Source organism: Coturnix japonica, chromosome 3 (assembly GCF_001577835.2).
Source record: "Coturnix japonica isolate 7356 chromosome 3, Coturnix japonica 2.1, whole genome shotgun sequence".
NCBI lineage: Eukaryota > Metazoa > Chordata > Aves > Galliformes > Phasianidae > Coturnix > Coturnix japonica.
The window spans coordinates 64,521,998-64,594,086 of NC_029518.1; the positions used below are offsets into that span (position 1 = coordinate 64,521,998).

Genomic DNA, 72,089 nt, shown 5'->3' on the forward strand with positions numbered 1-72,089 from the left:
TGCCATGCTGCAATTAAGTATGTTTACAAAATGTCTTGTACTCAGATCTTCTAATGAGCTCCATACTGCATCACTTTGATTTGAATATGGCAGTCTCTTAAGCCAGTAAGCCTCTCTTCTGCATCTCTGTTCCTAGAAAGCCACAACCACCCTCTGCTCTGCCAACTCAAAGTCAAGTTCTATTACTTTGCCTAAGCCTATTTTGCTTACTTCAAGTCTAAAAAGATTACCCATCCCACCCACCTAATTACATAATGCTAATTAATTCATTACAAATAGCTCCCCAGAAGAATGTAAAATGCAGACTATGCATTAGGTTTTTTTACTGCTTTTTTCCATTAGCACTTTTTCCATTAGTTGCCCCACCAAAAGTCTCAGTAAAAGCATGTCCCCAGACAGATGACTTACAGTGCTCCTTGTGGATCCATTCAGAGAGAACTGGTGAGATCCCCCACTGCACAGTAACAGAGGTCATATCACAGGAATCCCAAAAAATGTCACAGGAGTGGCCTGGGGGAGGGCCTTAATTTGGATTTTGGAATACAAATTGTGACACAGGCAGCAAATGAAAGTAAGGACAAATGGTGGGTAGACTTATTTATTTGGAAGGCAATGGAATGAAGAATGAAAAATATTCTGTGCTGAACATCATCAGCCCCAAGAAGAAGATTCACCCTAATTGTCAGGACCTTTGTCAAAGGTGAAATCACACATTTTTTGAGAAAATGACGCTTAATAAGGTAATGCATGTGTGGGTAACTCTATGGCTGGAAAATACTAATTGCTGGAAAGAGCAACAGTAGTAAAAGGAGTCCAGAAATGCCACTATCTTTTTCTAACTACACTACAGAAACATGAAAAACAGCATTCTTCACACACAAGCAAGTTTGAACCTTGGGACAGAAATAACTCAATTTCTACACATAATACTAACGTGGGAAAATTAATCATAGATATTTGACAGTGATACTTTCTTCCAGCTAACAGGATGAAATTGTTTCAGATGCCAATAACACATGGTGAGTTCCCATCATGTATTTGTCAGCCAATCCAACTAATTAGAGACTAATTACTCATTGTCATACCACAGTAAAATCGGGTTCTGATAAAATGTCATTTTTGAAGCTGTAAAAATTCTTCAATTAAGCCTTATCTTATTTTCTCAAATTATTGTAATAACTAAAGAGAGAGATGAGAAAAAAAAATTGAGAGGATTCTCCCATCTCCATTAAAAGGCCCTTCCATTCATCCATGTGTTGTAGGCATTAGTGAGGATGAAAGATGGCCAGATCTTGCCTTTCATCTGTTCTAAGTATATCTAGAGCTAATTAATCTAAGTTCTAAGCTGTCTGGGTCCTTTTAGTCTACATGAATACATGAATCTGTTGGATTTTTTTAAATATATATTTGAATAAGAGCCTGCGCTGAATCATTAAAGAAAAGAAATAATAATTAAAAACCAGCAACCAAATGAAAGCAGTTGCAATGGGAAAAGGGACTGAGCTAGAACATGAACTCTCTTTACCCAGCCCCTCCGAGACAAGAAATATTGCTGGTCCCCTGGAATTAAAATGTCCGTTTGAACAGCAACAAGACACACAGCAATGACATCCAAACTCTATAGCTGTTTCACTGAAGAAGAAAGAACATCTGGGTTATACAAGCTGAACGAAGCATGATCATACTATCACAATATAAGTCAGGAAATAATTATTTTGTTGGTATGTGACATGATATTTTTTTCTCTTTACCTCCTGGGGAAATAGAAAAACATATTTGTGAAGCACCTTTGACACATAGATATGATCTGGACTTCCCTGGAAAACTGTCGCAGAATGATAATGCAATGATACCTTTTCCCTCTTGTTGTTGAAACCAAAATATCTGCATCAAGACTATGCTATACTTCGAGACAAAAATGCTAAGCATATGAAGTCTTGTTCACTCTTTTTAGAGATCTCTGTAGAGATTTAATTCACTTTCTGTCTGGTGTGTATGAGGTGCTCAGCTGTGTTTCCAAAGCTGACAGAGGCCCCCATGCTCCGCTCCACAGAGGAGTGAAAGTTCATTCATCTGTCTTATATCTATTGTAGGGAAGAAGCATGTCAGCCTTCTAGGTCCTGCGTCAGCTTCCCACCCTGGCAGGAGCAGGTGCCCAGCAAGGTGCTCTAATACACTGTGTTGGGAAAGGGAGCCTAAATTTCTATTGCAACTTTGAATGCGCCTCAAAAACTAGACTGAATCTTTTCAAGACTATGGCCCTCAAGGGACCTTAAAGGACCAAAACCTTTAAGAAATAGTGGGTTTTGGAAGTAAACATTCCAGGTGGATTACTAGAATGTTCTGTTATTTGTAAACATGGCATGACTGTGTTCAAGGCAACACTGACAAGAATGCACTCTTTTTGGTTTGGGGGTTTTTTGTTTGTTTGTTTTTTCATTTTATAAATATGCATTGCCTGTCTATCTGTCTGAAAGTCTTAGGAATCAGCTGGATTAATTTATCTGAATCCATGAAAATTTGGGAAATGTGAATGCTGCTAAGAAAACAAACAGGACTTGGATCAAAATCGCAACAGTTAGTGAGAGAAAAATAAGCTGAAATTTCTTCTCTGTTTATGCATTGCCATTTGCTTCAAAGATCAGAGGATGAAATGCATTTCCAATATATATTATTATCAGAACAAATCTTGTTTCTGCTGTTACTTTCAAAGGATTTAGTGAATAGTGGCATTTAGTATCATATATGTCTTCTCTCAGATCTAAGACTCTAAGATTAACAGCTGCAGATTTTAAAATGCTTCCAATTTCGGAGAAGAATCATATTTTCTTGAATTGGATGGGTAGGTAATGTCTAAAAGTTATTTAATTCTTAGGAACCATTGACTTAGCTGGAGAAAAAAAAGAAAGAAAGAAAGAAAGAAAGAAAGAAAGAAAGAAAGAAAGAAAGAAAGAAAGAAAGAAAGAAAGAAAGAAAGAAAGAAAGAAAGAAAGAAAAGAGAAGATAAGAAAGAAAATAAAGATAAGAAAAAAAAAGAAGGAAAGAAAGAAAGAAAGAAAGAAAGAAAGAAAGAAAGAAAGAAAGAAAGAAAGAAAGAAAGAAAGAAAGAAAGAAAGAAAGGAAGGAAGAAAAAAAAAGACAAGTATCTTATGACCATGAAAAATGGCTAATTGGATGAAATTAGATGAAAAAAAATCTCTAATGAGAAAAACAGGATAATGATCCCTTCTCGAAGGAGAGACGGAGCTTTGAGTCATGCAGATGCGGCTGCTGTGAGGCGAAAGTCTTCCTTGTTTTTATTAAACAATCTCATCTGCTTTCATTACATCAAATTATTTTTGTACGACAGCATAGCTTTAACAGAAGCATGCCACTATCATCTGCATAGTGATTAGGGCACATTAGGGAAAAATAGGGGAAAATGTGGCCAGAAAGGAGAAAAAATATCAGAATGAGGGAATTTTGTATGGGAGAGGATGGGGTAATGGACAGCAGCTCAGTTTTAGAAGAGAGAGAGTCCTTCCTTCCTCTTGCTCTGAAAGGAAGCAAGACTCTTTTCAGGGGAAGGTTCCAAGTAATGGATCCTAAACAGACAAGCACCCCTCCTGTATTTTCAGGCAGGGCTCCAAATTTAAACCATGCTTATGTGTTCCAACTTTGTGCTAAGTTTTCCTTTTCGTGTACAGTTATCCAGTCTCTTTTTAAGACATGTAATTTTCCATATTTACCACTCAAGGAAATTTCAGCATATCACACCTTAAATTTCACTCTGGGTGCACTCAGAGGTGAGGTGATTGCTATTCAAAACTACCTCTCCATTTATTACCCTACGTAAGTATGTAGTCTTCATTTTGTAAATTGCATTGCCCTTTTTTTAATGTACTCATCTCTGCTTGTATCTGTCATGTTGCATCATGTCAACTTGATATAAGTAATCCACATTAAATACACTTCCTTATCCTTACAATTGGAATTCTACCATTTGAAATCATTAAAATGTAGTCAGTTATGTCAGTAGTTCTCAGGGAAGGAAGAATAAACATTCATGGTAGAGTGTCATAAGTGTATGTAAAAATACACAGATATTATAGGAAAATGCACGTTATTTGAACATAGCACACACCATTCATAGTTACTGTCACCATCCCTATTGAAGGAAGGCAAGAACTCACCTAAACTTAGAAGAGAAACATCACTTTGATCTTTTGGAAGACCAAATTGATTACTGATTGTAATCTGATCTCTGCGTACGCATGTTAATTTTATGAGTAACTGGAGAAGATGGTCTCCTTGAAAATCAGATTCCACTACCCCTTTAGTATCTTGTAACCAGTAACATACAATAAAATGAAATAAAATAAACCTTTGTCCACAACCATTGTTTCATTCTTCTACCTGCTACTGATCTTTTCATTTAAGTGTCCTTACCCAGCTTCTTCCCATCAATTCAAAATTGATCTTCCATCTCTTCCCCAAATAACAAAACTTCAAGCTATGGAGAATAGTGATGTTAGAAGAGACAGCAATAATAACGCTATATCAATCCTTTATTTAAAACTTCTGGTTTTCCTAAATCTTCTTCCTTTCCCATAATTATGTTCACCCTTTCATTTCAGCCTTCATCTCATCTTCATCTCAAGTTCCCAATCTGTCTAGCCTTTCTTCTGTTCTATTTATACCCTTTTCTGCCATACATCTTCTTTTCACATTTGGATAAAAATAAAAGTATACCACTGAACAAATTAAAAAATTATTTTCTTGCTGCCATTGCTAACCATAACTTTCTGTATGTTCTATTCACTTCCTTTCTGTGTTCCAAAGTCTATTTATAGCCTTGCCTATCTTTTTCATCAGCATTTATATGTGATCAGTTCCAACTCTTCTTAAAGGTTTTTGTTATCCCAAATACTAGCCACTAATTTAAGTTGTGGCAGTTTGAACTGACTATTGAAGGAAATCTATGCCAGCATCTAATTGTAATTTACAGAAAGAGATGAGCCAAGCCTCATTTTCACATTTTGTACCCTAAAAATTAAATGTGTTTGTCCAAGATCACTTCATATTTTAAGTAATAGGTAACTAAAAAAGGTTATAGGAAGGCAGAAAACATACTCCTTTTCTTGAGTGAAAAGTTAAATGATGTTAATCTTCAAGAGATATCAATACATCTTGCTATTTGTAATACCTGGCATTAAGATTAGTCCATATTTCCCATTCAGTCTACCCTTCACTTGCAGATTAGCTCACTGTCTTCAATTGCTTTCATTCTCCACCTTCACAACCACAAACCTAGGATTTTTCTTCAGCCCTGCTTTCTTCATCTATTCATTCACCTATACAGAAGAGAGCTTTCCTTTGACCACAGGAGACATCCTTTTTTTTCCAAGCCTAGACTATTCTCTTCTGCAATATTAGGGCCTCAAGCAAACAGCAAGATCTCACTGAAAAACCACCCAGGCCATGAGGTGTCCACAGAAAAACAAACAAAAAAGTCACCAGCTCAGCTCTGTTTTTCAACCAGTGCTACTAGAGCTGTCATAAACAGGAGATTTTTACCTCATGGTAGTTTAAGAGCATTAATTTAATTTAGATATAAAATAACAAGTTCTAATGCGCCACACTCAAACGGCAACAGCTGTCAAGCCCCACATATGCGTTATACTGAAACATGGCACAGGAGGATTTAAATCTATGTTCGCCAGGTGATAAATTGGCCAAATGGCTGACTGCAGACAGAATGCCCATAGGACTGGTTATCTTCCAACTGATCATTACAAGATTCCCCTGGTGCACCCAGCACCATAAGAACCAAGGCACTGCTCTGATTCGGTAATATCTTCCTAGGTTATCAGTATTTCGAAGTGCTGAACATGGACATCTCATGACGTTTAAAAATACGTAGTTTCAGTGTTCCAGTCCTACACAGCTCTGCCCCTTGACAGATCCACACATTTCTCAGCAAATATTTCATCTCCAAAAAAAACTGAATTATGTTCATTTGAAAGCAGCTCACTTAAGCACACATTTGAGGCAGACAAACTATCATCTCACTTCATGCTAATTCCTGGATCTAAAGAGAAAAAATAAGGAAAGAAAAGAAAGAAAAAGAAAAAAAAGAGGTTTTGTTTTCTTCTTTTTTCTTTCTCACCCCCCCCCCCCCCCCCCCCTTAAAATGAGGGGAAAACCCTATAAGAAGACCAGAACTGGGGTGCAAGATAGCACAGACAATTTCAAACATAAATGCTAGTTATTAGGTGTCATGTAGAGTCAGGAGTTGCCATGGAATCCATTTGCTTCTAAACCAGCTCCTCCTGCTGGAATACTTTCTCATTATTATTTCTCTCTGTAGCACAAAAGGAGCTGGATATAGAAGAAATGTTATTTTAAGGTAAAGTTTCTACTGCGTCTGAAATCAGACATGAAATTAAAATCTAAATTTAAAAAGTTACATTTCTGCGCAAATGTAAAGCTACATTACTGCGGTCAGAAGAATGAAATTGTAGGCTGTTTTTAGAGATTCAGGGAAGCAGAGAAATTATAGCTAAAGTCTTTCCTTCAGCTCTCCTCCCATGAATGAAAATAAATGTCACATCTGAAGTCTACTGTTCACATTTTTCCATTATGATAACTTTTAACATTTTCCTACTAGTTACTTGATGCAAGAACAACCTCATTGCCTTCCTAATTAATAATGTCCTCATAAACAGAATAGTGTGTATATGCTGGACACCGGGTTTATTAGACCAATGGACTCACTTGTGATGTCAGTTTCAATGGGTGGATTTTACAAGAAAAAAAAGAATGTGATCATGCCTTCAAACTCTTGACACACCAATAATTGGATTTCAATTCTTTTGCGTACAATGTACTGTGGTGTGACTGAAGGACAATACTGGAAAGTAACCAGCAATATTAGAAAACTATGTCAGTAATTTGCAACTTGGCATGTTAATACTTATTATTAATATTATTGTTTATTATAGACATTGACTAGCATTGCATCTGGAACCCCTAAACAGAAACAGGATCCTATTGTGATCAATGCTGTATGGAGATAAACACAGCCCTTGCCTCCAAGAGCTTGTATTCTATGGTCCTGGTTTTGTAAACTGATCTTGGTAGAGATATTCTTGAGCCCCCCTGTGGAGTCCTTCATCCTTCCAACATAGTCCAAGCTTCCTATAGAGTCTTTGTATATGAGGAGAAATTGGGGATCCTTGAGCTTTCCAATGTTCTCCTCTCCCTCCCTCTTACATGTGAACTATGCCCAAGGGGATTTTCAGCAAGTATACCTACTGTCTTATCAAACTGGATTTTAATCTTAGTCACCCCTCATAGTGTGTGGCAACATAAACATCCATCAACAGCAGAATAAGAATCCAGCTTTAAGCTGTTATATACTTTTCTTCAAATCAAAAGTTCCACTTTAGCCAGGAAATCAGTGGAAGCTCCGTGCGTTTTAACTCTTTTCCCTCTCTACCCTAGTATTTTCTAAGATCCCATAACTGCAAATAGACTCCACATCCACTCGGAGATCTGTGGCACCACCCAGGTAGCTCACCAGGATGCTACAACTTGTGGGTGAAGCACCACCTTTGGAAATGCAAAAGAGTGCATAGGAGAAGGCTGGAGACAGAGAACATTTTGCACTGAAAGCAGAAGGATCACTGCATCCCTGCAGTGAGTAGGAACCACCCCATGTCACTAATGAGAGGGGAGCTGTGACTGCAGCAGGGATGGCAGTGAAGACATCAGGAACATCCACGGGGGTAAGGCAGGTCCACAGTCAAGCCAGGTCCACATCAGCACAGCTGCAAGGCATCTGGAGCCAGGAACAACTGCAGCCTCGCTTGGATGGGCACTGAGGGCAGAGTGCATGGATGGAGCTGCCAGGGCAATTAAAGCTTATTAGCACATGCTGGGTCCTGACAGAGTCTTCCCCTCTCTTTCCAGTATGGCTTCTCTGACAAGTGGCTGAGTTCAGTCATGCACCAAGAGCATTTTGCGCAGAAGCCAAAATTAAAACCAGGCTCTAGCAGATAGCAAGATCTTCGCATGTTTCAAAATGAGGTGTTAGCATCACTTAGCTATTGCCAGACTGAAGAAAAGGCTATTCCTCATTCATTTGCTCAACTACCAGCTAAACCTAAGAGGAATTACACAGAGAAAGTAAGCCTTAAAGCTTCCTCCCTCCAGCCACAAGTGATGGTCTTGTAGCAGTTTCTCAGGGCATCTGTCCTTTTGATGGACTCTGGCTTCAACTGGTTAAACCCAGTTCTCACACTATGTAAATAAACGTCTTACCATCAGGGAAGAATCGTCAGAATTCGGGGTTTAGATGAAACATTGCAACAATGAGGCAAAACCTAAATGGATAAAAGCCATCACGAGCCAAGCCTTGCTAAACACCCTCACCCCTCAGCAACAGATTGAGCATTGTCTGAAATAGGATAAATCTGGATTTGAGTTTTCAAGCCTGGTGCTGCTTCCCTGTGCCATCTTCCCAGATAAATAATTTATCCCACGGTGTCTTCCTAAGAGACATCACTTCATCACTCCTCAGGAAAACAGGCATGGGATCAGTTTGCACCGCGGTCACCATCAGGCACCTAAACACCATGTGGGAAAGGACAGGGGGAGCAGCAACAGGTTTGCCCAGACAACCCAGAAAACATTAAGCAACAGGGCTTAGCATATCATACTCACAGGTACAAACTTAACCAGAATCGTAACCACAAATGCATACGAGACCAGAGCAGGCAAAGCTCCTATTTAAATCCTTGGAGAGTACTTTCCTCGCAGCAAAGCCGTTGTCATTCCTGGACCTGTGAGGCGCAGGGGGTACCAATGTGGGGCTCCCCGGGCCTCATCCCTCCTTTGGGGCCCAACCACGTCTGTTCTTAGAGGCTTGGGGAGGCCGGAGACAGAGCTTCAGTGCAGCAGAGGGGCTGGCTCACCTTCAGGCGTGTTTAATCTGAAATGCTGAGCGTATTGTGCACTAAGGGTTTCTCGGGACAGGCTGAGCCCGGGGCCGTTGGCGTCGGGCTCCACTGCTGAGACGCCGGAGAACTCGACAGAAGCGGGGCGGCCCCTTTAACAAGGGCGGCAGGGAGGGAGAACCCAGCGCCGGGGGGAGGCTGCGGGAGGGAGCGGGGCCGCCTCGGGAGCCCGGCTCAGGTGAGGGCACCGCTGTCTGGGGCGGGAGGGGAAAATCCGCCATGGGGCGGGAGAGGGGGAGGTAGGAGCCGAGCAGTCTTATCTCTGAAGAGACGGGGGATGGCGGAGAACGCTGTGTACAGCGTGATTACGGTCTGGTTTTTGGGTGGTCCTGTGTGAAGCCCGGAGTTGGACTGGATGGTCCTCGTGGGCGCCTTCCAACGCAGGATGTTCTGCGATTCTGCAGAGTTCGGAATTCCTTCAAAGTTCGTTTCCAGTCCCTTGCCCTTCCCAGCTTCTGTCCGGGCATTGTGGCTGGTGCTGCTGCTATTCGCCGTACCACAGTTCTTTGAGAACAGTGAAGGCAAAGCACGAAGTGCCCGTAGGTAATGGTTATTCACCGTAAGGTGGATTCCCCTCCCACCCCCATCCCCTCCACCCCTATTTCTTTAGTTCATGTTTTCCTTCTCTGCTGCACATAACAGTATGGCAGCTCTGTTCCCGACCATCATCACGAGTGCACTCAATAAGGAGAGGGCTGAAGGCACTGACCTTTGACACCAATGGAAATATATATATATATGAGTGTAAGTCATCTCGTGGCGTTTGTGCCAAAAGAAAGGAGAGCGACGGCACTGAGCCGTCCAGGAAAGTGCATCCTAAAAGTATCGCTTAGAAACAGCCACGAGTATGAAGCCTACAACTGTTTCTAAGTTACCAAACATAACTGCTGGTCGGGCTGGTACTCGTTTGCCCTAATTCTGCAGTATTCCTTCTATTATTTTTCTGAGAGATGCATTTGAAATCGCTTATATCCGAGAACAGCTTATTCGAGTGTCTGTTACCCATTTCCTGCATTTTGTTACAGAATTCACTTTCTCGTTGTCCTCTTTCTCCGAGTACCCCAACACCATTAGTGGATAAAGTACCTGGAGCCACGGCTCGAAGCACGGAGGTTAAGATCTGCATCAGTTAAAACCTGTTAATCGGCTCTGAATGGTCTCGGAGTGCGCTCACCGTGTGTGTGTGTGTGTGTGTGTGTGGGCACAGCCTGGATGAGGGTACGGATGGAATTTCCCAGCCCAGCTCAGCAGGTCCTCAAGGCACGCAGCCGGAGTTTGCGGACTTCGGGATGCTCGCAGCCTTAAGGAGCGGCACCCCCGCGGCTGAGTGTGGGGAGAGGAAACAGCTCCTGTACGGACAGTGAAGTTGAAAGCACTCTGTCTCACCGTGAGGGTCCGCACAAGGTCGGATCCCGCTTTCTCGCCCACACGAACCTCAGGGGGAGGTTTGTCGTCTCAAAATCCGCCTGCGCCCCACACCAGGCCGGTAATTTTTAAGCAGCCGTGAGGTCACCCTGTGAGGTTGAATTGCTGGAATTTACCTTTTTAAGACGCTAGCGCTTAGACAGTGCCTCGGCACGGTAACCATCTCCCCGCATAAGGATTGGTGGCCCGTTTATTCCTTAGAGGGAGGTTAGCAAGCGCATCCAAAGTCAGAAACAAATAAATGCATCCAACCACTCCAAGATGCGTGCAGGGAAAAAATAAATAAATAAATAAATAAAGCAAAACAAAACAAACAAAAAAAAAACCCACTCGATCAGATTTGTCTTATAGGGAAATGACCCAGGGGAGATATTTTTCTTTTCCTTTACTTTTCTTTCCTTTTCTTTTTTCCCCCTCAGCTTTGATTTGCAGAGCTCTGTGCTTTCCCACTCGCACGCACACGCGGTGCAATGCACGCTGAGCGCCGTGCCTGGCTACACAAGTTTTTCACGGCACGGAGTTGCAAGCCTGGCTGCGAAATGCCTCGTTTCACCGAGCTCTCCTGCAGGTAGCCCGCTTATAACGATCGTTTTGAAAGCACATCGAGTTTCAATACCTGTTTCTTCAGTTCTCAGATATTATCAGTTTCCCCGCGTAGACTCACCAGGGAATAAACTCATCCGAACCGAGCACACGTTTGTGCTTCAGGCAGCGGGTTCCCCGTTCCCTAGAGGTGCACCATCCCGATCCGGGCCGCTCTGTGCTCTTGTCCCCCGGGGCTCACAGGCCCTTTTTGCTCCGGTCCCACCGCTCTCTACCTCTGCGCTCCGGGGCCGGCACAGCCGCTCTCCCCTTCCCCACTACGAACCAGCGGCTGCGGGAGCGTGGGGTCGGTAATGGTTACCTTCGTTTCCCTCCTATCCATTGGCAGGGCTGCGTTCCTCCGGTTTATTCCTATTTTTCCTAAGCCAAGGGGACTATAAAGGATAACTTTTGCAGCGCCTGTTGACAAACAAGCCGTGTGCTACCTGATGGCGTGAGTCCGGTCGTTGCCCAGATGCCTGAACACATCTCGGGGATATCAGCGCTGTTTGCAGGACAGCTTCCTCCGATGGAAGCCGGCGGGAAGGTGCCGTCTTTCTCCCCAAGCCTGCCGGTGTAGCACACAGAAAGCCTCCAGAAAACACGGTGCCACCTTCCTCGCAACAGCGAACGCTTTAAGCAGAGGAGGGACGTATCCCCCCCCCACACACACACACACTCCCCTTTTATTTTTCCTTTTAATTACTTGTTATAATTTATCTCCAGTCCATACCTCCCCTAACTGCCCTGCGTTGTGTTTGTTTCACAGCGGGGGGGTCCGGCAAGGGGCTGCAAGGCTCTTCCCCGCACCGTGCCGCTATTACCGCTCGGTGCCATTCTGTTTCCCGAGACAGAAGAGGTGCGTTTGGTGCTAATAGATTATTGTATTTTTTCTTTTTTCTCTAGGATCGAGATGATGGTTTTTTTTTCCCCCCGTCTAGAAGGAAAACCTCATAACCCCACAAATGAACAAATAATAATAACGCAGAGAATCCCCTATAACGCTTTGGTTTTTAATCTCCGGGGACACACCGTGGGGGGTTGGGGGGGGGAGGTTGGTGCGCGTCCCCGACGCCCGCCCTCTGACCCCTCGGGGGCGCGCCCGGGGATTACGGGGGTGTGTCCGCGTTGGGGTGATGTCACCGCCCGCTTCACCAATGATCGTTAGGGAGCGGGGAGCCGGCAGCCAATGGGAGGCGGGGCGGGTCCGTGAGTGGCATTAAGGGCGGGTTCGGCCGGGGCTGGGGGAGAAATGAAGTTGTGCTAAAAGGCTTTTAGCCGGAAAAGAAGTTATTAGGGCATTTCTCAGTCGCAATTAGGGGCTTCTTCATTAAGCCCACCCCCCACCCAGTATGTGAGAGGGAGAGTCGGGCAGCCGATAAAGGGGAGGGAGGCGGCAGCGCCCGGCTGCCCGCAGGCGTGGGGAACCGCGACGGGCACCGACCGCACCCCCGCTATTAATGAGCCAATTAAAGAGGGGTCCGCAGCCCGGCACGGCTCGCTGCGGGCTGCCCTGCGCGGGGACACCAGGTAGGTGCAGGGGGTCCGGCCTCGGAGTTGGGGGGTGGGGGTGAGCAAAGAGGTGCGAAGTGAGGAGAGAGGGTGGGAGGAAATAGAGGCAAAACCCCGAAATCGGCTGGAAAAAAAAGCACGCGGAAACTGCTGTGCCGGGTCTGCGGTCGGCACTGAGCCCCGGGACCGGGAGGGGAACAACGGGGGGCAACGGGATTAATACAGCAAATTTTCTATTTGCTGTACAAAAACAGGGAAATAAACAAAAGCAGAAAAGGGCACCTGGGCTAGGTTTGAAAAATGATTCTGATTGTGATGATTTCTGGAGGCCGCGGCTCTGAGTAGCGGCTCGCTCACCCACCTCCGCCGCTCTTCTTCCCGCAGAGGCTCCTACGAAGCAGCCCGCGGAGGCCCCGTTCCGCCGGTGGATCGCGGGAGGACCGGGATTACCATGACCCGCTTCGAGGAGAGGCACTGTCCGCGATGAGCAGGAGCAGAGGCCCGAAACACCTCGTTTGGCTGCGGCGTCGTGCCACGGGCTCGTAGCTTTGTTGTTTGTTGTTGTTGTTTTTTGTTTTTTTTTTCCTGCAGTTGCTTGAAGTCTCTGAGCTGCATTGGATAAATGCCTTTCCTCCCCCCCGAGTGACTTTTCAGAGTATATTCGTTCTTTTGAAGAACGTCGCTCTGCTCTTCGGCACTTTGCTCCGTTACACCGAACGGTTTCTCTGAGAGGCGGCCGTTCTCTCTCCCGATGCTCCGGGACATGAACCGCAACTCTCCCACCTTTGGATGAAGCTCCGCAGCTTAAATTGTAGAAAGGAAGGGGGAAAAAAACACGATGAAAGAAAAGTCCAAAAATGCTGCCCGGACTAGACGGGAGAAAGAAAACAGCGAATTTTATGAACTGGCTAAATTACTGCCCCTGCCCTCGGCCATCACCTCCCAGCTGGACAAAGCATCCATAATCAGGCTCACCACCAGCTACCTCAAGATGCGGGTGGTTTTCCCGGAAGGTAGGTGGGATGGCTTGCTCCTGTGCTCCCCTTCTCGTCCAGGTGCCTCTTGGGACGTGCTTTGAGGGCCGGGTGCGCTCTGCTGCTACTTCTCCCTCCCGTGAATGTTGTCGCTCCGTTCGTATGACAGTTCTGCTGGGGGCTGAGGGGTTTCTGTCAGCACAGAGCCAACAGGAGGTTTTCTGTTCTCGTCCGTGCGATGGGCATCGCCGCAAGGCAAAAGGGGGCGATCCCCCCATTTATAGCTCTACGTGGGGGAGCTAATATATGGGTAAATATTTACATAAGCCTATGCAAAGTCCTAAAGCCTTAGGTGCGGCGTGCAGGTATAGGGTGCTCTCCCACAACGTAGAAGCCAAGCACAACGCATGGCATTGTAAACCCGCTATTTCCCGGCCTGAGGGCCGCTGGGAACATCTTAGGGCTTTAAACTACCTCGGGAATTTTTCACAGAATTATTATACTCGGACGCACCCAAGCCGCATAACGATGCGAGCAGAGGGCCTGAAGCGAGCTTCACTTTGACTCGCTGGGCAGAGCCGGGCGTTGAGTCCTCAGTCCCAGCCGCTCCCGGTGGCGCTGAGCCGCCTCTTGGGGTGCTTGGAGGGGCTCCAAAAAGAGCAGAGCACTCTTTAAGGGCCTGGGATGAAGTTCTGCTCTGCCCTCGATCTGTCGCTTCTGTGAGATGTAGGGAAAACAAATTCAGAACGATTCACGAAGCTTTTATTTAGATGGAGATGTTCTCTGCCTTGAAGAGACAGTAGTGAGAAAGAAGACTGAGGGGTCTGGATTGGGTTTTTTGTTTGTTTGGGTGTTTTTTATAGTTTATCTAAAAATCCAAATTAATCTTTCGTTGAGAAGTATGGGTGCATAAGAAACCTGATAATACGGACTTTGCGTTTACTTCGGGTCTGTCGGTAACACTTCACGAACCCAGAGCGGGCACGGGGCCTGTCCTGGTTTATTCTGTTTGTTTGTTTTGCTTTTAACTTGATTCAGACCTGGAAGGAGAGGTCTTAACTCGACTTTTCAAAGATAAATATTCGCTCGGGCCTGGAGGCGGCCCCTCCAGCCCTGTGTGAGTGCATAGACCAAAGCCGTAGCAGTCATTTCCAACATAGTGCATCCTGTAGCCGCTCCTTTAAGCAACGTCTGGTATCTCTGAGTAACTTAGAACCAGAGAATGGGATAAGTGGGACTTGTAACACCTGAAACCCTTAAAAAAGGGGAGGGTGAGGGGGGGCTGGAGGAAAAAGTTAAAACTCTCATGAAACCACGCTGTCGTTCTACGCGATCTGTCTGCAAGGAAACTGAGCTGTCCTTTAATACTGTCAGCGCACACTTTATAAAAGAAAGCTATGGCCAACTCCGCTGCCCGCGATGTTCCTAAAAGGATTATTAGCGGTGATCTGTCAGCTCCCGCCGTCTCAGCGGGCCGCCTTCCTGCGTGATTCGGAGAGGCTCTCGTCAATTACCGCCGCCGATGCAGCGGAGCTGTTTGATCAGACGAAGCATATGGTGTTGCTTGTTAGCTGCGAGTAATCACGGGCGGGGAAGAATGGCCGGGCCCCGTCCCGGGCGGCAGAGCGGGATGCCTCAATGCCCCGGGGAGCCGTACGGCGGGGGGCGCGGGCCCGGGGCCGGCAGCTGCGGCTTTGAGCCGGGAGGCGGAGAGTGGCGGCGGGACCTCCGCGGCCTCGCTACGGGGGAGCTGCGAATGGAAAGAAGCGGCCGCCGAGGGGGTGGCCCCGCGGTGCTATCCGTGCTGGGGGGTCGGAGCGGTTCCGCGGGCACTTGCCAGTATCTGAGAGACCCTCCCCCCCCCCCCCCCCCACTCTTTGTCTGGGCACGCAGAGGCATCCAGAACCTGCAGAAGGCGGTAGATGCGGCAGGGGACGTTCCGTGGTTTTTCTCGGGGAGGGCAGAGCTGCGAGAGCTGGGGTGCAGCCCAAAGCCGGCCGAGGGCGGAGGAGCGTGGGCTCGGCCGAGCGGTGCGGCTCTTTGGCGGCCCTCCCGGAGCTTCCCTGCACGGGGCCTGACTGGAAACGGTGGGAATAAATGTACAGAACGACATAAGCTCCTTAGAGGAAGAAGTATCGGTGGGCATCCGTCTGCGCGTTTGTACATCTGAGGGGCTCCTATGCAGGAAGGAGGAGGGTGGATGCCAGGGTCATTGTGAAAACGGGAGGTTTCTGCCAGGGCCGTGACCGCAGAGCCACGCAGCCGCTCAGCATCGTTTGGTTTCCTTTTCACTGTGAGAAATAGTGATGCAAAGCGGTGCCACCGGGTGAACGCGGCTCCGAGGGAGTGCAGTGCTGAGTTTTAGCTGCGGTTCTGCGCTTCTCTCCTAAGAGTGCGGGACATGGCTCGGACCCGGCACCTCATTGCTCTGCCCCGAGCTTTCCGAGGCAACTGGCAAAGTCGAAATGCGCCCCGTGGCTGCTGACTGGCACGGGCCGGCTGCTGAAACTCCTCTGACTCGAGAGGAAAGAGCCTGTTTGTTTTGGGGTCGGCTTTGGGAAAGATAATGCGGAGAAGATCTGTTAGATAGCTGAGAACGGTGGGAAGAGCTTGTTATTATTATTATTGAAGGGGAAAAAAGATGGAGAGTGAGAAAAAGATAAATACCTTCCTAATAAATTCAGTTCTGTCTTAACGTTCATGGGGGAAAAAAATCCCTGACGTTTCAATGTAACAGCGAAGGCAACGAACGTAGCATCAAAATTTGTTGGAAATATATCAGGGGGCGAAAATGATTTTCTTTACATAAGGATGTGATTCCTAAAAGCAGTGCCGGCGTCCAAAAGTGAACGTGAAGAGGGGAAAAAAAAAAAAAAAAAAAAAAAAAAAAAAAAAAAAAAAAAGTTGGGAAAAAAAAAAGAGTAAATAAAGGTGACATATATATTTAATTAAGGAATATTTCTAGGCTCCTGTTCTCCTCATCCGAACAAGCAGGGAAGGACTGTTTGCTTTTCTGTCCTATGAAGACGGATCGCTCCCACGCAGAGGCGTTTCTTTTCCCAGACAAAATCAGCGGCCGCGTTTACGTAAACTTTCGCCTACCATTTCTATAATGAATCTCTTTATTTTGTTTTATTTTAAATTGGGGGCGGGGGAGGGGCGAGGGGGGAGAGAGCAGGAAAACAAAATCCGTTTCCCACGTGGATAGGTGATTTAATGCTGTTTTTCTTGCTGCTAAGGGAAATGATTGAGCGTTGGGTTTCAGCAGTGATTTTCGTACATAAGTTTTTCTCATTTAAGCCGCAGTTTACTCTGCGCGGTACCTCTCTGTGTTTAAGTCGAGTTTTGATGCGAACTTCACATGTGAAGTGCAGAACTGAAGTCTTAGTATGAGAGTCGTACAAAGGCACTTTAACGGGTGGATTCAGTCAGATCTTCTTTACAAACCCCTCTCCCTTCGTAGGGCTCTGTTAGTGTTGAAGAACGTTTGCAACTTGTGTGTGAATCCCGCGAAATACCCTTTCCTCCACTGTTCGGAAAAAGCGATATTTGAGTTTGCCTCTTTCCTAAAACACAGAAGTATGGATGTGGAGCTCGATAATTTGCCTTTTTTCCTCCCCCCTTTTTTTTTCTTTTCCTCCGCTGTGGGCACGGCTCCGTTTTGCTTGTATTTCGGAGGGCAGCTCCGTTACCAGTGTGTGCATGTGCCAAAACGCTGCAATTTCTCTCCAGAGCGGCGAATCGGTGTTACTTCCACGGCCGCTCCCCCAGCAGGGCCGTTTGTTCAGGCGGCAGAACCCTGCCTCCCTCTTACTATTATTTTTCTAAAGGAAGCGGGACGTTCGCTTCTATCAGCTTCAAACGAACGCATCTGATTTACCAAGACAATAAATCTTGACGAAACCTCGCTAATGGCATCCGCAGGCGTGAGCAGGTTTTTTTTTTTTTTTTTTTTTTTTTTTTTTTTTTTTTTTTTTTTTTTTTTCCTCCCTAAATGTCTCTGCTTCTGTTCCATCTGAACCCTCCGACGGCGACTTGCTCCCTCACGGAAGCCTCATTTGGCAGATATTTGGAGTTATCATTAACCACCGCCTGTTAAATTAAGTGAGAAATCGTCCCGACTGGGCTCTGGCACAGCGAGGGCTGCTGAACGGCACCGTTCCGAGAGGCAGCCTCTCTGCGCGCTGCCCCTCCGCCTTTGCAGGGAGGCTGTGACAAAAGGCGGAGGAGCTGCGCTCGGCCGGGGCGCCCTGAGGTCTCCCCGCTGCCACAGACGGCCTCCCTGGGGCCCCCCGAAGCCCAGATCCCCCCCTGAGTGAGGCTTGGTCTGGGCTCTGCTCCGAGTGCTTTTGGAAGGGGGGCGGCCGGTGGCCCTGCCGTTGTTTCCTCCGCCGTGAATTCGGATCGCGCTGAGGTTGGGGTAATGTTGGTAGCCACTTGGAAACGCTGGCAAATCAAAGCCAAGAAGATAAGAGCTCGCGTCTACTGTCCTCCCCCTTGCCCCCCTTCTCGCCTTCCCCCCCCTTCCCCCTTCTTCGCTACGGCAAGACAAAGAAGACTGTCGAGGTTGGGGTCGGGGCTGCGCTGCGGATGCTCAAGGAGGGACTAGGAACCCCGAGACGCGCGGGGCTGTCTGCGCCTCTTGGAGCCTTCTGCTGCTGTGTCCCGGCCCAATTTACAGTAACTGAGAGCAACCCCGTCTGCTTGGGACTTCGGGGCGTTCGGCAACGATATCGCGATGCCAGCCGGTGCCTCCATTGGCTGCTGCCATGAGGGCTCGGAGCGACCCAGCGGGGCGGGGAGGCAGTGCCCCAGCGGCACGGAGCTGCGGCGTTGGCCGTGGGTCCGTCCGTGGGAGGCGGCGTGACCGGGGCTGGGCGGGATGCGCACGGGGGGAGGAAGGCACTTCTACCGGGCTGCCCGGTGCCGTCCTGATACCAAAGAGAACGAGGAGCTTTCTGCCACTTCCCTTACTTTTAAATGTGGGGAAAGGGTGATTTCCCGTGGAGAAGTGCTGATAAAGCTGTGACTCAGCACTCGCAGACCGAATTGTACCGGCGCACGTTCAGTGCAGTTTGAGCGCAGCCTCAGAGCGCACAGTTCAGTAACGGGAGTTGTTAGCAAACTGAGCAAAGCCTGTCCCTGGTGCCGAGGCTATTTTGTTTTCTTATTTATTTATTTATTTATTTATTCATTTATTTTCCTTCCTTCCTTCCTTCCTTCCTTCCTTCCTTCCTTCCTTCCTTCCTCCTTCCTTCCTTCCTTTCCTTTCCTTCCTTCCCTTCCTTCCTTCCTTCCTTCCTTCCTTCCTTCCTTCCTTCCTTCCTTCCTTCCTTCCTTCCTTCCTTTCCTTCCTTCCTTCCTTCCTTCCTTCTTCCTTCCTTCCTTCCTTCCTTCCTTCCTTCCTTCTCTCTCTTTCCCCCCCGCTTCTCACCTCCCCCCCACCCCCAGTGGAGGACATCTTCTAGGTCGAATTGTTTACCTTGTCAGGAAAAAAAAAAGTAAATCCTCGAGTGGAGGAGGTTGTTAGATAGGAGCCTATAATCTATATCTTGTTGAGAGTATAAAACTCATTCCGAAAGAAAAGCTCGATCCATTTATTTTTGCTGCTTGCAATAACACAGCTGGATGATGCCTTGAGCTTGCGCTGCACGATTGCTCATCATTCATTCGCCAAGAACCGGCCTAAATGGTGCCTGTGGGATTAGGTCAATTTTAGTGGATCTACTTCGCCTCATTTGGTTACTAATTGGTTTCTTGTTTTATAAATCGAAATCTCATTTTCAGGAAATTACAAAGCCCATGCAGCCAGTCCATTGAGGTAATCCGTGGGTCGGGAGTATTTAAATGGAAATGGTTCGACAATGCATCAAGTATTAAGCAACAGTAAAACTTCGCCTCTGTTTCCACATGAAATGTGAGCTCGCGAGCTCCTTAGATCCATAATAGATACATCGCTTCTAAGGCTACTTATGTAAATATGATAAACCGGACCCCGGCGGGGGAGGGGAGAAAGCAATTTTTATCTACAAAGGTTAATGTGGCATATCTTGGAAATCTTCCAAAATAGATTATGTTTTGCTTTGTCTTCGGCCACTTTAGCTGGGAAAATCCTTTGCCTAAAAACGGTTTAGTTATCCTTTCCCGCACAAAGCTGCTTGTTTCTATTCCAAAGCCATTATTCCGTTGGCTCTCCAAATTACAAGAGAATCTTTAGATCTTGTTTCCAGCGTAATCCTGAAGCAAAAGGGAGAGCTGATTTCCTTGTTTTGTTTTAAATAGACAATCAAAGGATTTGAGGTATTTTCTGCGGTAGGTCAAGTGCAAGATAGCTCAGTTTGCTCCCCCGATAAAAGGAAACTGGATATTGAAGCGAACGGAGGAGGAAAAAAATAATAAAAGGGGGAATATTAATGGAGGGGTTTTCTCTTATAATCTCTAAAGGCAGTATTTAAAGGGAGTCGGGTGACCCCGCCGGTCTGGGCTTGTCAGTGAAGAGAAGTCGTCTCCAGCTAGAATGTGATGAAACATCTGGGAAATGCGAAGCGTCTCGAGTGTTAGGGTTGCCAGAAGCTGGCTCAGGTAGAGGAGTGAAAACGTTTAATTATGAAACATTAACAGCCGCGGCCAAACAGCGTGAGATTTCCACCCAAAGCATAACGAAGGGCTCGGTGCTCCGTGAAGAACGGAGTTCCCGAAAGAAGTTAACCTGTAATGTCGATGAGCTATTCATTAACCCGCAGAGGTCGGGTTGTTTTCCCTTTTAGAAGGAGAGTAATTAGAAGCCGTAAACCCGGATTAATAAGCAACTTAAATCCTAGGCGAAGAGCGCAGCTTTAGCCCAGAATAGGGAAACTGTTATTCAGATTTCCCTTCCAATGTGGGAAGCTCGCAAGGAGCGGCCTCGACAGGGCGTCCCGGAGCGTGGGCAAAGCAAAGATACTGCGGTTTCTCTTCTCCCTTTCCCCGGAAGCCGTGCGAGATGTGTCAGCTCCTGACTGGCTTCGGGGGGGGGGGGTCCCCGTTGGGGGACAGACGTGCCCCTGGGCAGCCCCGCTGGGGAGGAGGCGGCAGAGCGACTGTATTTCGCGAGAGGGAGAGCCCGGGAGCTGGGGAACAACATCACCGGGTCCCCGTTAATTGGCGCGGTGGAGTTAACGGGAAGGATTCTGTCTCCCGCTGGCACTCTCTGGCACAGAGTCCTCGCGGGCAGGGGTCAGGACGCAGGGATGCTGCTGGCTTCTTAGGGCCGTGGGTTAAGAAGAAGGGGGAAACGGTGAGGAGGTGGGCGAAGAAGGGGCCGCTAGGGATGCCCCCTCCGTTCGCCTCTCTCGGGTGTAGAGCCGAGGTGAAGGCGCTCGATACCAAGAGATGCCCGCTCTGCCCGCTGCCGTTTCACTTGGAAATCCCCAGAGAAAGGGGGCTCGCCTTCCCGAGCAAACCTTGCCTTCTCCGGCCGTCAATCAGCATTTCTGTACGGTTGTGGGGTTTTTTTGCTGCTGTTGTTTGGTTTATTGTTTTTTTTTTGTTGTTTGTTTTTTTTTTCCTTCTTGCTTGATCCTTATTTAACGGCGTAAGCTTAAAACGTTTTAAATGCCCCGTTTAAAATGATTTCATCAACAACATCGTTAAAGAGCATTGCCTAAAAATAGATTTACTCCGGCCGAGTAATTTTCCTGCGGCTCTTATTCCTCCTCACTTTGCATAAAAAGAGCGAAGTCTGGAGCACAGGGCAGGTTCGTCCTGTGGCCGAGGGGAGGAGGGGGGCTGAGAAGCAGACAAGAGCCGCCCTGAGGGGCCGCTTTGTCGGGTACGCACCTTCAGCCAGGTCTTAGGAACCAACTTCCCCATTAACCAAAAATAGGTGTTTATCTCCCACAGGAGTTAGATATAAATAAATAATAATGATAAAGATAAAAAAATCCACCAAAGAGATTTTTCTGCCCAAGGGAATCATATCCTCGTTTCTCAATGATTGTATGTATACCTGTTCTATAGCAAGTTCAAGCAAAAATATAACAATAAAAAATAAATAGAAGAGGTTCAGTCCAGCGGGCTTACAGGACGAGGTTTGTCACCTCTTCACTTTCCTTTCTGTGTGTGTCTTAATTGAACAGGACTGGGAGAAGCTTGGGGCCACTCCAGCCGCACCAGCCCGCTGGATAATGTAGGACGGGAGCTGGGATCGCATCTTTTGCAGGTACCGCTCTGGAAACGACAGCCATGCAGCATTAACGATTAAAGAAATCAGTCTCTCTTCTGAGCTTTTAGTTACCACCATGACTAACTTTTAACCGTTCAAGTATTTAATTAAAAAGAAAAAAGAAAAAAAAGGAAAGAAAAAGTGAGGGGGGGGGGCGTGGGTGGGGGGGGGGGGGAGGGGGGGGCGGGGGGCGGGGGGCGGGGCTAAGGGGAGGGGAGAGCGGGGATTGCGGGCGGGCTCCTTACACAAACGCAGTTCAGGTAGAGGAAGGAATATTAGAGTTATTGTATCCATGCTTTGTGGGGACGGACAGTCGTGTGGGCTGTGATACTTCCTTAATAGATTGGGGTCTCTTCTGTTGCCTCCGCACCCAGAAGCCCCATTACAGTCTTTTGAAACGCGCTTGACAAGTCATCCCGTCCCACACAGACGTTACGCACTCCGCGGGGAGGCTTATACGCTTGCTTAACAGGGGGTAACATCCCGGGGAGTTAGAAACGGGGTGGCAGCGCTTGGAAATTCTCGGGTGGTCATCAGAGGGAGTTCTGCTGGCTGCGGGGTCACGGCTATAGAGGAGTCCTGCCCAGGGCTCCGTTCCCTTCCAGCTTTCTGAATAATCAGTTTGAAAAGGGAAGACGTCTTGTCTAGTATAACACCCTGGAGGACGGTACTTTATGTGTCGGTCTGTCTGTGTCCATCTCTCTGACTGCTGCTCCCTCTGCCGACCCTTTCCCCAGACGCTGGACGGTTTTATATTCGTGGTGGCTCCGGATGGGAAGATCATGTACATCTCGGAGACCGCCTCGGTGCACCTGGGCCTGTCTCAGGTAGGTTGGGGACCGGCGTGGGAGTGGTCTGCAGAGGGGGGCACCGGAGACAAAATCTCCCCTTCCTCCTCTTCCCCCCTTCCTCCTCCTCCTCCTCTCTCACAGGTAGAGCTGACCGGAAACAGCATTTACGAGTACATCCACCCCGCCGACCACGACGAGATGACGGCGGTGCTTACGGCCCACCAGCCCTACCACTCCCACTTCGTGCAGGGTAAAACGTGTCCCTCCTGCGTCCCATAGTCCCACGTGGACGTGGACCCCTTCCCTCGCTGCTCACCTACCCTCTGCCTCCCTTCTCCTCAGAGTATGAGATCGAGCGGTCCTTTTTCCTACGGATGAAATGCGTACTGGCCAAGAGAAACGCGGGGCTGACCTGCGGGGGCTACAAGGTGGGTGCGGGGGGTACAGCCCCGCCACGACACAATGTGGATGGAGACTGAGCTCTCTGGGCTGGCCTGGCTCGGCTCTCTTTAATGTGGCACCGAGTGCCGCTTGCCCCAGGGGCAGCTCTCCAGCTCGGCCGTTTCCCATTGCTCCTCACGGGTCCCCTGGCCGGGCACAGCCCAGGCTGCTCTCCGACCTTGAGGCAGGAGACGTTGTGACACGGTGTAGTGCAGAATAAGGACATCTGTTGGAATGGCTCCAGGAAGAGATGCTTAAAATAGAAAACCGAGGTTGGAAGTGCACAGCGGCAATATGCAGGGAGGAAACGTACCTAAAATCTATGCCGAAAGATGCATTCTGGATCGTGTCTGCTCTGTCTGTGTAATAGATACATCTTATCCATGTGACACACGCACACATGTAAACTCTCTCACACGCATCCACTCTTCATTACAGAGCTGTAACTGCCTTGGCACTTCCTCGTCTTCCTTTTGGAGAAGAATCATAAAAGCGTAGTTAGGAGGTGGTCCAAAAACCACTTAAGTCAGTGAAAAAAAAAGAAAAGAAAATCTTGTTGACTTTAACGGGCCTTAGATGAGAGTTGAAGTTCCGTATGAACCCCCCTCCTTCCCCCCCCCCCCCCCCAAAAAAAAAAAAAACACCCAAAAACCAACAAAAACCCCACATCCCAACCCAAGGGAAAGCAGAAAGACCGGGGGGTGGGGGGGTGGGGGTTGGGACCCGGACCGGTGAAGTTCACAACCCCCACGCCCCATGCCCAGCAGCCGTATGTCTCTGCAGGTCATCCACTGCAGCGGCTACCTGAAGATCCGCCAGTACAGCCTGGACATGTCCCCTTTCGACGGCTGCTACCAAAACGTCGGTTTGGTCGCCGTGGGCCACTCGTTGCCTCCCAGCGCCGTGACAGAGATCAAGCTGCACAGCAATATGTTCATGTTCCGGGCTAGCTTGGACATGAAGCTCATCTTCCTGGACTCCAGGTAGTGCTGAGGCTGCCTCCAAATCAATTCCTCACCCCTTCCCCCACCCCCCTCCGAACCATCCTGTCCTCCTCCCACCTGATGTTGGCTGCTGTGTCTTTGCAGGGTGGCTGAGCTCACCGGGTACGAGCCCCAGGACCTGATCGAGAAGACCCTTTACCATCACGTACACGGCTGTGACACCTTCCACCTGCGATGTGCACATCACTTATGTAAGGATCTGCACTCAGAGAACCTCACCTCGCCTTCTCCCTCCGCTAAAGGGCTTTGGCTGTGTTAGGGTCCACCTCTGGGCTGGGGGGAGAGCAGGCAGCATCCGCGGCGGTGTACCCTGCACAAACCCTGGGCATTCAGTTCGCTTAGACTCAGAGAAAAGCCTTTTTTTTTTTCTTGCTTGGAATAGGCTGTGCCAGTGAATTTCAAACACTTTTGTTGCCCTACTATCGAGTCTCACCAATCTTATCTGTGTGGCTAAATTTGCTGCAGTGGTGAGCCTGCTTCAGAGAGCAGCTCTTTTTTCTTTCACGATATCGCTATGACATTAATACACGGATAGATGTATAAAAAGGATATTAATTTCCGGTAAGTTTCCTTCAGGGGAACGTCAAGAGAAGAGAAAAAAAACCCAAAGCCACATTGAGATAATTCAATTTCTATGATGGTATATGGTTGGGTGTTGGATTCCCTTCCCCCCCCCCCCCCCTCCGTGTTTGTCCTCTATCTCCCCAAAAAGCCTTTGGTATAGGGGGTGAAAGGGGGTTGGGGGGGATGCCCTGTACTGCCCTTTCCTCATCCCTTTGCCACGCTCGGCTCTCCACAGCCCCCCTGAGCCCTTCTCTCCCCGCTCTGTCTTGCAGTGCTGGTGAAGGGCCAGGTGACCACCAAGTACTACCGCTTCCTGGCCAAGCACGGCGGCTGGGTGTGGGTGCAGAGCTATGCCACCATCGTGCACAACAGCCGCTCGTCGCGCCCGCACTGCATCGTCAGCGTCAACTACGTCCTCACGTAAGTTCACTCAGCGGGATGGACCGGGCGGGGCGGGCACCTGTCGCGGCCTCCGGCCCCGACGGCTGGTTGGGGGGGGCGGCGGCGGCACACTAAGAGCAGGGCGCTTACATCTACATGAAGGCGTTCCTTGACTGTTTCCTTTCGAGAATGGAGATTTAGAGGTCTGGCACCCGCATATTTTCTTCCTCCCCCCCCCCCCCCCCCCCCCCTCTTTTTTTAACAGTTGAAGTACACCCAGCATTAAATAAAATTTAATGCAGCGTAAAAAAAAAGGAAAGAAAAAAAAAAAAAGGTTTTCACGTACGGAGTTATTTATACTCAACAAACAGGACATCTGTTTTTCTTTTCAAAAATCTGGGGTTTGAAGTTCTTAATTTCATCCAGAGTCTCTATCAAAGCTCCGAGGTTTCTTTTTTGTTCTTGGAGAGCGATCCTTACAGAGAACCACAAAGAAAGTTGGTGACCAGAAGGGTCAGCGAAACTTAACAAAAATCAAGATAAAATAGAATCAAGAGGGGAAAAAAAAAAGAAATAAAAAAAAATCAGAGGGACTGCTTAGATACTGCCTATCTCAACGCACCCGCTCGGTACTGCTTGCAATGAGGCACGCAGGTCTGGGGAGGCGTGCTCTCTTATCTCTGAAGCATCTCCTCTGGCCGCAACCACATTGGGATGCAGGGGCGAGCGGCCGAACCTTCTCAGAGCTGAGGCAGAGGAGGTGCAGTGACGATTCCTTTCTCGGGTCCGCTCAGCACAGGTGGCGATGGGTTTGGTGGCCGAGTTTAAGAAGCTCCCCTAAAATTCAGAGGCTCCTTATGCTAAGTCTGAGCACCCGCACGAGGAGCTGAGGGGCAAGAGGCCAGTGCATGGTAATGCCAGGAGCCTAAAAGCAGCTGACGTGGTAGGCTGGCTTTCTACAAGCTATTCTCTGTGCTTTTCCATGAGCACCTGAGATCAGCAGTCATCTCCTTTCCCTTTAGTAGCAACAGAGGGAGCGTAACCCCATCGTGCCTCACCCCCCGAGCAGCTCGGGGCTGCTGGGGGCTACAGCTGCAGCGCTCCTAGGGGCAGAAGCCTCCTCTGCCTGCCCGGGGTGGCTGCGGGCACAGGGCCGGGCTCGAGGCGCGCTGCGGGGTGGATGGCTGCACCGAAATAGCGCAGCTCCTCCGCCCCGACAGACTTCCTGTCCTTTTGCTGGTCTTTGTATTTTAGTACGTGTACGCGGGTTTTAGAAACAAAGTTATATTTAGAGCTGTTTTCAGCCAGAATGACGTGTGGGAGGGCTATGTGTGTTCTCCCAAGCGTCCTCTCCGAGAGGATTCGGAGCAAGGCTGCTTCTCATCGACTTGAATGAATGGAGAGGGCAGAGCTTGATCCATGGCTGCAACAGTCAGGGGCTGCAGGGGCACCCCGACTGAGTGGAATCCTGGTTTTGGTAGTGCAGATTGGTCGAGGTCTTACCCACTCTGATCACCTCTTCGTTGGGTCTCTGCTTTTCAAGGCTGAGCGCAGGTCCTACAGTGTTCAAAGTCTGCACATGATTAAGGCACTTAAAATAAATTCTCTGGCTCTTATAGCTACTTGATGATAGTGGCTCATTCCAACAGCCCAGGGCCAGCTGAGAGTTGTGTGGGTGCAGCTTTTGGTACAGCCTTTTGTGGTCAGCTGAACAGGTAGAGAAAAAAGGTGAACCTCTGCGTGTTACCCTCTTGTTTATGGGAACCGGAGAGAGAGTCTGGAAATGGCAAAGAGGATTGCAGGATGGCATCTGAAAGATGGGATGCCTCTCACCATGGTTCCTTTGAAAAGACGAAGTGCTGGTGTTCAGCATACTTGGGTGAGCATACTAAAGGGCCATCAGCTTTGGGTGGCACTGGACATGTTCTTGAGGTTGTTGAAGGGGCAGCTGTCTGTTCCCTGGCATGGTGTCCTTCACTTGGGCAAAGTCTTGCAGGGGGTTCATTTGCTCATGGCAGAAGGAGCTTTCTCTCATTGTGGGTGGAATGTGATGTTTTGGACAGGAGCAAACAGATGCTGGGTGGTAAAGGGGCCTGCCCAGTCTGGGGAGGTCTATGCCAATGCAGGCTGAGAGGCACTGCCTTGCCTTAGAGCTCCCCTGAGCAGTATGTGGGAGGAAAACAGAATGAGAATGAGTTTATGTAGAAGGACTCCTTTAACAAACACACATTCAGTTAAGAAAATAAAAAAAGGACCATTTCCATCTTCCATAAATCGTAAGCTTTGTGAAAGTGAATTCTAGAATTGAGAACGAGTGTTTTTAATAAGTGTATATACTGAACTGGATAGGTATGGTGGCAAGGGCATGTGAGTAACAAGAGGGAAGGTTATTTTTGGTGTGATCAGAGTGTGTAAAAAAATTAATGTAAATGACCTTTAAGGATTTCAGCATTTGCTCTTCTTTGAATTCTGCTTGGCATACACGAGCACAGACAAAGAATATCTGTTTCTTTTATTTGTTCTGTACACACTCTTGCCATATTATCGATTATTAGCTGTGCATGTTTATCACATAAAGGACTTGAGTATGAGTCAATTAATAGAGAATGTAACTGCTGAAGTTAAGTTTATATTTAGATGGCAAACAACCTTCCTTTAAACAAATGGGTAAAGCAAAGTGCAAATCCTTTGACTTTTTGAGCAAGAACAAATATTATAATAATTTGTCCCTGGAGAAATCTAAGGAAGCTTTCTATATACATTTCCTTGTTCTTTAGCTTTTGAAAGAATAACAATAGCGGTACCATGTAGTGATAAAGCTGTGCAGCAATAAAATGGATTAGGTATTTAATTATGGCTAATCTATGTTGATGATATAGTACATACAAGTTCCAGTTGCCCTCTTCACATTACATTGTGCATCTGGCTGATTAGAAGCACAAATTGAAGTATGCAATTTGTTTGAAAGATTATTTCACAAATAAATGCCATATTGATGAATGTTTTACATAATGATGTGGTAAATGCAATTTAGAATAAATTAACAGTTAATTGTATCTGCAGTCTTCATCTTTAAATTATTACTATTTATAGCTTTGTGTACTACGAGATTTAAAATAGTTGCATCAGCACTGTGATAGCATTCTGTGTGGTGAGTTGGACTTTGAAAGCCCTCCTTCCTAGCATATTAAACAGGCTTTGGGGAAGTTGTGTTTCAGATGGAATCATAGCTCTTACAGTGTTCTGGGACAATCACAATGAAATATTTATATTGCTTTATATAAGAATCCTTTTTATGACCTGTTTCTGGGACACTAGGTCTCACCTTTTGTTTCCCAGTCAATAGGAGCACCCTTACATTTTATACCCACACCTCCAGCCCTGCTTTTCCTAAGTATTTCTCTCAAATCCACCTGTTTGGACATGTGGCAGAGTCCTCTCCTCTGCCCAAGGTACATGACTTGTATCTCTCAGGTGAATAATAAACTGTGAAAGTAATTACAGTAGCAATTCTGCACATCTTTACTCATTTCACACACAGAATCACAGAATCACAGAATTGTAGGGGTTGGAAGGGACCTCTAGAGATCATCGAGTCCAACCCCCCTGCCAAAGCAGGCTCCCTACACCACGTCACACAGGTAGGCGTCCAGGCGGGTCCTAAATATCTCCAGAGAAGGAGACTCCACCACCTCCCTGGGCAGCCTGTTCCAGTGCTCCGTCACCCTCACTGTAAAGAAGTTCTTCCGCACATTCGTGCGGAACTTCCTATGCTGTACTTTCATCCCATTACCCCTAGTCCTGTCCCCACGCACTACTGAAAAGAGACCAGACTCACCACTATGGCTCCCACACCTCAGGTATTTATAAACCTGGATCAAATCCCCTCTCAGCCTTCTTTTCTCAAGGCTAAACAGACCCAGTTCCCTAAGTCTCTCCTCATAAGGGAGATGCTCCAGGCCCTTCCCCATCTTAGCGGCCCTCCGCTGGACTCTTTCCAAGAGATCCCCGTCTTTCTTGTACTGTTCTTGGGAGCCCAGAACTGGACACAATATTCCAGATGAGGCCTCACCAGGGCAGAGTAGAGGGGGAGGATCACCTCCTTTGACCTGCTGGACACGCTCTTTTTAATACACCCCAGTATGCCACTGGCTTTTTTGCTACAAGGGCACACTGCTGGCTCATGGTCAATCTGTCGTCCACCAGGACGCCCAGGTCCCTCTCTGCAGAGCTCCTCTCCAGCAGGTCTTCCCCCAGCCTGTACTGGTGCATGCAATTATTTCTACCCAGGTGCAAGACTCTACACTTGCTTTTGTTAAACCTCATCCGGTTTCTTACTGCCCAGCTCTCCAGCCTGTCCAGGTCTCACTGAATGGCAGCACAGCCTTCAGGTGTGTCAGCCAATCCTCCCAACTTCGTGTCATCAGCAAACTTGCTGAGGGTGGTCACTATCCCCATATATATAGAGATAATGAAATCTCTATTTCATTAGAGGAATGACTTGTACAAGTAAGTGTATCTGTCTTTCTTTAATACTTGAGATGAGGCATGCTGACTTTAACCAGGTATTTTTTATTTTTTACTTTTTTCCTTCAGTAGCTGTAAAAAGTAGAAACAGATCTGACCTGCTGCTTTTTCCTTGCATTCCTCTGCATTAATAGGAATTTTGTCACTTCTGGTGCACAGAACTGAATTCCACCTCATCTATTCAGTCTGCAAAGCATTTTTCCTAGGACTAGAAAACCTTCCATCACTGACGTGATTTGATCAGCAAAGTAAATATATAATAGAATTGTTTTAATCAGTCAAAATTCTCAAGGAGCACATGCCTGAAAGAAAAAAAAGCATAAAAGGATTCCTCTTGAACTATTCAATGCAATATTCTGTTTGTTTGCCATAGTTTTTATTGCAGAGTTGTCTCCCTGGAACACTGTTTATATATTTCTTGCAAATAGGAGACAGGCTTTTCCAGGTGTCCACAATACGCTTCTGCAGTTCTTCTTTGTTCATGTAGGGGCTTTCTTAGCTACCATTTATTTAATTCACTCCAAATTTCTATGCTTGTATTTAAACCAGGTGACGGTAATGGCTGAGGCACTAAAACTGTGTGCCAGAGTCTGCAGCCGCTGCTTTTTTGAACCCAGTTTTATTTGCTAGAGTGAGGATTAAAGACGGCAGCTCAGATCCACAGGAGAGAACATAACAGTCATTAGTTTAAATGCATGCCTACTGATGGTCTCAGGCAGTGTGAAATTCAGGACTGCAAGGAACAACCCGTATTCCAAGTAAGAAATGTGACTTGAAATGCTTTCCACTTCATCCTTCTCCCATTCAGTGTGCTGGCTGCTATGGCCTTTGGAAACTTGCTGCTTCCAAATGCTGAATTACAGATCTTGTAAAATGATTGTCTGGGGGTGAGACATGTTGAGCAGCAGATTTAGCAGCAATAGCTAAAGCAATTACTATCTCCATCTGCCTGCCTCGACTCCATTGACAAAAGTTCCAGGGCCCACTACAGGGATTCTTACTCCTAAAATGCCACAGTTAATGGCTCAGGGTAAACTGCGACAGATTTCACTTTGCACAGAAGAGCAGGACTGTGTGCTGGAGCAGAGGTGTTCTTGCTTGAGAGGATGTTCACACTTTATCCTTGCTCTGCCCCTTGGCACCTTGAATGGCACAAACAAGGCTTGTGAACAGCACAAGCAGCTCTGGGTGCCCATGTACCTTTTGGGGTCAGACCCAGGGTACTTCTATAGGGCACAGGGGTGGAAAGTACTGATTGTGGCACTGAGGGTTAAAGTCAATTACACTGTTATAGTTCAGAAGGCTGAATGTGAGCAAGGCCATTGGAAGAGTGTCTGCTGGTTTTACCACATGGCATTTATATCTAGTCTATGAATTGTATCAGTGATTGTACAGAAGAAGCAGGCCACACAGTTGAGCTGCTTCCAAATGGTACTCTTCCACATTGTCATGGAACACAAGCATAGACTTAGTTTAGTGATGGAACTTGGCAGATCAGGATGGTGATTGGGCTTGATAATCTTAATTGTCTTTTACAAACTGGATGATTCTATGATTCTGTTATTCTGCCAGTGGCTCAGTACACAACTGAGTGTTGAATTGGCTCCCACTCTTCTAACAGCAGCAGCATGTTCCTTCAGCAGGTTTACAGTTTTACTGGCTCTGTTTCTGTTTCCTTAATCTGTTGCATGTTTGTTCTGTGCAGCATCTCTGCACTGCTGATTCTCATGCTGTTTCACTGTAATTACCATGTGATGCAACAGGTGTGATAGGTTACTTAGCTGCTTCTGTAGTAGGCTCTTCCCTCTACTCTAAGGTGCTCTTGCTAGTTCATATTCACACGCACACAAACATGGCATTTCAAAATGTCCTAAATTAAGTGTTAACAAATAAATCTCCTTTGTCCGTTCAACAGTGGCAAGTATCTGTTTAAAATCTAATTCTCCTTCCCTCACCTCTCTTTTGTACTTTACAGCATGGGCCAGGCTCCAGCACACATGTTCGTACTCAGTAGGTTACTTCAGAGGCAGCCCCCTCACTTTGATGACACTATTTATGGAGGCAGGCATTGCTCTGTGCGAACAAGGGTACAGAGTCTGACCCCTCCGGAGGCTTGTGAAGACTGCAGTCTGGAGTCAATCCCATGATCTTAAACACACTTACACAATTTATTTCTCTTGTTGTTTTTTTTTGCTGTCGTCCACTTAGTGCAATTAAATCACAGAAGTCCTGATTTACTAAATAACTTGAGCGCATGTGTTGTGGTTTAAAACTAGCAGGCAGCTCAACACCTCACAGCCTTTTGCTCACCCTCCCCTGGTAGGGAGAGAAAAGGCAAAAGTGTGAGAACTCACGAGCTGAGACAAAGACTGTAGAGATAAAGGTAAAGCAAAAGCTGTGCACACAATCAAGGCAAAACAAGGAATTCCTTCACTATCTCCAATCTGCAGGCAGATGTGCAACTACTTCCAGGAAAGTGGGGCTCATTGCAAGTAATGTTTCTTGGAGAGGCAAACACCACTACTCTGAACATCCCTCTTCATTCTTATTTCCCTCAGATTTTACTGCTGAACAGGACACCATATTGTACAGAATATCCCTTTGATCAGTCTGAGTCAGCTGTCTCAGCTGTGTCCTCCCTCAACTCCTTGTGCACTCCCAGCTCCTTGCTGGATGGACCCCATGAGAAGTAGAAAAAAAATCTGAAGCTGTCTAAGCACTGCTCAGCAACAATTAAAACATCAGTGAGTTACCAGTCCTAAATCCGAAATACAGCACTACCAGCTGCTAGGAGGAAAATTAACTCTACTCCAGACAAAACTGGGAGAACATGGCTGGCTCTAAAAGTGCTTAGGCATAGCTTTCAGTGCATGATTATATGCTTGTGCACTCTGTTTTGAAATAAATAACTAAATAAAAACACACACAAACACAAAAAACCCAACAAACCTTAGGCACACACTTAGAAATAAGAATATTTCTTGTCTTTGCCAAATAGAGATGGCTGGAAGGCTGTGTTCATTACTATGTTGAATTGGGACTTAATGAAGACCAGCTGGAGTTTTTCAGCTACAAACCACTGTGTATAAATCTCTAGGGCAGCAATGTTGAAAATAACAGCTATTATCTGCTGAAGTTTCAGTGCAACTATGGAAACTCAAATGCCTGGTTAAATCAAGTCTGGCGATATCCCCTAGTATTGTGCAGCTACTTTGGCATCACCTACAGTGAAGATCTTTAAACCCATCCCCATGTTCATCCTTCTCATATCTGTGCTTTTGGTGAGAAAGCCAATATGGAGAGCCTGCCCTGAGGGCAGCTTTGTTACAAGTAGCCTGTGGCTTTCAGTTCTCTCTGTACAATGTTGGCAGCTTGCAGCTCAGACTGTTGGTACAGAAAACTCTCTGACTTACTTAGGACATGGTTAATGGAAACCCACCCAAAGGCATTACATGCTGTTTTTCTCTTGCTGTTTCCAAAGACTGTTTTGTGCACAGAACAAATAAACAATCTTTAATGACTGTTTCACAAGGCATTCACAACTAGAATATTTGCTCAAATAAAATCTGGATATGGCGATAAATAATCTACTAGCTTTTAAAAATTATTTTTATTTTACTAGCATTTGCAACCAAACTTCTGAATTTTGTTCCCACAAATAATTTTGTTGATTCTAAGCTGTGTAGGAGAGTTAGAAAAAGTATCATCTGTTGAAAGATAATCAACCACCTTAGTGCTTCCTGTGAAAAACAGCAATGAGATTGGAGGTGTGGCTTCATTTCAAAGTAAATTGTGTGCCGCAGGTGTGTAACTTAACATGGGAGTATGCAATCAGGGCTTCCATTCTTCTGTTATCTAAAAAGTTCAAGAGAGCAGTAGGAGAGAAGATGTATGGCACCACTGCCATGGGTATGATATGCTGGATGATTTGCTGCAAATGTGCTACAGAAATGGTCACCAAAAGCACAAAAAATATCATATATTGTAAAAAGCTGAATTTGTTGTGTGAGCCTAAATCAAAAGTATGGTTAGTTCAATGACAGCTTATCTGCAGTGTTGGTCCAAAGACCACTGTAGGTTGTCAGTGGAGCTAATCTGTATGCGTGCTGTGGACTTTTGCACCGGAGCATTGAGTAGCCTGGTTAGAGACTCTTCCAGGCACCTAGATTATGTGTGTATGTACACTGATAGATGTACATGCGAAGCAGTGAAAGCAGATCGACTAAAACCAGCCATGGTCCACCTGCCTGTTTGTGACAAAGCAAGGACCAGGAGAACAAAGGTGCTAGCCAGATGATAGATTTATATTTCATAAGAAGGTTGTAGATAAAGACTATTAAAAATTCTATTTTCTGAATTTGACAGCAGTGAGTTTAGCAGTAACTGTACAATATATGGTATTTTAATTTACTCTGTGACCCAGAGGGTCTAGGTAGTCAACCTAACACAGGTTATATTGTACAAATTTTAACATTAAATGAACTCAGTTAGAAGAATCATAGAACATTCCAAATTGGAGGGAACTGCCCAGGGGAAGCTGTTCTGGTGCCTGACAAACTACTGGTGAGGAGCCTTTTCCTAATCCCCAGAAGAGCATGGGGCCTCAGCTGCTCCTCATACATCCTGCCTTCCAGGCCTTTCACCATCTCTGTAGCCTTCCATTGGATGCTCTCTAACAGTAACTTGCATGATAGCTCATAACAAACAGGGCAACGTGCTTCTGTGCCATGGGACCAAGTTGATCAGGAGAAGCAGGCTAGAATGATGAACAAGTATATTATGAGACATGCAGATAGGAAATTTGCCAAGAGACTACTAACAGAATGAATAGTGAACCAATTTTTCAAGCACTTTGTTTTTTCTCTGATAAACTGTTCTCTGATCACAAAAGCTAATCAGAAAGTCTGTCAAATGAGATATAATCCATCTTCTCAAAGAAGATTAAATTATCACAGTAAAGCTAATTAATTTTTTTTATGCGTTCACCTCAGGATTTTAGGAAGGTTCTTGCAACAAAAGCTTTAATTATGGGGAACACAGAGGAGCTGATCAAACATTATATATCAATAGATTAACATTTACAGCAAACTGTTAAAAGTAATAACAAGTTGTCAGGACGACTCTTCACTACACTGTTTTAAAGTAACTGAAGTACGAAATTACTGACTAATTATGGTGTACAGCGTAACATAAGAAGCTAAACAGGATCAGATACATACTGACGGTGACTGCAGCAAATACTTTGGAAAGAGTTTTAAAACAGGGCAAGAATGCCGTAATGCTTCCCCAGAACTTTCTTTCAGCCTTCAAAAAATTGAAAGGACAGCCTATACAGAGGTGATACCTTTGAGTGTATTCATTGTCAGTGTTTTGCTGTGTTGATAGCCCACCCTTCTTGCATTAGAAGAAAGAGTGAACAGCTGTTTCCTACATATTTTTTTCTGTATCACTCCCAGTCTACACCTCCTTCTTTGTTCTTCTGTTATCTCTTTTTCCTCCTAAGGAATCTCCTTATCTGTTCCACATAGAGAAGCTGTTCCAAGACCATCATCCTTGTTGTCTCACTCTGAGGTTTTCAAATGGTGTGATCAGAATGTACAATATTTTTATCCAATCTTGTGCCATCACTTCAGTCACTGTTACAAAACATAGAATAGTCCTTTTTTTCTTTAAAGTTGTTTCCTGTTTCAACCATTCTCTTAGCCTGGAGCAAGTCTGAGGCTCTTATCTCTAAAACAGTACCTAGATTTTAAAGTGAAAACACCTAGCGCCCTTAATGAAAATCATGAAGAGCTCTTTTTGGCGGCCACATTGCTTGCATTACTGTACTATAGTAAATTTCAAGATTTAAAAACTTGTTATTATATAATTTCTGGCAAACAATCATCATCAATCTTTCTCAAATTCTTTCATCAAAGCCTGTCACTTAGCTATAGATTGTACTATTTCAAACAATTTCTGCTCAGTTGGGTACACAAAAACAGCAGTATTACATGTATTCAGTCAAGTATTTTTATTCGTAGAATACAACTCAAATTTATTTTAGCAGCTTAAATAAGTGAGTTTAATGTATACTTAGTGAAGCATTACACTAGCTAGGGCTTAAGCAGATTAGAAATAAATGACTGCAATTAAAGAACATGTCCATGAAATTCGGTGTGTAATAGGCATGAATGAACTGTTTGCATACCAACTGTAAAGAAACCTTTTATTATTAACTATGTGGAAGAGGTTCAATCAAGGATTAATTGTATAAACATAGTAAAAACATCTGTATTAAACACATGAGAATTTTGAAATAATAAAAACATGCTTTACTTCAATAGTGATATGAGTATTGCTCTCAGACAATGTGTTTTATCTTTTCCATTTATATATATATAATTATATATTATATATATATGTATATATATATATATTTATTTTCCCCTTTCTTGCTTGTGGTAGATATGCAGCCAAGGGCAGCATCTGAGATTTAGTTTGGTAACATTAGCTACCATATGCATTGGTAATGATAGATTATTCCTTCAAACAAAAACTGGTTTAATAAGCGAGACAGACAGAAAATAATCCACACAGGAAGTGATTCCCACAGAAAAGTATTTTTTTTACCCAATTTTTACAGTTGGAATTCATAAAGATTAAGGTAGGGATTCTCAGAAGTGATAAGATCTGGGCTAAATTTGACCTTATCCAAATTAGGAGTCCCACTGGCTGCCTTGAGGGTAAGCTTAGGCAAGTGCCAAGTGCTTTCAAAAACCGGGTGATACATGATTTGCGCAGTATGACACCAGCAGTCGATGGGAGGGTGAGAGTTCAATTCAGATCAACTGGTTACTAGATCAGTATCTTAAGGGTGTCAGAGGTATTCAAGGTAACATTCCTTTTCTTTCTTTTTTTTTTTTTTTTTTTTTTAAATGCATAAAAATATTAAGAAGATTGAGATGGGAGTCTAACCTATGTAAGAGTAGTCTGTTGTACTGTTGTCAGTCTGGTTTTCTCTAAAATAGAAAGTCTTACATGAGTATATCAGAATTTACGCTTGTGTAGCACAAATTCCTGTGGGGTTCCTCTGTACTTGTACATGCACGTGCACTGAAGTGGCATTATTTTAAATGGAATGGCTGAAAAGGAGAATGTGGCAGAAAAAAAATAAGATTGTTTAAAGTTTCATTTAACGGGCCTTGGTTTATCCAGAAATATTACCTGAGTGTTCAGGTGAACTTAATGGAAAACTCCAAATGTTTGCAAAGAAGTCACTGCAGTGTTTTAATCAAGGGTGACACTTATGGAGATGAGTCACAGAGTTCTGCAAGGTTAAACATGCCTTCTGATAAAATGCTGCACTGGGCTCTGTTTTTAACTATTTCGTAGCCACTCAGAAAAGAAAGCATTGTAAGCTATTCCCTTTAATTCCAATTGCTTGTTATCAGGCAGATTATGACATATACAAATCCTTATAAGCTCCTGTCAAATACACTTCTCCATTTAGCATGACATTTACTAAATATACACCAAACATGACTTCTAGATGATTGTGTTCCTGGGCACATTTGGTAGAAAGCACTCCCAGTATAAATGAATGTTACAAAATTAAAATCAGTTCTCCATATTTTATTTATTTTATATAAAGCATTTTTGTCAGTGCTATATGTAACTAAAGACGATCATTATCTTTCTATATAATTACCCTAAGATATCGTAGGCATTTTATTCACAAACAATAATAAATCCCTGGTGCATATTTTTTTTATCTAGAAAATCTAGTAAATAAAGAGCAATGTAAAAAGAGTTCCTTTTGGAGCCAGAGATGGCTAGACATGTGGCTGGGAATGACAGACTGTACCTTCAGACTGCTGAAAGTTCTGCTACACCATGATTATTTAGAGGGCAGGACATTTTATTTAACTCCAACTGACAGTTAAATAACTGCACTCTGAGACGAAAAACCAATCAGGGAAAATATAAAATTTTTCTGACAGTAGCTCTCTAGAAGATATCCTTAGGCATTTATGTTACATGGTCTGAATAGGAGACTTCATGCTTCAATTTTCTTGAATATATCAAATCCTTTAATTGAACTTCCTGGTTTGGATTGCTCTATCTTTAAGAGCAAATACAGAAACATGATATCATGTGCGTGAATCTCATGGCTGAAGAAGCTGTAAACTTTAAGTCAACAAGATGTAAACAGCTACTGTTGCTTATGCTATTTATGGGGATAAATAGGTGCCTGGCACTCAGTGAAGGGATCCGATATACAGATACTTCTCCAACTAGATGCAGTGCTTAACCATTAAGTGTCCTAGTGATAAACAACCACTTGAGAGATTTCTGGAGAGTCTTTCCAAATAACCTGGTGAGCTTCGTGGGGCTTTTCCCTCTGTAAATTTTAAGGTAGACCACCAATTACTGATGGAAAAACTGAGGCAACGGAGTATCTCTGAGATCACACAACTGAACAACAGTGTGGTTTCATAGGTTCATAGCCATGAAGTTCAAGAGATTTTTTTCCCACTTCAGAATAGTATCATGAAGTTTGATTTCTTATAGGAGTGAAGAGATGCATTGCTACTGTGATTGGTTCAGGAATATGATACGGGGATTGCAAATGCTTCTCCTAACATGTGTCGTGAACAGGTCGAGGGCTTTGTAAACATTTCTGAGACACACTGTACATGAACAGAGAACACAGCAGATGAGGAAACTGTCTGTTTTGTTGTACCATCTGCTGATTTAGAAAGCCATGAACATGACAAACAGCCAGAATCTGTTCTCTTCTCGCTCATCTGCTGAATGGCACTGTCAGCATTGCATAAGCTGGAGTGTAAAAATGTTAAAAGTTGCAAACATTGTTTAAGAGTAGAAAAATAATATATTGCAGTATTGTCATCAGATTTGCATGAGGAAGTGCAGGGCTTTAACCACCCTCATTGCTGATTTTCACTGGACCGCAGCAACTCTGCAAAATAGGCTGAACATTAATGATACTGACACATTTAGTTTAAAGTCATACTTCATGTACTGTTACACTGACAGAAAAAAATAATTTTCTCAATTTCTTAAATGCAGACAGCATTCATATATTCTCTTTTAATAAAAATTTTTGTGAAGTAGAATAAATTATAAACATGTATAATGTGCTCACAAGAGATAATAGTGTTACCAATTAAAATCACACCTTGATTATTTTGCATGAACAGTGCTTTCCACTTTACTTCAGCGGTATGAACAATTGTAACCATGATGTAGTAATTTGCTCCATTTAGGTCATCTAATGCTTTTACTTTCAGCTTGTATTTTGTTTATTACATTAATAAGTATGATAGAGATGAATGGTAGAGATGTAGGTTATCCCATGTTTGTCAGGGCTGTATGGTCACGGTACCTTGCTATGATTTCCACGGACAGCATGATTATTACACAGTCTTCAGATTATCAATAGAGAGATACCTGAGAATAAGAGTAAGATCTGTTTCCAGTTGTATAGTGGTGTTTTGACTGCTTCTGGACAGTATGAAATGAAAGATGTTTCTAATGCAATAACTTAATGTACGAAGACTGAATTTCTGTAAATTTCTTTAGAGCATCTAATGAGATCTTTTAATGAAAAAAATGCTTTGTAAATATTTGTCTCTCCACTAATTATTGATGTATGTTCAGCTACTGTATATATATCTTATTCTTCCTTTCTCTCTGCTGAGATGTCAGTGTAAACAGGCACTTTTCCTCACAGCTTTTGCAGACTTTTCAATGGGCAGAGCATTCTTTCTTGTTCTGAAAGTTCCCATCTTGTTTTGGAGGTTTTGCTGCTTATCAGAGTACATGCATTAGATCTTTCTTAATTCTTGAGTGTGTTTGTCCTCCTTCTTAAGTTCTTTTGGTTCAGTCTGGATATTTATTTTTCACCAGTGGGTGTTATTTTATTCTTTCCTCTGGTTATGTTCTGTTAAGCTGCTCTTGCTATTTGAAAACTCTTTTTTTCTAGGTTTAATTTCTCTTGAATTAGGGAATCTTAACATTTTCAAAGTTAATATGCTATTAGCTTTCTAATGCTAATGTCTGTTCCCACTTTTGGTTTAGATTATTTATTAAGGTAGTCCTAAAGAACCTCCTGTTTCTTGAAGAAACACAACTATAGAAAACCTCAGTTTTTCTCTACAATTTTGTCTTGGACTTCTGCTACTAGTTCCAGAATTCCCAACACTATTTCTAGCAATACTCTCCCTCCTCCCACCCCCCCTTTCCTTTTCCTTTCAACAAGGCTGTATAGTATACTCTAATTTTCTTCAATTTCATGGTGAGTTCTATACATAGGCCCAGTTTCCACAATTATGTAAGCTTCTTTTGTTTGCCAGCAATACAGGAGCTGTGTTATTCTGTTGCTCATTCACTGTTCCTTTTTGTCTACATGCTAATCAGCCATTACCTCCTTTTCAAAATGCTGTTAACCAGACTTTTCGTCTTGCTTCACGTTGTAAATTTTGGCAGTGATAGTAGGCAGAAAGAATCTTCTGTTGCTGATTTGTGAGCACTCTTTACACAAGTGTTGCAGATCCAGCTGGCACACAAGTCATGGGCAGACAGATTGGTGTCTTCCATCAAACACTTCTGTCCTTCAGCTTTTGTCCTTCTCAGTCCATGCAGCTTGCTATAGCTAGATCCATTTAACAAAGAATGCTTTGTGCACAACATCCAGGTACTTTAATGCAGAGAAGTATAGTTGGTGTAGGCTTTGATCCTATTTTCTTTATTTTACCTCAAATACAACAACAATTAGGATCAAGGTTTACAATGGCATTGGAAGGTAAAGTAGGACAAGGTAAAGTAGAAATTCTGGGGGTTACAGCCAAGCAGACAATGGGAAACATCATATTTTATCAAGTGGATGATGTGCTTTGTCTTTTGATTTCTTTTCATTTACAGAGGAGCATGATAATTCAGTCTGTAGGTGACTGATACATTGACCATACCAGCCCCGTTCTCTGTGGGGGGAGAAGGGACAAGATAGAGAAGAAATAATACCTTTTTGGAAGCATATGCTTAGGAGTCAAAGAGAACCTAGAATTTCCATCCAACTGTGGAAAGAATAGCTGTTTCCTATCATGAAAAGGTGGAGGTCTTCAATGTGTTTCCCTTTGCAAAGAAGCATCACTTTGGTCTTGTCTGGATTCAGTTTGATCCATATGTTCTTCATTTAAGAGCTAATTTCCTGTAGATATTCTGATGTTTTATAGTGATGATAGTTGCATCAGAAAATGAGATAAATAGTAGATTGTCAGCAACATACTGTTAGCAACTGAACACATGCCATATCACTCTCTCTCTCAGCAGTCTCATATAGATAGATGTAGATTATATGGATCCTGAAGATGAGGACCTTGGAAGAAGGTGTTCATACCCACCACTTTTTTTTTTTTTTTTTAATTACTTGTCGAACATGAGATTCAGGACTACTGTGTTAATGTGACTGTGTAATAGTAGATACAATGGTCTGAGAACAGGAATCTGGAGACTGCAGTCTGTAGTTGGCGGAAGTTTTATAAATGCCTCCAGGAAGTTGTCAGAAATTCCATCTGCTGTTTGTACACCACTAGGAGTTCTGGTTCCTCTAGTCTGTTGCTTCACAGTACATATGGATATACTCAAATATTTTCATTTCTTGGTGGAACATCTCCTCCAACTGATGTTGAGAACCCATCTTCCATACTTTTTTTTTTTTTTTTAAACTTCTGGTATTTATCTTGGCCTGGTTTTAGTGGTGTTCTGGTATCTATCCTGTGTCTTCTGAAGGGTAGCTATGCTAGGATAGGGATGGCATTGATTCATGTCTTGATGATGCAAAAAATTCCAGGTGTTTCATCTGAGAGGAGAGCACAGATGTGTTCTTTTTCTACCCAGAAGCTTTACACTCAGCAACAAGAATTTCAATTTTTTTCCTACTTGTTCTAGGCAATTGGTTGCAAATAGTAGCTTTTGGTGTTTATTCCAATGTGTAGTGTTCTGGGAATGTGACTCCTCACCTTGGACATACTAAGGATTTAGGAAGGTAATATATGACAAGACCTAAGATTTTGGGGCAGATTTGACACACCTGTTTTTCAGATTTTTTATGGCCTAGAAGCATTCATTATACAGTGTAGTCTCTTAGATTTCAATGCTCAGCCTTTATACAGAATTTAAGAGTAGGATGGTAGTGTTGAAGTGATAATCTGTGGTCTTAATACTGAGGTGGTATATATTCAATTTTTTTTAAAGATTCTGACAAGAGAAGGCAACAGATACTGTCACGCACTAGAGATGGGTATATAATGGCAGGGCTTGTCTAGTAGAATGGGAGTCAAAAGATTTGGTATGTTATAAAATACAAAACATTTCGGTTTTGATCCATTCTGATTTGGGGATGTAACATCTTTTGCATCTGAATTTGAGACCACAGAACCCTTCCTCCAGTTATAATCAAATTAGCAGGGAGAATGTGTACATCGTGATGAGACTGACAGTTTTTATGACAACTGTTAATATCTCATGCTACTGCATGTTGAGTCAGCATCCATAGTAAAATTCTGGAGGCAAGCATGGAAAAGAGTAAAGGTTTCAAAAGATGTGGACAGGCTTTCTATATTCAGAACTTATAGCTGCAGGCATGGTGTTTGAAAAGCCAGTAATATAGCAGAATTTTAAAGGTAGATTTTGAAGAAATGATCACAAACATTTTCACTACATCAATAATTATGATTAGTGAACCTCTGCACATTATGCACTGGAAACAGCGTTATCAGCACAGTTCTAATCGCAGTGATTTGCTTCTGTGTGTTATGTATATACACATGGATACATACATGTAGCCTGCACTGTCAAAAAACAGCCTGTTCTACCAAGTTTGTTGGTTATTGGATGCAAACAAATTTTAGTGTAGAACTGGATTGAATAAATCATCTGTTCTGCAAGTTTATCTTTGGCTGTCCAAATACTCAGCCTATTTCATTTATTTCAGTGACTTACCAAGTTCATCCTTCTGCAGCTGTTTTTTAACTGAAAGGATTTCAGTGTACTGAGCTGTTATGTGCTCAGGTTGTAGTGAAATTCCTTTCTCTAAAAAACCGTAATGGCTTGCATCAATATATGTGTGATACTAGAACAAGATATTGTTTCTAAAGTGGGGTGAACAGTTTACTGTTATGAGAATGAATGAATTTAGGTTCAGATGGAGCATGGGGTAATGTCTGAATGAACATGTTGCCTCTTTGATTGCATAAGTGAAGCATTATTCTTTCCTTGCTCTCCTCCTTCTCTGCTGATTAACACAAAGGAAGAGAAAAGCCATGAATCCTTCCTCTTTTCCTCCAGGTAGGTAGGTGAGGGAGAAACTCTTTCTCTGCTCTGTTTAAATGAATCATTGTCAGAATAGGTTCCGTATGACTACATGAAAGCTGGAGAGCTCATTTCTTACTCCCCTGGGTACTGGCAGAAGCACAGATGTTTGCAGAGGGGTACAGTTTAAAGCACATGCCCTCATTATGGTTAGGAAAACATCATGAATAGTGCCAGTTTTCCTTTATTTTTTGTATTCATTGGAAAATTTGAAGAAACTAACACTGAATATAGTGAGTTGCTGTTATACCTAACTCCTCATAGAAAATGTCTGGTACTTTGTGAGTGTGTGCCATACCATTTAAATTACAAGATTTTTATTTCATTAACTGTTTCATCTGTCTGGAAAGCACTTCCAGTGTAAAAGGCTCTTCAAATAGAGGAATAAAAGCTCAAAAGATGCATAGAAAAAAAGATTCACAAATTTGCATCGATTCATCAATAATGACAGGTATAAAGTTAGTTTATAAATGTTTTCCATTAAAAAAAATGTTAATTTATTTAACCATCTGCATATGAAGGCTGTTATGTGCACCCCTACGTGTGCACCAGTATCCACATATATATACACATGTGGTAAGTTTATATCTGTATAGTTAAAAGTTTGAGGAAAATGCATCCTATTACTCAGCTCTGTGACCAGTGCAGAACTGTAGTAAAAGTCTCTGAAATTCCCAACACATTCAATTTTTTATTACTGAAAATGTAGATCAGGTTGATAATAGTTGAATACAAAAAGGAATCACATTTTCAGTATGAAAATAGTGCTATTGTTTAGTAAGCTATACTACATAGATATATTAGGGTGGTATACTGCATGGTTTTGCTCTTTTTCTTTAAAAATGTCTTTCTTTTCCACTCCCACTAAAAAGGAAGGTATGTTTCCCATTAAGATGTGAAGTGAATTTATTTTTCACTTTTGCCTTTTATATAGGGATACTGAATATAAAGGACTACAGCTCTCCCTGGATCAGGTCACAGCTACCAAGCCGGCATTCTCATACGCAAATTCAACTCCGACCATAACGGATAATAGAAAGGGAAGCAAATCTCGCCTCTCGAGCACAAAGTCAAAATCAAGGACATCACCGTATCCACAGGTAGTTGTCTTTAGAAAACAAAGTTAAATCTTTTTGAATATCTTGATTTTGACTGCTTTTTTAACCCATGCAATTAGAATGGGCCAATGAGTGCATTACTCAAAGGGAATAATAGACAAGAAGTTATAGGATGTTGAGACAGGAATACATTGCTTCAAACTGTTCCTAAAAAGCTGGAAATGGTTATGTTTCAGCATGCATAATAAATCCTAATCAACAACAATAATAGCATAGTGCTCTGAGTTAATAAGGAGAGAACAGAAGAATCAGTGAAAATTTTGCTTTTGAAATACTTGGTTTGAGAGGACTGGGAGTACTGCAGTTTATTGCAGTTTGAGGAAACTTGCTTTACCTTACTTTTTGACAATTCTTGCATATCCAGAAAGTTGCCAGATGTTTGACAGCAGTTTAACACTGAAATGTTAGTCAAAAGGACTGAGTTTTGAGTAGGGAAAGAAACAAGCTAGCTAGCTGAATTGGAAGAAGACAGCTTTGGAAGGGAGAAAGCACTGGTAGGTGGCCAGTGCTATCAGCAGACTTTAATTTCCCAGATTTCATTTTCATTCTTGGTGTTTTAGACACATGCCCCTGTTTATAGAATGGGCCAGATTCTACTGGGTCTCTGACCTGCAGCTTGCCTTACAGATCTATGCTACTGTTCCATAGACAGTGCCACAGAATTTGCACTATTACATTGCCATCCCAAATAAATCTGGTTTTTTGAACTAACCATTATGTTTCCTAAAAAAGTTGCATTTCAGCTCTTATTCCACTATGTGATGGATAGAAATGTATGCATTCATGATACAACATCGGGTAGCTATATATTTTCAAAATGTCCAGGTCAATATTAATCCAATAATGACACTGAGGACTGTAGTTTCTCTGTTCTAAACTTACTTCTGTGACTGTACAATGTCAGCACATTTGTCTACATCATTTTCTTGCTTTCTTTCCTTTTCACCTCAGAAGTACCAAGGGTAGGAAATTCAGAGGAATGATAGAAACTTGGAAGCTTAATTTTAAGAATCTAAATTTTCCAGACATTGTGACTGTTGTTCAAATATTTGTTCACATGTTTCTATGAGTTATTAAAGGGTAACATTTTCACTTGAGTGGTCTACAGCAAACAATTGTAATAAAGATGATTTAAATAATCAGTAAAATACCTACAATTAATTCTAAATTATATATTTTTAAAGAGGATTACCTTTGATTTATTGAAATTACCCTTTGTTTCAACTTTCGTGGTCCTCTCAGAAGTCCTTTACTTGCAGGGCAATTGCTACTGAAGATCTATAATTCTCCCAGCAAAGTTTGCTTTTTGCAACATATTTTTCATCAGTGCTTCATACTCTGTCTCCAAAAACTTCTTGAACTAGCAGTGAAACATTGAGACTGTTGGTTTATCAGGGACTACTGTCTGAAAGCTGAGTATATTTAGTCTCCAGTTTCACTTTGCATCCTTATTACCAACTGACTAATAGTAAAGTCACAGATTTTATCCTTCATAAGACAGCAGCAGCAGTAATTGCCAGTGTCTTGAAAAAATGGTTGTACCATTCATTGCAGCACATCACCACAAGCAACATTAGTAGCTTGGCTTTGCATCCCTCTTGAGCTTCTCAACCACTGAGCAAACTGTTGAAAGATTAAGAAAAGCTGTTGCAAAGAACATACAGCAGGTGGTATGGTCCATGTCCCTCGGTCTCCAGCCCACATTATTTGCCAGTCAGTAGTGGAGAATTAAAATGTGATTCAAAAGCCATGGCTGGAAATTGAGGGCATGGGTTTTGTTGTACAAAGGAACCTGATTTTTTTTTTTTTTTTTTTTTGTGGGTTTGTTATTGTGAAGGAAGGAAGCAAGTAATTTATTAGTAAAATAACAGCAGTGAGGAAAGTAATCTCTCAATGTTACAGCCATAGAGATTTTAAATATATGTTGCAGTTTTTTGGGGTTTTTTTTGTTTGTTTGTTTTTCTTTTCTTCATAGTGTTTAGTTTGCACTTCAGTCTTGATGAGAAAAGGGAATCACATGTGTTTTTGGGTGACGACTAAGAATCCACTCCCTTGGCAGCTGTGCAGCCCTAAGATAGCTAAATGAGATTTGTTTGTCTGTTTGTTTGTTTTAATTTAATTTTTTAAAATTTTAATTTATCCCCTCAAACCTAATGCAAAAACAGACATAATGCAACATGGTGTTTGTAGACTTTTTCACTGAGTTCATTAAATTGAAGGCACTGGTCATCATCTGATTAACTCTCATTGGTACTAGCTCAGTGGTCTTTCAGACTCTGTGAAACCTGTCCCAGGCAGCGATAGGGTGAGCAAAGAAGAAACTAGCTCAAAATTCATGGCACAGCTCAAGGATTTCCTAAAGCACTATGAACAGTGCTCTTACAGTGCTGTCCAACTAGAGTAAAAGGGAGATTCATAGGAGGTGCAAAAACTGGAAGGATGAAGACTTGATAGAGGTATGCAGGAAAAGGAAAACGAGTTGGTTAAAAGATATCTACGGTCATCAGCCATAATAATAGTAACAGCTAGGGGCTCCCAAAATCTAGTCCTGGACCTCATTTATTTTGTGTTATTAAAAGCTAGCCCTGGACCTCATTTATTCTGTAAACAGGAAGAAGCAGCAAGAGTGGAAAAACATTTTAATTGTGATCATCTGAACAGCCTCTTTGGAGTTTAGTCTCCCATTAATGACGATTATTTGAAGAAAATATTTAAAATTGTCTGTTGTCTGCCCCTAATGAAAATTTTTTATGGTTAGTCTGGATAAAGTTTTATCATTTCATATCTTATCTTGGTTCTTGGATAAAGATTATATAAATGTATTATTAAAATAATAATAATAATAATAATAATAGAAATGATATATATATATTTAGTATATCTGTAATGAGAAGGCATGTGTAGGAATGTACCCATTAACTACTGGATGGGGACTTTGATCTGTGTTACAGCATTCACAAATTTTTGGAAGTAATAGATTTCTCCGTTAGTGTATATTAATTATTGCTAACTTACCCCACAACTGATAGTGAAGGTAAGCTGATTTTATGGCTACCTTAAACAAATAATCTAGATTGATTCTGCTATCTACCACTACCAGGACATATTCCCTCCTCCTTAAAAGAACAAGGCAGAGACATCAGAATCAGGTTGAATTCTAGTCAGCCTTCCATTTATCATTTCTTTCTGTAGCCTAAGGCTGTGGTAACTTGTAGCATATTCAAAAGCAAAGCAAAGCTCTCTTTTTATAGTAAACATAACTCCTGATCTGGTGAAGAGTCACCAGCAGTGGGGGTTATTTTAATGGACATGCTGTATTGCTTTAATCTAAGCCTTTCACCATCTGTTCTGTCTATAATAGTGAATGCAAAAAGAACATATTTTACATTTCAGGATTACATCAGTAAAAAGTAAGATATAAGTGATTTAAATGCATGCTTATGTTCTTTGTACAATGCAGCATGCATCTGTGATTGTTTTTTCTCATGGTTAAGACACAAATCAAGAGGAAAGCTGTTAATGCTAATGTAGTGAAAGTTTTTCATGGAAAAATGGACTCTGAGAGAGTTTCACTGTGTATTTAGTGTTCATAACAATAAAAATCTGATCAGGCTGACGGAAAATTAGATAACTGTGACATCTATTGTTTGAACTTTTGACAGTGTGTGTGGAGAAGGCTGATGTTGCTGCATGTGACAGGATAAATGCTTAAGCCAGTCAGACACCTGTAAGAATGAGAAGTCAGGCAAAAGAATATGGCTCAAGAAATATTAAAATAATCTGGCCTAATTCACTCCATTGGGTTCCCTTAAAGTAATCTTGTCTTAGACACGAAATTGGTATTTTCCAATTTCCTTGCCCTTTCAGCCTTTCTGAAGACTTTTTTGGGGTAAAAGTTGCATCTGTGGTGGCCAATAGCTCATTCCTTTGTCAGCGCTAATCCTGCTGGTGTGTACTCACTGCATTTGTACAGGGAAACAACAATCTGGAAGACAGTTCCAGAGAGAAAGATTAAGAAAAACTGCTGCAAATCTCTGTTTCTGAGAGAACTGGGATTGTTTAGTGTGGAGGAGAGGAGGTTCAGGAGAGACATTTATTGTACTTCACAGTTACCTGAAAGAAGGTGGTGGAGAGGTGAAGGTCGGCCTCCTTTCCCTCTTAACTAGTGACAGGTCTAGAGGGAATGGCCTTAAGATGCACCATTGGTGATTCAAGTTGGATGTTAGCAAAAAATTCTTCAAAAGAGTGGTGAGTGACTAGAACAGGTTGCCCAGAGAGGTGGTCAAACACTGTCCTTGGAGGTGTTCAAGAAATGTTTAGAAATTGTACTAAGGGACATGATTTACTGGGGAAATATTGGTGGCTGTTGGAGGCTTGACTGGATGATCTTGGAGGTCTTTTCCAATCTTGGGGATTCTACGATTCTGTGATTTCTAATATTTGGAACAGCTGGAGGACCATTTGATTTATTTACCATTGTTTTCTATGCTAGAAAACATCTGAACTTACTTCAGATTTTGCCTGTCTGAAGAATTTCTTCAGAATGTTCTGTCTGCTGGTTAAACCTCACCAAAGAACAAAGCTAATAAATTCTACTGATAGAAGACAAAAAGCAAAAATGGCATAAAGGAAAACACCTTTTGTGAGACAGGACTGGGATGAAAAAAAAAATAAATAAATGTTTTCACTAGTTTTATTTGGCCAGAATATTCATTAAATCTAATTGTGTTTTCTCTGGTCTTTCATCACTTGGCATATGGAAGCCTAATTCTGACATGAGAGATAGTGTTTCCACTGCCATCTCAGTGAAGCAGTATCTTTGATCATCCTTACATTTCTCCCCCCATCAACTTGTCACGCATGCCTTTATTTGGAGTCTCCACCTGTCAACATCAGATTCCCAGAAGAGGCAATCTAAGGACTGCAGCAGTAGAGGCAGTATAATGATGCCAAATTGAGATGTAATTAACTTTGAAAGGAATTAGACATATTTTTGGCCTACATCTGCCTCTGTTCTACCTTAAGAATATAAGCAGTCATACCAAGCGTCAGTAGACAGCGCTGGCCACAAGCAGTTCACAGTGTTATTTTAATTCTGTGCATGGCCTAGCAGCTGCCAGGGGTCAGATCTCAAATAATCATCATTTACATCAAGTACAAAGAAAATGCATGAAGCATTGTTGGTCTTGTCTACATGGTTATATGACATTACATGGTGCATTTCTGACATGCTGAACATAGACCGTTCGATATGGTTTCCCATTCTTGTAAAAGCCTGTGCAACAGAATCCCTAATGGTTAGGACCAAGATTTAAAAAGAAAAGAAAACAAAACAAAACAAAAAATTCTTTTTTCAGTTAAATGAGGAAATTCCCCTCAAAAGGAGCTAAGCTGGGCTCTGCTGCATCCCTAAAAACAGAGAACTGGTAGAAAAATATATAGTAGAGCTAAATGAAATTCAGAATTTTCAATTTGAAAGATCTTTGGCATTTAGCACTCACTTACTACCATCATAAATTGTCAAAAATATTAAAATTCATGATAAAATTATTGGAAAATATTTTTTTCTTTTCCTTCTCAAGAGAGAAGCACAAACTTTTGGTTTTGTTTTTAAGAAGTAAATAAATCAGTTTTCAATATTTTTATACTTTTATATATATACTTTCTTACATTTGTTTGAAACTTTTTCAATTACAGTCTAGTTTATAAAAAACAATTACAAATAATTAAAAAAAAACAAACAAACCTACAGATAATACCAAAAGTAATAACAGGTAAAAAAAGCAGTTTTTTGTTTTGTGAATTTCTATCCTAGCTAAAACTGTACAGTTAAAAATTCTCTTTTTTAATTGTAAACTTCAATTTGTCTGTATATTTTCTTAAAACATTTGCAGTGATCTAGTTATTATTTACGAAGATATATTTGTGACTAAGCAGTTTGAAAATGTTAGATTTGAAAGGGTAGTAGAAAAGTTCAGTGTTCTAGTTGATCACTTAAAATCTGTGATGGATGAATAGAATTCCTAGTTATCTCGAGTTGCTGAAATTGAAGAGTCCTTTTGTGGCTATCTAACTATCTTACTTTCATTCAAATTTGGATGTATTCTTTCACTACTGAAACCTAGCAATGAATATGGTGATACTAGCTTATTGGACTCCTCCATGCCTACCAGTAAGTTTTCTGCTTACAGGTATTCTATCAAATACTAACAATGGAATTTATATCTTCAAAGCCATGACCCTTTTTTTCTTGCCTTTAAATAGTCTATCTTGTTGACAAACAGTATTCACAAATATGAACTGGAATACTGAAGCAATACCCAATTAAATGCCAAAACTGAAGTAGTTCCACTACTGATGTTGCACAGATGGTTTAAGTTTCTGAAAGTCAAACATCTGGTCAATACTTTCAATTGGTAAGTGCATAAAACCTTGATCCTGGCTGATAATGAGGAGTTTCATGGCAACTCAATCTAATGAAAAGGAAGGTAAGTTTATGTTTTCAGGAGAGAGGCCTAATGCCTATTAAAAGAAAAAGCAGAGTGGTCATCTGGAACGTGAATGATGGAATGGGAGAATTCCAAGGTTTCATGCTGTAATACATTGATTTGTGACATGAGTATGCAATACTGAAGAGGTGAGCATGTATGGCTTTGGTCTCTTCCCAGACTGTAATCATGGGTGAAATTGATTTAAAGATGTTCCATGCAGTTTGACATTTCCAATAAATAAAAAGATTAAAAAATGAGTCAGCTAAATCCTAGGAGGTTAAATAAAAATTCTTTTTTTTTTTTTTTTTCTCTCCCTAGAAAGTATTCAAAAGTTTCAAACACTTACTAAGAATACCTAGAAATTTATGAAATTTTACTTAACCCGTATTTCTGTCACAACAACATTCATTCTCCTATTCTGTCTGCTTTTCCAACTGCCAGCCAGCTTTTTTATTCTGCCTTGGGATGGCTCTACTTAAATGAGGGTGATAAAATGCTTGCTCTGTCAGCTTTAGCTATCAGTTATTGTTTGTTATTTTTTTTTTTCTTGCAAATAATTGATGGATTTTACTTACTCCCACATTGCAGCAGATCAGTGATTTCTAGTTTCCTACTAACCTACCAACGCTTTACTCTGTAGTAGTTCAGGGAGTCTCAGTATCTAAAGGAATCTTTCTTGTCCCAGGTAATATCAGGAAATATGTTTCAGAATATCCCAGGTAAGGAAAAAAATGTGGAAAAGAGAAGTGGCTTTGGGAAAAGGAACTGGCAAACGCATTCAGTTTTGATTTGACATGAGAGAAGGCTCTAGGAGTGGTGTTATTTTAAAACTATTTTTGCAGAAGAGCCTTAGAGCACCATTGCTGCACATAAGTAGCAGCTTTCAAGGCAATGAGAAAAACCTGAACATATTAAAAAAATATTGACTCGCCACACTGATGTTGGTGATCCTAATATCACACATCATAAAAGAGATGGCTATTCAGGGCCGACACAGGATGTTTTAGATGTTTGTGAGGTCTGTCCTGTCATCTGTGAGCTCATTACAGGGTGTAATACAGGAAAGGATAAGGAGTTCTATGAAAAGGTGCAGACGTGTGGGCATGTTCGTGGAAAATGCCCTATCCGGTGCATATTCTCTCTGTATTCAGTGCTGATACTTGTGTATTTCATTGACGGTCAGTAAATTTCCTGCTGTTTCTCCTGTTTTTCAGTATTCTGGATTTCACACCGAGAGATCTGAATCTGACCATGAGAGCCAGTGGGGTGGGAGCCCCCTCACTGACACAGCCTCTCCCCAGTTGTTGGAGCCCGCGGACAGGCCAAGCTCCCAGCATCACGATGTCTCCTGTGCCTACAGACAGTACTCGGACCGCAGTGCTCTCTGCTATGGTTTTGCACTTGACCACTCCAGGCTGGGCGATGACAGACATTTCCATACTCAGGCCTGTGAGGGAGGCAGATGTGAAGCTGGCAGATATTTCCTTGGCACACCACAGCCGGGGAGGGAAGGATGGTGGGGTTCCCGATCAGCCTTGCCCCTGACTAAGTCATCCCCTGAAAGCAGAGAAGCATATGAAAACAGTATGCCCCACATAACTTCAGTGCACAGGATTCATGGTAAGAGATAATGGGATTTTCAGAAGTGGTACTGTCTTGAAGCAACAGTTTCATAATCATAAACAAGCATGCAACTCTCTATGTGAGACAGAGGAAATAATGCATGTTCCTAACTCAGAGGTCACACGTGTAGATATGAGAAATACTTATAATTCAAGTTGTTTAACAGACTGCTTTGCATGCAGTAAAATATATGTAGGCTGCTCCAAAAGTAATGCCTCCTATTTATTTCTGTGGGAACTGCAACAGATAAAAATAGCATGGTAAAAGTATTAGATCAAATTCTCAGCTTCAAAATACTGTTTTTCAATGTAGTCACTACCATTAGGTATCTGGCAGGTTGCACTCTCAGTGCATTAGCACAGCTTCAGAAGCTGATACTGATCAAAACTTCACAAAGAAAGGCTGATCTTGTCTTTGAATAAATCCAAAGGGCCTTAGGTTTAAAAGACACTCTGAGAGATGAAAGACTGCAGCTGATGCCAAAAACATAGTTTAAGGCTATAAGGGCAGATGTAACATAAAGTGCTGCTTTTCTATTAAAATAACCTGTCAAACATGGGTTCTATCTAAAGAATTTGTAAGAACTAATTAGCACAGTTCCACTGACTTGCAGAATAAGTCTTACTGAGATTGAGATGACTGGTACTATTTTACACTAATCTGAGATAAATTATCCTAGAAAGCAAAGAGTCTACCATGGTAATTTCTGGTGACTTTGTCACAGTTCACTTGCCTCTGTGTTCAGAGTGCATGTTCTTTAAGACTTCTTGCTTCCTTTAACCTCATTTATTGTCATTTTCTCTTTCCTAGGGAGAGGACACTGGGATGAGGACAGTGTTGTTAGCTCGCCTGATCCTGGTTCTGCCAGTGAATCTGGTGATCGATATCGCGCTGAACAGTATCAGAGCAGCCCACATGAGCCCAGCAAAATTGAAACTCTAATAAGAGCAACCCAGCAAATGATCAAAGAGGAAGAAAACAGGCTACAGCTACGGAAAACAACCCCTGATCCACTGCTCTCCATTAATGGCACAGGGAAGAAACACACAATTTGTTTTGCAAACTACCCCCAGCAACAGTTGGCAGGGGATATCTGCCGCGTCCCAACAGTTGCCAACACTCCTCCATGTGAACACGTCCAGCAGCGGGATGGAAAAATTATGAGCCCTCATGAAAATGACTATGACCACAGTCCCACAACACTGTCTAGGATAAGCAGCCCCAATTCTGACCGAATATCAAAATCTAGCTTGGTACTAGCTAAAGACTACCTGAATACAGACATGTCCCCTCATCAAACTCCAGGTGATCATCCAGCAACTTCTCCAAATTATTACAACTCCCACAGGCAATACTTTGATAAGCACGCTTACACATTAACTGGGTATGCTCTGGAGCATCTATATGACACTGAAACCATTAGAAACTATTCACTAGGCTGCAATGGATCACACTTTGATGTGACTTCTCATTTAAGGATGCAGCAAGATCCAACACAAGGACACAAAGGGACATCCGTTATAATAACCAATGGAAGCTGACACTTTTTTCTAAAAACTTTTGTGCTTTAAAAAGTAAGCTTAGAGATTTAATTGGAAGATATAATATGTTTTCATGCCCTTGTCATTACCAGCATTTGATATACCACAGTGCACTAGAGAGACTAAACTAAGGTTTGGGAGTATGAGTTAGTTAACAAACATTACTTTCAAAACATAAAAATGCACTGGCATGCAGGGTTAGAGGAAATGGAGCTAAACTCAAAAGTTGGTGCCATTTGAGGTATGAAAGATGGAAGAGGTCTAGGTAGGGAGCACCTGGGCAGGCTAGCAGAGCCATTTATGCTCATTGTGTAAGAGGGGTTGTTTTGGAATTGCTGCCTAGGGCAGACCTTCTGAACTGTGTGTCCCACACATCCCAAATAACAAAACTGCTATGCACTATCAAGAGAAGCTGGAATGTGTTCCTCTAAAATACACATCAAAATGTGTATTTCTGGTGATCTTTTTATTCCCTAAGGGCCAAGTGTGCTATGCTGCTCTGTGGTATAAAGCACCATTGGCCAGCCAATACAAAATCAAAAAGGGGAGAAAGAACTTTTCAGATTTGTTATTTTCTTGTGTACTCACATGCATAGTTATTTACATACACTTGATGTGAAAGGAGTCAAATGAGCAGTATCCTCATAATTAGAATAATCAAATACTATGACTGTACTTAAAAGAAAGAAAGAGGGTCTTTCTCGGAGCAATTTTGAGAGATGTTTGTCTTGATGGAGAGATGGGAGATTGCCCTCATTTTTGAAAGGCTGCAAAAAGGGGATAGTGGAGTGAAATGGAAAAAAAAAATCCTTGGGAGAAACAGAGAGAATAGACTGGAGATAGGTGTTGTCAAAGATACGTACATTTAACCCTATGGCTATGTATGTTATTCAGTAATAATTGCAGAATAAGCAAAAGTGCTTATAAGTGGCAAAATATTGAAGAATTAAATCAAAACACAAAAGAAACCCATCAGAATCAGAAATTTTTCTGTAAATTATGAAAGAAACTGCATACCTATAAGAATTTGTCAGGGACAGATAAAAACATCATGGAGGTTTGTGCTAGTTTTGAACACGCTTTGCAGCAAATTAAGAAAGCATAGAAGGTTATAAGTACTCTGACACAAACAGGAGTAATTGGTATGTCTTTGAAAAAAGAATATACATTATTTTCTTGCTTAAAGAAAAAAAAAAAAAAAAAAGAAGAAGAAGAAGAAGAAAGAATATACGAACATATTAGTAATACCAAAAACAGTCACATATAAAGAAAAAATTGCTGGGGAAATTTAGGGTTCCAAAAAATTCAATTGCATTACAAATATTGATATTATCATGGCCTGTCTGGAGTTAAAGAAGATATCAAAAGAGGCAGAAAAAATTTCTGTGATTTTTAATAAACTCATGGAACAAAGAGTCACCAACTGATTAGAAAAGAGTCAATAAAAAACCTATGCTAAAAAAGTAAAATAATTTATTTGTAGGCAAGATTATTAGACCTGTGCTTCTTTTTATGGTGTTCATAAGACATCTCAGAGTTGACTGCACCAGGAACAGGACCAGCACTCCTTATTATACCAAAATGAAGGTAAGAGGACTTGAGGTGGTTACAAAAATGAGATTAGCACTAAGTCAAGCTTCATTTGTAACATTAAGAATTTCAACATATGGGATTGAGTCATCAGTGGAACTAAATATAAAGCAGCATGCCATGGGTGGGTTAAAAATATCTATTTTCAAATAAAATTAATGAGAAGCAAAAGCTAAATAATAACATTGTAAGCCACGTAAGTATAGATGTACTTGAAAGTAGAGGAAATTAACTCTCTGAATGTGGAATATTGTGTATAGTTCTGATCACTCCAAGGCAGATTGTGAATCTTGAATTGAGTAGTACCTTACTCCATAAGCAATTTCTGTTGACTGCAGTGTGATCACTGGTGAAATGTACGTTGAACACAAGGAAGAGCAACAGTCTGTTCTTTATTATCTAAATCCCATAATAGAAAAGGTGGAGCAGAGCTCAGCAAAAAGATAAAGAGACTGAAAGATCTAATAAAAACTTTAAATAAACTGGGTCTGTCATCTCTGTAACAGAAAAAAGTATGGGGGGATGTCACTGGTGTGTACCAAGCTCTGCACAGAAGAGGGATAAATAATGCTCTAAAACTATTTGAACTAGTGACAGAAATGAGAGACAGGGCATTGAATGTTAGCCAAAGTGAAATGAGAACAAAATGATTTGGCAAGAAATGTATTTGACTAACTGCCAAATAAATAACAAAGGTCTAGAGATTTTTGTTTGTTTGTTTGTTTGAAGATAAAAGGAAGGCAAATAGATGAAGGGGAGAAAAACATTGACAACCCTTAACTCAGAGGAAGGAATGGACCAAAATGGACTTATTTCAGCCCAACAATTGTATATCTTCCTGAAGCATAGAAACAACAAAATATTTTTTATAAGTCCAGTTGAGGATAAATATTTATTTCACTAATTCATAAGAATAATATGGATGAACTTGTATTTGGAGTCTCATTGTAAAGTATTAAAATACAATTTGTGAAGCGAATTAGAGGTACACATTATCGTATTATCCTTACTAGTACATATAAAAAGAAGTCTAAGTGCCAATATTATTTTGTATTACTGAGGAGTTTCCTAAACTGTTTGGATGAGTGGGATTCTGCCAGCACTAAAGTTTTTTAGGGTCATCAAGCACCCTTCTTATCAAACTTTTAATTAGAACGCAATAGGGTTCTGCAGATCAGCGTGTCTAATGGTCTAATTGCCACAAATAGTCAGGAGAAGACAGTTTGGGTCTTCTGACAGGCACACTGGAAAAACAGAAGACTTATAAAGCAGACAGGCACAATATAGGATGTTTCTATCTGGACAGTTTCATCTAGGAAAAAGCCAGTGTGCTGTGCAATAAAAAAAAATAAAAATCCCCATTGTCATTTACTTTAAGTCCAAAATAAAATTTTCAGAACTGTTGTTACTTCTATTTTCAACAGTACCATTCTGCTACGGAGACAAATGCAACAAAATGCACTGTAATAAATAGGATACCTGATATATCAGTAGAGAGGTAGAAGTGTTTGCTCCTGCAGCTATGCTCTGCTTCAAGCATAGGCTGATGCTCAATTCCCTACTGGATTTTCAGCAACTGTTGCTCCTCAGTGCTTCAGTAGATGCCTTTTGTTAGCTAATTTGCTATTCTGCTGCTTTAGATAGTCAGGAATTTCTTCTGAACTGACAGAAAGCATTGAATGTTGTAAACATAGACTGTGCGTGCTACATGCTACATGTGCAAATTTGCAACCTTAATTACAGCATATAATATCACTGCAGCTCATATAACATTTACTTTTAAATATGGTATAAAGCTTACCTTTTCCCTTGTGTATTTATTTAATTTGAATTTTAAATTAGTATCCTTCAAGGATATAGCTTTTTTTCCCCTTCCTTTTCTAAATCAAATGAAGTATTTTGGAAGATTGAAAAATGCAAGGTATTTCTACCAAATACATCAAATGTACCACATTAGCTAAAGGTTATTACTTTAAAACAGATGTATAGGTTGTGAATTTGTACAGAAAAAAATAAAAATTGATGTGCTGCATCATTTCTCTAACATAACAGTGCTTTGCTATTTACAGCAAATTAATATTTTGTAGCTACTCCTATAGAAGAGAAACTACAGCGCTCTCAAATCATTTCTTATTGACATCAGTGGATGGTGCATTATGATTTTGGTGTATCTCTTTCAAAGTGGGAAAAAAAACCTCCCTAATTTTTATACAAAATTGCACTCCACAATGCAACAGTGAACAAATTTGCACAGCAATTCTTTAGAAAAAAAACCTTACTCAGCAACTGGTCCCATTGACTGTAATGGGAATATCTGTGGAGTAAGGTACTACTTAATATGTGTATGGGCCAAAAATATTGACTTCTTGTGAGCTGGCAAAAGGTTTGGGTTTTTGTTTGTTTGTCATGCTCAAAATATGAGTATGGAAACCATGAAAGGTGATGGCTGTAATGGCTATGGTTCTATGATAGAGTTTATTCGTATGTGCTTTGAAAATGAGTGCATCTCTGCATGGAAGAGGCTCAGATGTATTTCTGTAAGATGCATAAAGCTTTGCTAATGTATCCACAGTGCTGCCATAGGTTACACACTGAAACTCTGTTCTTTCAAACATTCTTAATCACTTTTATATGAATCTTGTTTTTATTTCTGAACTTGCAGCATTTATTCATTAATGTTCCTAAATATATTAACTACCATATGTTCAATTATATGAACATCCTGAATGGATTGGGGGGAAAAATTATTTTTGGAAAAGGAACAGCCACTCCTGAAAACCAGACTGGGTGTTGTAAAGGCCAGTTAGTCTTTCTGTCGAGGAACAAATCTTAGGTGTTTGCTTGAATTTTAGACCCTCTGTAGAATCATGTCATGCAGTCTTGCAATGAGACCTAGCTATGCCTGTCCTAAGGTGATTGTAGTTAATGTCAGCAGTTCGGTCTCTGGTATTTTCACAAGTGGCAAATTTATTCAAAACACCTAAGGGGCTAAAGGCAATGCAGGTCAGGTATTGTTGTCAGGATCAATGGTAGATGAAAAACCTTTTCTGTAGGTATTCTAGATTAGCTCCAGACACCTTCACAGTGTGAAGGAGAAAGTCTTTTTTACTTGCAGGTAATATTGGGTGGTTAAATATTGTGGCCGTATGCACTGAGAAGCAAAAACAAAGCAAAACAACAAAAAATCCAAACCAAATCTAAAGCAAAATAAAAAACAACACTTTTTTTCTTTTCTTTTCTTTTTTTTTTTTTTTTTTTTTTTGTAATCCGACGGTATGATGTTGATATAGCCTGCTAGAGGAGTAGCTGAGTTTTTAGCAAAGTGTTTTTACCATGTTGTTATTCTGAAGGCTAAAAACTGAGTCTTCTGTTTGGAATGATGAGAGCACTAGTGTGACTCCATTTCACATTTCCTTAGAGCATTTATTAATGAAAAAATTATGTGAGGTTAAACTTCACAGTGGCATTTAGCATATTTGTACAAGAGTCCTGTGGATAAATCTGGCTCTACGTTGCTAGGAATGCATCCTTTTCTGAAAAGAGGTAATTTATGACTCCATCTATGAAAGTGTATTTGAAAAGAAAGATCAAATACAGGCAGAAACAAAGCTTTCTTCTGATCAGATTCAGTAACTCTTTTCTCATATGGAATTATAAAGATTTCCTGTTCTAGGATTCAAAATGCAGCTTTTAAAGGTGTTTATTTATTGCAATTTGAACTGCATGGGGTTTTTTTGTTTGTTTGTTTGTTTTGTTTTTTTTTCCCCAGGGGCCAATACAATGGGAATTTTGGAATTACAAGAAATAGTCTTGCTTACACCATTTAAAACGTATGCACTTTTGCATTTAAAAGAAATAAAATCTATTAGGAAAAATTATTTTAAGGCACTGAAACTCTTTCCCAAGGTAAATATTTCAATGCATAAAATACGCTAATCTAGGAAATAAAAAAAAAGAGGGAAAAATAAAAAAAGCACTTGAGACATACTGAAAGATTTCATGTTTGCTTTAAACCAATGAGTTTTTGGAAACAAAAAACCAACACAGATTGCCAGCATTTTAAATATCATGACTTGCAATGTATAGGGTCTAGTGACATTGTAGCATAACATCTGTAATTGGAAGATTTCCTTTGGAATGTAATGTAGGAAACACAATTTAGCTTTGTCAACAATATCTTGCAAAGTGTTCCCATTTATAATTATTTATATTGTAAATAGCTTTCTGAAGTAAATTTGAAGTTAATGTGCATAAGATGTATTTATTATGTGAAGATTTTTTTTTTTGGTTTAAAAATATAGCTACGAACATGCAATTTTTGTCTGTTTCTCTACATTTTTAAATTAAGAATTGTCTTGTAGAGGATACATATTCAGGAATTAATTTTAATTAATGAAACTATTTCTCAGACTTGGGAGGGTATATGGGAAAAGTCTTTTATTTTGATACCTTTCAGTCTTAGTGCACTCTTTGAATCTTGAATGCATTTTATCAAGGTATGAAGGAACACAGATAATACGCTGCTACCCTATTTAGGAAAGATATCTGAATCTGCTCAGGTATTACTCTGTCAGGGCTATATCAAGACTAACTGTCTCCTCCTTGAACACTCTACCCTGCATCTTGAAGCCACAAGCCACACAATGCCTCAGCTTGCTGTGTTGAGACAAAGGAATGGATGAGAAGTTATGCAAAACTGCATTGAAGCTGGAGTTGGCTATTACTTGGCTTCACATATGTGTACATCTCAGTCAGGTCACAGTAACATGAACTGCTGTTCACCTTCTAAACCAGTCTCTGAGCCATCACTCCCTATCCTTTCAGTCTCTCTCATTGAAGCTCATTCCTAGAAGTGAACAAATATGAGTTTGATGGTATCAGGGGGCAGTGAAAGCCTGGTTCTGCAGCTGAGCAAGAAGGTAGTTTTCTCAGGTGAAAAGGCACTTTATCATGTATTTTCTGTTCACAAGACGAAGGTTGAAAACTAAAAGCAATGGGGATAGGGAGAAGGTACATAGAAGAATTAGTTTTCAGTCTGAGGTAAATTAATTTCAAAAAGAGAAGATATGGTTGTGTCACTGCAAGTACACAAGCACTCAGTTCTCAGAGGTTCTCCTCAGATTTGGTAGTATTTTACATGTAGTGTTTAACTGCTTTCATGCTTTAAGTATTTCCTATTGAATAGTTTAGGCAGTTTCCCTCTCTTTGGCCTGAATTTGGCCTTGATCCTCTGTGCAGGCAGGAAATGGTATCATCTTTTCCCAAACAATGCTGTACAAAACACATGTTCCCCTCTCCTCTCCTCTCCTCTCCTCTCCTCTCCTCTCCTCGTCCTCCCCTCTAACTCTCGCTCTCCCTCCTTCCTCTCCTCTCCTCTCCTCTCCTCTCGCTCTCTCCTCTCCTCTCCTCTCCTCTCCTCTCCTCTCTTCTCCTCTCCTCTCCCTTTTCTGTGGTTGAGGGTTTTCAGAAATGTCCATTATTGACACACCTTTGCCTTTGAAACCCATGCTGAAAAGGAGACACTGAGATCATGGGCCTATACAGTCCTCCATAGTTTGGCTGTAGTCCTGGTTTCTCCATGCTCATCTCTGCACACAGAATTGGGTCTCCTGTTAGGCATTTGTGTGTCAAAAGTCCACCAACATCCACAGTTGCTCTTCAGTCTCTCTTCTAGGGCACAAATGTGCTCATAGCCTCAACTCTGATACTCACTGGCAAATTGCTCTGTATTGAGGAAATCTGCTGTCATAGCCATTGTAATAAAAGTGTGTGATACCATCAGGAACTTCCTCTATCCCCATATGGTGGCCATCAGAGGCTTCAGCATCAGCAGTTTCATTTGATACATCTTTGACTTTTAGGAGGTCACAGATAGCCTGCTGCTCTGCAGCCCAGCAAGGCTATGACTGGGTGAATTAAAAAGGGCTATCCAATCCAGCACAAAGCCCGCTAGACTACATGCACTCTTTATGGATATTACCAGGAGTTTCTCCTGGCACACACACAAAGTTTGCATGTTCTAACAGTCTGCCTAATTTCACAGGGAAAGACTAGTACTGTTATTCTGAGGCACTATGCACCTTTGACTGGAACTAAAGGAGAGTGTCCTGAACAGCATATGCCCTATTGGAGCTTGCTACATGCTTCACTGTCTCCAAAAATCTGATGGGAATCAGAGTAGAACAGGATGAGAAATTCAGGGCTGCCTGAATACTACCTTCTAGTCACTGCACCAAATGAGCTTGGCTCCCCAAGAAAAGTGTGGTCTTTAAAACATGTGTACCAGTGTGGTGAGAAGCCAGGTGCAATGGTATGCATACATGATGACAGATGGGCTCGACCAGCATCAAGCAGTGCTCTTCCTCGCACCCACTCTCTCATTCTGTCCATAGTTTGTTGTGGCTTTTATCTGACTGTACTCTCATTCCAGCTCCCTGAGGCATTATTCCTCCCATTTCTCTTTTCTCCTTTCTGCCCCAAGCCTTGGCCTGATGTGTGACTTCTCAAATTTTGTGATCTAGCTTGCCCAGCAAGTGTCCTCTGTTGATCTTGAAAATCAAGTTTCCTTTTCATGAGGAAAATGGCAGTTTGGCAACAGTTTCCATCACTGGCATTCTCCCTTCCATTTCTCTTCTTTATGCAGCCGATGTAAACACAGCACAGAGGACTCTGCAAGCTCTTTCTCACAGGCATTAGTTCTGCTACAAGAATGCTATTGGTTGGGGTAATAGAGGTGATGAACTTCTCAGAAAAGCAACAGACAAAAGATGACAGATGCCTTCAGCATATAAAGTACATGTTACTTAGCTGCACTGCAAAATGTAGTCACTCTTGGCTTACAAATAGAAAATAAAGACACTGAAATAAGAAGATGTATATCTAAATTGAAAAATAACAACAAAAACTTAAAAATCTCATTTTTTTCTGTGTACTAAATTATATGCAAATACTTAAATATTCATTATTAGTGTTTGTCTCATTATGATTAATTTGATTCTTATTATGATCATGAGCCATAATTAGCTTTATTCCTTTTATCATTATCAACACTTGTTACTCTTTTTCATCTATAAATTAAAAGCAATCTATATTAAAATAGTATTAATATGAAATGGATATCAGAAACTTGGATGTGGGAAACAAAAAACAAAGAGGATCAGCCTACACCAAGCTTTCAATAGGGTACAGCTCCATTATTTGGGACCCAGTGTATCAGGCAGTATATCTCATATAGCAGCTATCTTTCACTCCCAGCAATATTTCTAGAATTATCAGTATGACATTCTTGGAAATTATACCAAAGCTGGAAATTATAGTGAAGAACTTTTTGTGTTATTAAATATGTTATAATTGCTTATTTTTTAGTTAAGTTTGGTTTTATTTTGTTTCTGAAAATGAGAAACATGATGAAATGGCAAAGAAAGCTGAAGGTTCTTTTTTAAGCTTGACACTTCCTCTTTCCCCTTCAGGGGCACTACCAGAGATCATTTAATTCAGTTTCAAAGGGCAGACTGGAATGTTTCTATGACTTCTTTTATCTCCTTTGAAGCTTGAGGTGGTTATGAACCAGTAACCCTCCTATCATGCAGAGAACAGTGCAAAGGGTCTGAAACAGTGGTGAGCATCTCACCAACATTCTAAGTCATTTATTTACATTAGCATGGTTGATTCCGTGAGGTGCAGCATAATACAGCAGGTTAGGCTGCCACCTTTCTCCTGTGCTGTTATTTTTGCAAATGATAGGAAATAAAAGGAAGGAGGCAGCAGAAGATGTGACGGTATACATTTATAGTGAAGGTCCAGTGGACTATTTTCATCACAACAGAGTGAATGCTTGCCCAGTGGAGTTCTGCTTGTATGCAGACAGAATAGGTGAGTTGTAACAAAGTGTGTTTAGGCACTGACAGTGGGGCAGCTGGTGGCACCATGTTTGGGAGTAGAAGCCAGACAAAATCCTACCCACGAGGGTCAATGTTTTCCTGGTTGGTAATGTGCCCTACAGAAGGGCAACAGTATTTCTGTGTGCTGAGCCTTTTGCTGCTCTCCTTTTACCTTCACATCCATTTGGTGCCCAGGGCAGGGAGTGCTGAGACTGCAAACTTCTTATGTAGTCATAACACGAATCAAATCTATTTTTCATTTGAAGATTCCTATATCTGATTCTGGCACAAGACATTTCATCAGGTTATGAATTATTTTTACAAAAGCACGACCATGCCTTGTCTGTCTGGGTTCTCTGCAGGACAGTTGTGGCATTTTTTATTTTTATTTTTTTATGAGTGCCTGTGAGAGGTATCCTTTGTGTTTTTAATTTGGAATGCTTCAGCAAGGTGAAAAATAAAGCATTAGTGTTACGACTATTTTAGTCAAGGGCAAAGCTGTGCATTCTGATGTTATGTTGCTGCCTTTTCTTTAATCACAAAGGCAGATCCTTTCTTCTGTGCCGCTTTCTATTTAACCTCCAGAACAACTGTAAAGTATTAGAATGGCTCCAGTATCCTCTCCAGCATGAATATTTCTTGAGCTCAAGAGAAATGCCCACGGTTTCATTAGGCTGGTTATCTGACAGACTGCTCATAGAAAACAGCTGATTCTTATTTTTTTTAACTGAACAGCTTTGGCTTCCTGTGATCAATCTTCCTGGCTACAGCAGTAAACATGCTAAAGTGCAGGTGCCAGCAAGCTTTGAGACAGTCTGAGGCATGAATGCTGACCCACGGTTGTGCTTTGTTGTGCTTTGTGTATCATCAATAGCCTACCTTGTGTAGGACTATTTGGCCCATTCGTTAACGTGGGTTTTTAACTTAATGCATGCTTATTTACTTATGGAATTAGATTCAGTGTGGGAGAGATGCAAAACAGCCAGTGGTTTAGGAGTTTAGTAAATAATCTAAGCTTTGTTCAGCCTTGCTCTGGGTCAGGCTGCAGCGTGGAGTAATTCCATATGGCAACCTGATTTGAGCTTACTCAAAGTAAACCTTAAAATGGATTTTGGCAAAATCCATCCAGCCATCAGGAACCCATTCTCAGTTTCTGCTGAGGATTTCCTGATAGCTTTCTTCATTTAAAAAAAGAAACAACAAAACACAACAGAAAAAGAGAAAAACTTTGAAACATTTTATTGTCTGAAATCACCCTTTCCCCCTTCTTAACCATCAAAAAACCTTTTTGACTGCTCTCATTTATGCCAAGAGCTACAGGGATTAGGCTGTGCAGACGCCTGAGGTGACTTGGCCTGCTGCCTCCCTCTGCACAGGCTTTGTGTTGTGCCATGGAGACGAGGGGTGAGGTGCAACCTGCTGTATGGCTGCTTGCTTTGTGCCCCATGAACTACTGAAGTCACTGATGCTAGGGTACCTATAAGGGGAGTAGAGGGCTTGGAACAATGAGATGGCCTATTGAGGGCTATCCAGTGTCCTAAGGCAAGGGGTAAAATGCTGGATCTAATGAAGCCAATACTTTCTTTTCACTAAAGCACTGACAAAAATGTAAAACCATTTTTAAAAGAACACTCAAAAGAGGCCCTACATGTCTCCATCAATAGGTAAGAGAAAGTGTATGTAAACAGAGACATTTACTCCTGAAACAAACACAATTTAAAAAATATGTGTAGGGAAATGAGTACACGGACAAAACCTTCTGTTATACAGCTGAGTGATGTCAAATATGAACGAAAACCTTGAGGAAAAACTTGGCATAGACAACAGAAATTCTGACAGTGCTATTTTGAAATGAGGCTCTTAGGAAAAGCTGTTGATTGAAATCAATACCACAAGACCTGGAATCTGATAAAAACATTTTTGAGACCCGAGAGGGTCAGTGCACACAAGTGTCAGTTGATAATACTGAGGCTGCAATTGCCTTCACCAAGGAATTTTGGTGTTTGCTTTAGAGTCTTCTTGGAGCTGGTGGCTGAGCACAAATTTAATACTCCCACCTGGCCTCCCCCTGCTGGGAAAGGGAGCTTTGTAGAGACTTCTGTAGTTTGAACAACTGCCTCAGATCCTACGTCAGTGCATCACAGATCCTGTATATTAATCAATAATGTTTGATTAACGTACTGTATCAAATGATTTATTTATTTTTTCTGGTCAGAATTTTAAAAGTTTTGAGGTTCTCTTCTTCTTCTATTCTTTAGGCACATTCATGTACCTGACTTTTTGACAATTTGTAATCTACCAAAATAAGCTTTTTATTAGGACCTTGTTAATATTTTCATTTTTCAAGCAGCAACAGCGAATTATGTCCCAGTAGTTGTTTCTTTGTTTTACTAGACTGTGAATAGGTAATAGCTTCACAAACAGTAGCAAAATGCAGATATCCATATAATACTACAAATTACTTTAAACATTTCCTGATGTTTGATCAGAAAGAAATGAATAAGTGATTAGAAAATAAATTAATATCTACATTGCATTTCCATTTTTAAATGATTACTTTTACCTGCACCAAAAGTTCAGTGGTGTAAAAATCATTAATAAAAAAAAAGAAATCCATCAAGAATGAGAAATTCACTTTTCATTCAAATCAGAATGTATGTACTTGGTTTATGGAGTACCATTACAAGGTATATTTTTTAAAGTAGTTGTTGATGCTCACTTAGAAACTTTATGAATATATGAATAACTTATTCAAATTACATTACATTGTATTTACATTACAAGGAGGCACAGAGGAAAACTCTACTCATGTTTCCATGTTAAGTAATATCTGCTCTAAATTTTACAATTCTTGGCAGATCATTCCAACTCATAGAGGTAAGTGAAGATGAACTGCCTTGCTCCAGTTAAAGATCTCCAAATACATTTTAGTTGTCTTGGTTTCTTGTGAGAATGAAGTGAGTGCAACCACATTGTCTCTGTGTTCATCTATCAGTTAGTCCATGCTCAGTATTTTTGTAATGCTTCAACCTAATTCAACCAAATCCTCAAAGGAAGGGTCAGTCTACATTCTGAAAGATGTTATGAGAGGAAAGAGACCTCAGATGATGTGGTGTAAGGGAAAGTGAAGAACGAGTTTTCCTCTTATGTACCATCAGTGCAATGAAACTCAACCATATGACACCATATCCTATGAACGTGTTCAGTGTGTTATCTTCTTAAAGAATTGTATTTTATTTCTAAAATTATTTTGGTATTATCCATTCAAATATACTCGGAATATCACATTATGTGTCTGAGCCTCATGCCAGGCAATAATTTGTCAACATGGGGAAACATCTTGATGATCTTTTGAGGCCTAAGAGCCCCAAAGGGTGAGAATCTGGCCCTGTGCATATGCTAAGCTGTCCTTTATGGTACCAAAGTTCATATGAAAATGTTTTCAAAGAGGATCGAAATAAAAGTGTCGCAGATTTAAAAAGAAACAAGGTCTGATACTGAATCTTAAACTGATTCAGCTTTTTAAAAGAAATCATCTATGTCAGGACTGAGAACAAGAGAAAATATTTTATGTGCATTTTTTAGCAGTTCCCTTTCTTTTACTACACTCTTTCAGATTAGCAGATTGTTTCAGAATTGCTTGGAAGTTATTTGGGGTAATAGTGTATGTAGAAACATAGTTTATATGGAAACATCTAGTTTTAATATCTAAGCAAACCTGTAGAAGATACTCACTGTGATATCAGAAGTTGCTAAAAAAAAAAAAAAAAGAAAAGGTGCATAAATACTGCGAGGTGAAGAAAAGAAATGCAAAAAAAGCATGCAAATTCACAGTGATGAATCCAATATGTTTTGTACTTATTTTATTTGCTACAGACAGTATAAATTATGTGCAACAGAATAGGGATTCAAATGATCCAGCATCCGCATGATACTATAAATTACACTGCACTGAGTAGACTAGAGAAAAGAGATCTTTACCAGTATCTAGCTTAAGTGAAACAGTGTATAAAGCAGTGTCCAAAAATCAGTCCCAGGCTAATGATGATCAGATCTTTGCAAGCATAGAGGTCCAGCTACATTTCAGTGTATGAACATTATACATGTGGGTTTTCAAACATTTTGCATTCACTTCTACTATCAGTCAGAGGTAATAATATTAAAATTATAATAAGCACCTGAGTTGACCTGAAGTTTTGCAATGATTATGTGTGTCTGAATTAAGATCTTCAGTGTTTATCCCAGTGCACTGTATTCTCTTGCCCTTTTTCTTAAGGGCTTCCTGCTTTGCTTCTTTTGCACCTCTACCTCTTGCAAAGTGGGTATGGATTCTTGGGTTGCTATATTTGTCACAGCACTGGCCAGACTGAAGCAGCTTGATTATTCTGCCACAGATTGCATAGATTTTAATTTATGATTTTTTTTTTCTGACCTTGTAGTTAAATTCAGATTATAAAATTTCAGAAGTCAGAGGAAAAAAAAATGGAGCTTGTCATAAAAATGTGGCATGAAGAATTACAGAATTAGTATAATTGTCTGAATTTTGCTGGATGTATGTAGGACAGACACAAGATCATGAAGTGAAGATGGAAGCAAGGCAATACCTGTCTTCCTTTAACTTAAAAAAGAAAGATTTGGTGGGCTTGCTGGTACCTTGTATGCCTTTGTTTATTTGTATTGGATGACTGGTTATCTCTTGTAATTTTAGCACTGTAACACCTGTGCCTGCCACTCCAGAATTCACTCCCAAAATATTTCACTGACTCTAGCAATTGTGTTTCTCTGGGGAACTCATGAAACACCAGGTCTTCTGACAGGAAGAAATAACAGATTCATCATTTTTAAAATAATAAGAAAGGGAGAGGGTGTGTACCTCAACATTAACAACCAGCTGGGGTGCACAGAGCTGATGATGACCTTATAGGAAGCTTATGGATTGGTTTAAAGTGAAGATAGATGGGGGAGACATCATAGTGAGGGTCCGCTGCAGGCTGCCCAATCGGGAAGACTGAGTGGATGAGGCCCTCTATAAAGAGACAGGAGCAGCTTCTTGTTCACTAAAGATGGTTATTAGGGAGGACTTCAGTCACCTTGGTATCTGTAGGAAGAACAGAGCAGGGTGAAAGCAGTCAAAGAGGTTTATGGAATTAGTTGATGATAACTTTGTCTTTCAAGTGGTACAGGAAAATACAAGAAAAGGTGCTATATTGGACCTTGTTCTCACCAGGTAGGAAGAGCTGGTAAGTAGCTTGAACATCAATGCCAGCAGCCTAGGCTGCAGTGACCACAGAATTGTGGAGTTCAAAATCCTTAGGGTGTCAAAGATGATGCATAGCAAGCTTGTTACTCCAGACTTCAGGAAAACAGTCTTTGACCTCTCAATGGGAATACTTGGCAGGGTAACATGAGATAAAGCCCTGGAGGGAAGAGGGGCCCAAGAAAGCTGGTCAGTATTCAAGGACCATCTCCTCCAAGCCTGGAAGCAATGAATCTCAAGGAAGAGGAAGGCTGGCAAGAATGCCATGACACCTCTGTGGATCAACAGGAAGTTCCTGGACTTAATTTGGTGCAAAAAGGAAGTCTATAGGGAGTGGAAGCAGGAACAAGTTACCTGGAAGGACTACAAAGAAGTTGTTGGAGTGGCCAGGGGCCACACTGGGAAAGCTAAACTCAGAATTAAATCTAGCAAGAGACCTGAAGGGGGAAAAAAAGAAGTTCTACAGGTACATCAGTGATTGAAAGCCCAGCAGCCCAGAAGGCCAACCATACTCTGGGTTGTTGCATCAAGAAAAGCATGACCAGTAGGTCAAGAAAGTGATTGTGCCCATCTACTCTGCTCTTGTGAGACTCTACCTGGAGTACTGTGTCCAGTTCTGGGTCCCCCACCTTGAGAAGGACATTGAGATGATGGAGAAGGTTCAGAGGAGGACCAGTAATATGATTAGAGGGCTGAAGCACCTCCCAGCTGAGAGAGCTGGGCTCTTTGGCCTGTAAAAGCAAAGACTCTAGGCAGACCTCATAGCAGACCTACAGGAAAGCTGAAGAGGGACTTTTGATTAGTGGAGGTAGCAACAAGATGAGGGGAACTGACTTTAAACTGGAAGACAGTAGATTTAGACTAGATATTAGGAAGAAATTCTTTACTGTGAGGGTGTTGAGATTCTGGAACAGGTTGCCCAAAGACACTGTGAAATGCCTTGTAGGCATTCAAGGTCAGGCTGGATGAGGCTTTGATCTAGGTGATCTTAAAGGTCTCTTCCAACCCAAACCATTCTGTGATTCTGTAATTATTTATGTTTTTATACAACTTTCTTTGTAATGATAATGCATATGGGCCATTTTTTAAAAAAACAATGGCCTTATGGCTAGAAGATGACAAAATGAAATAAATGAACAGAATTCCAAATGCTGGTAATGTTGAGAAGTAACTAAAGACCTGTTTTACAGCCTTTGTTCCCAATTCTTTTCTTAGCTGCACCAGTGTAGGTGGGAGGCTGCTTCCATTGCAGTCAAAAGCCATCCACCTTTGTGTGGTTTTACAGTGAACTGAATGCGGTAAATCAAATAGAGGTAGTCCTGATTTTCTGTAAAAGCAGAAGAGACAGCAAAATTAACTTTTTTTGACAATGATATCCACTGCAGTCACTGATTCTGAAGATGTACAGTTGTCATAAATCAAACAGGAGGTGATTTTAATTGATGAAATTATTCTTACTAGTTTTTAAGAAGGAAAAGTCAGATCTGAAGTAAGTTAGGTAGTTGTGTTGGAATGAATTTAGTTTTTCTTATAAATGCATGAAGATTTGTCTTCAACTCTATAAGCAGAAATTTGACTTATTCTTGGCATTGCCCCTGTGTGCAGGACTTGCTGGCTCAAAGGAAGAATGATATTTTCTATAAAATAAAATAAATACAGCCCTTTTAAAAAAAAAAAGAAAAAAAAATTTCCAGAAAATCAGGTCACAGCTTCCACGCAAGGTGCTTAACATATTTTGTAGCAATACAGAAATTGGCTGAGCTTCAAGATATAGTGTGTCAGTAATGGTACAAAAAATTAATATCAATGGCCATCTCAGATGCAGAGCTATTGCTCGTGAACAGATTGATGTGTTCACGCACAATTGCTCTGAGAGGCCCTAGACATGTTGGGGTCAAATTGGCAAAATAGGTAGCAACTGTATTCTCACAGCAGCCCCTAAAGGAGAGAGGCAGATGTCTATTCTATCTTGCAAACACATTCTTTTACAGTGTATTACTTCATCTCTTTTATTGCACAAGAGGAAAGTGATAGACAGAGAATCAAGGATAACACTAATGATATTCCATATGGAATCCATAAACAATGTTGTTCTAGAATAGGATGGCCTTTAAAGGAGGTGGAGGCCCTACTGTACTTGAGCCAGACATTACCTAACTCCCCAGGTGAAAGAAGGAGAATAGGTGAGAATAAGGAGCAGACGAGGGAGCATGTGATTCATAGCAGGGCTTTCTGGAAGACATAAAGAGCAGCCTGAATCCTTTTAAAGGTCTGAGTTACTTTGTATTAAAATAGACTGCTCCTGCTTCCCTATGAAGACTACTGAAGAAAATATGATTTTGCAACTGGATTAAGAATTGGACCACCATTTTGTGAAACACTTCAGAAATGCTGCAATTTTGTGTGAAGGCATAGAGCATCCTGCAGTTTAAAATGCTCACTCTTTGGTTGAAGAAAGTCAGTAATAACAATATGGACTCAGGGCTGTTCTAAGAAAATGGATAAGAGGACTGCTAGACTGCTGCTTGAGTCTAATAGGTTTATCTTGGAAAGCAAAGTTGCCCTGCTGAATGTAACTATTGCCCTTGGTGGTAGCATCTGATTCATCTTTGCCCAGCAAGTGGGACAGCTGTCTGCAGCAAGTAATCTAGAGGATATAGTTATTTCTCTTCATATTGCTTCTAACTGGCTAATGTTTTAATGGCAAGAGTGTAGGGAAGAATGATAGTGTCTGTCTTCTCCAGCACATGTGAAGGTTTCACATTTTGGCCTCATTTTATTTGACCTCATTTAGGACAAGAATGCTTTTATCTAAATCAAAGCCAATATCTAGTATAAGTCTGAACTTGTGAAGACCCCCAGTGAACAAAAATACCACCGGAATTAGGCAATACATTCAGAATGTATTTTGAAGTTTTAAGCATGTGCTTAAGTGCTTTTCTGGCTCTACTTTAATGAAAGATGGAAATGTAATGTGGAAATATGACCGAGAAATTCTGTTTCATTAAAATTGGAACGAATCCCAGTGATGAACAAAAACTAAAAATGAAGTACTATGTTGAGATTTAAAGTAGCTTTCCTCTATGGTTATTGTCTTCTTTTTGCTGTTGCCTGACACATGACCACAGCAATAATACCACAGTGAGTCTCCTTGCTGCATCTGTAAAGTTAGGTAAAACATATCTAATTGGACATAGCGGACAGCATGACCCAGGTGACTTCTTTTCTGAACATTCAAAATTATGCCTTCAGTCACTTCTGAGACCAAAATGCTGCACCCTGGGCTCAGACTTGCTTTCTCAAAGTCTGGAGAAATCATGGTAGATGGTTTTTGGTATATAGTGACTATTCACTTTATGACTTTTTCAAGGTGGTTTGTAATAACTGGTCACGCTAGAGGGACAGTACAAACAATAACTGGAGTATGAAAGCAAAGTGGCATATTTCTGTTTGCTTATCCAGAGTTTATTTGACTTCCTTGATAAGTCTATAGGACATAGAAATGGGTAACAATAAGTGGTTGAGAATATGGAATAAAAAAACTTTTAAGCTTAAGACATTGAAGACAATCCAGTTCCAACCCCCTGCCATGGAAAGGGTTGACACTCACTAGACCAGGTTGCCCCTGCTTAGAAGATCTTTAAGGTTCCTTCTAAAATAAGCCATTCAGTGATTCTATTACTATCTCTGTTTTGGGGTATCTCAGTGATCTATGTAGTAACAGAATAAAATAGAAGCAGATCTATGGAGAGATCTTCTCTTGATGCAAAACATTGTAGATATACTGAAATCAGCTAGTTTCTTTGGAGAAA

The 72,089-nt window shown here is 41.7% G+C and overlaps 1 protein-coding gene across 1 annotated transcript; it reads left to right on the top strand.

Annotated features, from left to right (window-relative positions):
• Nucleotides 1-12,215: 12,215 nt before the first annotated feature.
• On the top strand, nt 12,216-57,849 carry SIM1 (SIM bHLH transcription factor 1). The gene is made up of 12 exons (XM_015858867.2): nt 12,216-12,536; nt 12,903-13,531; nt 21,610-21,692; nt 22,433-22,522; nt 22,628-22,736; nt 22,829-22,914; nt 23,711-23,910; nt 24,016-24,122; nt 24,768-24,915; nt 43,712-43,877; nt 51,601-52,006; nt 52,820-57,849. Exons 2-12 carry the CDS (start codon nt 13,357-13,359, stop codon nt 53,548-53,550), a joined length of 2,301 nt encoding a protein of 766 aa, XP_015714353.1. The 5' UTR covers nt 12,216-12,536; nt 12,903-13,356; the 3' UTR covers nt 53,551-57,849.
• The last annotated feature ends 14,240 nt before the right edge of the window (nt 57,850-72,089 follow it).

Excerpts from the sequence above, each read along its gene's own strand:
- SIM1 (XM_015858867.2), top strand. The coding sequence starts at position 13,357 with ATGAAAGAAAAGTCCAAAAATGCTGCCCGGACTAGACGGGAGAAAGAA. Across the intron at positions 13,532-21,609 it reads GCGGGTGGTTTTCCCGGAAG|GACTGGGAGAAGCTTGGGGC; the intron begins GTAGGTGGGATG and ends TTAATTGAACAG. Across the intron at positions 52,007-52,819 it reads TTCAGTGCACAGGATTCATG|GGAGAGGACACTGGGATGAG; the intron begins GTAAGAGATAAT and ends TCTCTTTCCTAG.